The 60,948-nt window shown below is 44.6% G+C and overlaps 2 long non-coding RNA genes across 3 annotated transcripts, besides 6 other annotated features; one reads left to right on the top strand and one right to left on the bottom strand.

Annotated features, from left to right (window-relative positions):
* Positions 8,794-9,031: a silencer, noted in NCBI's record as "fragment chr2:130645385-130645622 (GRCh37/hg19 assembly coordinates)". NCBI's record gives its function as "represses an EF-1alpha promoter that drives an FKBP-Casp9 reporter gene in an ReSE screen in phorbol 12-myristate 13-acetate-treated (for megakaryocytic differentiation) K562 erythroleukemia cells {active_cell/tissue: K562(+PMA)}" and the evidence as "EXISTENCE:reporter gene assay evidence [ECO:0000049][PMID:32094911]".
* On the bottom strand, positions 11,454-18,964 carry LOC105373616 (uncharacterized). 2 transcript variants are annotated; one of them, XR_923328.3, is made up of 3 exons: positions 18,177-18,964; positions 14,516-14,667; positions 11,454-13,666 (listed from the first exon to the last, which is right to left on the bottom strand). It is a non-coding gene; the product is annotated as an uncharacterized LOC105373616 (long non-coding RNA). The 2 variants fall into 2 exon arrangements; XR_007087237.1 differs by having other exon boundaries at positions 11,454-14,667.
* Positions 15,602-16,102: an enhancer, noted in NCBI's record as "H3K4me1 hESC enhancer chr2:130638314-130638814 (GRCh37/hg19 assembly coordinates)". NCBI's record gives its function as "activates a minimal SCP1, AML or CMV promoter by ChIP-STARR-seq in naive H9 embryonic stem cells {active_cell/tissue: H9 hESC(naive)}" and the evidence as "EXISTENCE:reporter gene assay evidence [ECO:0000049][PMID:30033119]".
* Positions 17,980-18,535: an enhancer, noted in NCBI's record as "H3K4me1 hESC enhancer chr2:130635881-130636436 (GRCh37/hg19 assembly coordinates)". NCBI's record gives its function as "activates a minimal SCP1, AML or CMV promoter by ChIP-STARR-seq in naive H9 embryonic stem cells {active_cell/tissue: H9 hESC(naive)}" and the evidence as "EXISTENCE:reporter gene assay evidence [ECO:0000049][PMID:30033119]".
* Positions 18,536-19,092: an enhancer, noted in NCBI's record as "H3K4me1 hESC enhancer chr2:130635324-130635880 (GRCh37/hg19 assembly coordinates)". NCBI's record gives its function as "activates a minimal SCP1, AML or CMV promoter by ChIP-STARR-seq in naive H9 embryonic stem cells {active_cell/tissue: H9 hESC(naive)}" and the evidence as "EXISTENCE:reporter gene assay evidence [ECO:0000049][PMID:30033119]".
* Positions 19,113-19,407: an enhancer, noted in NCBI's record as "tiled region #12033; HepG2 Activating non-DNase unmatched - State 4:PromP, and K562 Activating DNase matched - State 4:PromP". NCBI's record gives its function as "activates a minimal TATA promoter and a strong SV40 promoter by Sharpr-MPRA in HepG2 and K562 cells {active_cell/tissue: HepG2 | K562}" and the evidence as "EXISTENCE:reporter gene assay evidence [ECO:0000049][PMID:27701403]".
* On the top strand, positions 19,352-36,630 carry LINC02572 (long intergenic non-protein coding RNA 2572). The gene is made up of 6 exons (NR_149127.1): positions 19,352-19,395; positions 24,092-24,237; positions 27,308-27,416; positions 30,589-30,681; positions 34,382-34,573; positions 35,770-36,630. It is a non-coding gene; the product is annotated as a long intergenic non-protein coding RNA 2572 (long non-coding RNA).
* Positions 37,879-38,379: an enhancer, noted in NCBI's record as "H3K4me1 hESC enhancer chr2:130616037-130616537 (GRCh37/hg19 assembly coordinates)". NCBI's record gives its function as "activates a minimal SCP1, AML or CMV promoter by ChIP-STARR-seq in naive H9 embryonic stem cells {active_cell/tissue: H9 hESC(naive)}" and the evidence as "EXISTENCE:reporter gene assay evidence [ECO:0000049][PMID:30033119]".

Genomic DNA, 60,948 nt, shown 5'->3' with positions numbered 1-60,948 from the left:
GCAGTTGTGCTGTGGGTTGTCAGAAAATAGCTCTCCGGGGTGTGAAGGGGCCAAGAGATACATGGAGCCAGCTGTGGGCGATGGGCATGGCATCAGACCGAAGGTGCCCACCCATCTCTGGGGATCTTGTTGAGGTGCAGATGCTGACTCACCAGATCTGAGTGGGATCAGGGATTCTGCATTCCTGACCAGCTCCCAGGTGTGACCAGTGCTGCTGGTCTGAAGGCCCAGGACTTTGATAGGGCAGGAGAGAGAAGGACCTGCTTATGTCACCTTGGTGGCCTGTGGGAGGAGTAGGAGTACACAAACATGAGGGTGTGATAACACATGGGCTCCTATTCGCCCTTTTCACAGAAACCTCAGCGAGGCCAGTCATGAACACAAGGGGTCTATCCCACCCAAGCTGAGCCCTCCTTGGACAGGCCTTGGAATGCAGCACTCCCAAGGCTGAGCTCAGGTCATGTGCTGATGGGGACAGGACTATAGCTGACTCCAGCCCTTCAGTCCTGGAGCTTGAGGCCAACGGGGCAAAGCTGTCAAGTGTCCTGGAGGTTCCATTCATGTGGTTTTCCAATAAGTAGGGCGAGGAAAATGACCCTATCTTCCCAACTCAGTGCTCCCCCTATGCTAACCTTGTTGGGGTGCAAACAAAGGTGTACCTCTAGAGTTTGGCTTACACAAATGCAATAGCTTTTTTTTTTTAATGAAGACATTTGCAGTTAAATTATAAAAAGTTACTTGCACCAGTCATAGGGCATTCTGAAGTCAGAGAGTATGTGTGGCTGTGGGGTGGGGGTGCAGGGCAGGGCAATGATCATGCTGGGAATTTGAAGTTGGTAACCCAGGGAAAGAGGTCCAGCTATACTTCTCCTGACCTGTTCCCCAGATTGTCCACCCTTTTCCCAGGTGTCAGCCCACCTGAGACCCATCCTTCCTTCCTCTGTGTGCCCTGTCCTCCCCAGACAGGCCCCCATGCCATGGCCGATCACTGGATGCTGTGGTGGGCACAGCAGTGCATGAGGTCATTGTCTTGTGAGCCCTGTACTTTATGGATGAGGATATGGAGGCTCAGGCGGTTGGGAACTCAGCCACATCACACAGCTTGCAAATGGCACAGGTGATATCAAGCCCAGCTCTGTCTGGCACCAAAGCTCCTAAACCCAGCTGCTCTGGTCCCCACCAATCTCTCCTTCCACAGTTTCAATATTTGATAGTCTGTGCCATCTTTGGATATGTACTCAGTTTTATTCATTCTTTAAAATCATTTGCAGAGGTCCTGTTCTTTCCCATGCACCATACTCAGAACTGAGAACAGTAAAATGCTGACTGCCCTGGGATGGCTCATTGGCACACTCAAGCCCCTCTTGGCACAGGATTCCAGCAAGGCTCAGAGGAGGGGTCAGCCCTGCCAGGGGTTAGGGGGCTCAGAGGAGAGGTTAGTCCTGTCCTGGTTTAGGGAGCTCAGAGGAAGGGTCAGCCCTGTCCTGGTTCAGGGGCTTACAGGAGGGGCTAGGCCTTCCCGGGGTCAGGGGGCTCAGAGGAGGGGTCAATCCTGCCAGGGGTAAGGGTCTCAGAGGAGGGTTGGCTCTGTTTGGGGTCAGGGTGCCCAGGGGAGGGTCAGCTGTGTTTGGGGTCAGGATGCCCAGGGGAGGGTCGGCTGTGTTTGGGATGAGGGTGCTGAGGGAGGGTCGGCTGTGTTTGGGGTGAGGGTGCTGAGGGAGGGTCGGCTGTGCTTGGGGTGAGGGTGCTGAGGGAGGGTCGGCTGTGCTTGGGGTGAGGGTGCTGAGGGAGGGTCGGCTGTGCTTGGGGTGAGGGTGCTGAGGGAGGGTCGGCTGTGTTGGGGTGAGGGTGGTGAGGGAGGGTTGGCTGTGTTTGGGGTCAGGGTCAGGGAGGGTGGGCTGTTTGGGGTGAGGGTAGTGAGGGAGGGACGGCTGTGTTTGTGGTGAGGGTGCTGAGGGAGGGTCGGCTGTTTTCAATGTGGCATGGCTCTGCAGAGGAGTTTTTGTCATGCTTGTGCCAGGAAGGGCGTGATGGCAGATGGCGGCGGCGGGCCAGGGTGTGGTATATCTGCTCTTTGTGTCTAGTTTTGTCTTTTCAAGTGCTTTGAAAGCTCCCTGATATCAGGGTCTGTTTTCATTTTCCTCTGAAATTTTAGGTGCCCACAAACTAGCATGCACAAGGCATTGAGAAAACGCCCACAGAAGAGAGTGCAAACCACTGTGGTCTGAGTTATCCATTTCCCAGCTGCCCCAGGCATGAAAAATAGAAACGATATAATCATGGGGAGCAGTCACACCAGTTAGAATTTAATGAAAGCCATTCTGCCATTCTGGCAAGTGTGAAAGGAGACACATGGTGATTAGGGTGGTCACTGGGACAATCTTGCTGGAAAGTGCTTTTCTGACTTGGTTCACATCTATATAGTTTTGATGTTGTAATTCTGATTTTAGGAATCGGTTCTAAGAAGCAGTAAGAAAGCCAAACAAAGCCACAGCAGAAGCACCTGGCACTGTTTAGAATGCTGCACATCTGAGACTATCAGTGGTTGCAGAGAGGGGGCTAAGGGTCGGGCTTGATGACGGTGTGTGACCACTCATGGGACAGAGTGGTCTTTAACTGGAGGGAAAATGCTCGTGCCTTGATGTGAAGTGGGAAAAGACCAATACAAAGACATGGTGGTATCACTGCAAGCAAAAGACTGCTTACAGACAAGAGGAAAGACTGGAAGGAAACACCCAGAATGGCCAGTGGTCAGCTTTGGGACATGAGTATGACTGATTTAATGTATTCCTTTATAATTTAGAAAATGTTCTGTGGTGGGCTTTTGACAATTGTTGAATAAAGGTTGTATAACAAAAGTGAAACAACAGAATTTTGAGTGAAGGAATGAGCAAAAGCGCTGGGGCAGGGGTGTTTCTTTTCAGTTTCTACAACTGCTGTAACAAAACGCCACCAACAGCACCTGAGAACACCACATATTTACTGTTTTACAGTTTTGGAGACAGGAAATTTGAAATCAATCTGACTTGGCTAAAATTAATGTGTCAGCAGGATGCAGTGGCTATGCACTTTGGGAGGCCCAGGTGGGAAGATCGCTTAAGTCCCGTAGTTCAATACCAGCCTGGGCAACATGGTGAGACCCCCATCTCTACAAAACAGTAACAACAACAAAATTAGCTGGGTGTGTTGGTGCGCGCCTGTGGTCCCAGCTACTTGGGAAGCTGAGGTGTAAATATTGCCTGAGCCTGGGAGGTGGAAGTGGCAGTGAGCTGTGTTTGCACCTCTGCATTCCAGCCTGGGTGACACAGTATGACCCTGTCTCCCAAAAAATAAATAAATACAAAATTTAAAAAGTAGAACCAACATGCCATCAGGATGTGTTCTTTCTGGAGCCTGCGGCTTCTGGAGGCTGCCCGTACTCCTTAACGAGATGTCCCATCGCCGCAGCCTCTGCATCCACCATTACCTGTCCTTCCCCAACCCTGGCCCTTGAGATCATACTTGGCCCACCTGGATAAACCAGGATAATCCCTCATCTCAACGTCCTTAACATAATCACATTTACGAAGGCTTTCCCCACATGGTAATGTTCGGGGGATCGGGCTGTGGACATTTTTGCAGGTTTATTATTTGTCCCCTCCATGGGCCAGTTTCCTATGGGGATGTACTTCTGAGAGTGTGGTGTTGAGTGCTGGGGAGCCTGCTAGCATCTCATCATCACCCTGCAGAAATACTGCAAAGTGACTAGCAAACCCAACGGGAACACTTGCAAAGGGTAAATTGTGTTCCTGCCTGATCCTTCTCGGTGAATGCAGCACCCATGGAGACCCAGGAGGTGCTCCGTAGAGGAGGGGCCTGGGTTTCTGGGGCCCTGGGTTTTGCTGACAGTCAGCTTAGAGAATTGAGGAGGAGCAGGTTGAGTGGGCATAAGGGCATCCGAACACCTCGGGAGACAAGCTGCTTGGGTAGAGGTGTGACATTGGGCCAAGTGCTGAATGGAAGGGACCCAAAAGGCAAGGCAGAATTGCAGAAATGAAAAAAAGGAATGATGGCATCTGGACAGCGCTCTACCTTCTCCAGCAGGTTTCTTGTGAATCTTCTGTCTTCATTCACTCATTCCTTCACGCATTAGTCACATGAATGCCTGGTACCTGCCAAGCTCCTGTGACAAAGGGGCCAAGGAGGCCTCAGGCCCCGTCCCTCCTGGGCACAGCATTTCTGCCCCCGAGCTAGAGTCTACCAACCATACCACCAAGGAGACCCAGGTCGGGGCAGGTGGCCCTCGCACTGTGGAGCTGGTGCGTCCTGGGACCTGGGCTCTCTGACCGACCTCTTTAGGTCTCCAGCACCTCCTCCAGGCCCTGGGGTGCAGCGTGGGAGGGGGTGTCCACTCTGCCTCTCCCTGGAAGCTGAACCCCTACCAAGATGGGCTTCTTTCTTTCTGAACGTAATCCTTGGCTCCCCTCCTTCCATCCCTGCCTTTCCAGGACCCTTTGTCCTCTCCCACGTGCCCATCCCTCCTTTTTTCTCTCATCTTTCTCTCCACAGAGGTGACATCCTGGGGATGGAGCAGGCAGCAGCAGGGCCCCGAGCACCCTGAGGGGTCTTCCTGCTCCACAGGCTCTGGCCCCATTTCCCCCTGAGGTGCAGTGAGGGCACCTCATTTGGGAAGGAGGAGGCAGACGAAGAACATAGAGAAAGGGACCCAGGACCTGAAGTCAGGGAAGCGGCCAGTTGGGTCCCGATGAGGGACCCAGCAGATATATGGGAGGGCCAGGCTGGCGGGGAGGCTGGAGGCCTGCAGTGTCCTTGGGCTCCACGTGGCCAGGGCAGGGGCAGAGTGGGCGGCGCTGTCCACACGGGCCAGGCTGAGGCTGAGGCTGAGGCTGAGAGCGGGACGCTCTAGTGGGGCTGCAGGGAGATGCAGGCAGCTTAAGGCAGGGGTCAGCTTTTCTCCTCCAGACTACAGCTCCTAGCATCTTCCAGTCTGAACAAAGGCTTTGTTCCTTGTAGTCAGCTCACACAGGTGTGTCCCTGGAATGCAAGCTTCCTTGAGTTGCTGCCAGCACAGCAGCAGCAGGAGGAGGATGGATGTGGAGCAGGGGCATGCAGTCTGGCCCCATCAGCTTTTCTCCACACTGAGGATCCAAGATTCCTCACTCCAGGGCCTGGGCTGGATGTCACCTTGGTGCCACAGTATACTCCCAAGCCACCAGGGGAGAGGCTATGGACTGAGCTGTGTCTCCTTAAAATTCACATGCGGAAGCCCTGACTCCCAGTTTGGTGTGAGGAGTTGGGGCCTTTGGGAAGTGATTAGGTTTAGATGAGGTCCTGAGGGTGGGGCCCTCGTGATGGGATTGGCATCCTTATGAGAAGAGTCACAGAGGGCTTTTGAGAAGGCAGGCAAGAAGAGTGCTCACCAGGGTCTCACCATGGTGGCACTGATCTCACACCTCCAAAACTGTAAGAAATACGTTTCTGTTGTTTGAGCCACCTGGTCTGTGGAATTTTGTGATGGCAGCTGAGCAGATGAATACAGATTTCAGGACTAAGAAGTGAGGTGCTAACTATTGTTACAGAACCAAACTGGGGGCCACTCTCTGTGCACAATAACACCAAATACCCATACCAGGGTTTCTGCAGTGGTAGAAAGGAAGGTGTTTACTGCAGAGCACCAAGCAAGGAGGACCAGGCAGCTAAATGCTCAAGATCTGGCCTCCCCCATGTCTCACAGGCAGGGGTAAGTTGCAGGAAAGCAGAAGCTACAGGCAAAATCCTAAATCAATACACAGAGGTTACACATTGGTTTAAGCTTGAAAGGATGAGACATCTTGAATGGGGGCTCACAGATCATGGGTGGACTTAAATATCTTCTGATTTGCAATTGGTAAGGAAGAGAAGCTTTGTTTAAAATTTAGGGGGTCAGTAGAAAAATGTTAACTTGCTAGGGGGAGTGAGTTTCTCACAGCCCCTCAGGAAGAAACTTGGAACAAAGACAATAGTTAAAAACTTTCATCTTAGTTTCTCTCTCATCTGGGGTCTGTGTGCCAGTGGATCTTTAGTAGGTGGGGAGGGGGTCCTCAGCAGGCGTCCCAGCCTCTGAGAGACAGGTTAGGGACATATGTTAAGATTTTATCTTTACTTTCTATAGGGAAAGCAAACATTTCTGGAGCTTTAACTTCCTTGACTATTGTTCTTAGGCTATTATTACCTTTTTTAAACAAGGACTTAATTACCTCTGGGACTAGCCAGATGCCTGGAAATTTTTTTAAGGGACCTTGGGATTTTTCTTTATTTCATGCTTGGGGGGTACACAGGTCCCTAAAAAGAAGGGGAATCTCTACTCTACCTGACTATAACAAATACATAGATATGTGAAAGTGTCTTTGGAACTGGGTAATGGGTAGAGGCTGGAAGAGTTTTGAGGTATGTGCTAGAAATATGGACATTTAGGGTGATTCTGGTGATGTCTCAGTTGGAAATGAGGAACATGTTATTGCAAATTGGAAGAATAGTGATTCTGGTTATAACGTGGCACAGAGCTTGGCTGAACTGTGTTCTAGTGTTTTGTAGAAGACGGAGCTTGTGAGTGATGGAGTTGGATATCTAGCCAAGGAGATTTCTAAGCATAGAGCTGAAGGAGCAGCTTGGTTCCTCCTGACTGCTTATAGTAAAATGCAAAAGAAGAGAGAGGAATTGAAGAAGAAACTCTTAAACAAAAAAGAACCAGAACTTGAATATCTGAGAAGTTCTCAGTCTCTCTGTATTTCAAAAAGTGAGAAATCTTGTTCTGAAGGAAACACTACAGGTGTGGCTGTACAGCCATTTGATAAAGAAATCACGGGTGTGACTCATGGACTTCTTCAGCCATCTCAGTGGAAGCCAGGAATAGAGATGGAATTATACCAGCAGAGACGCTGCTAATTTGAACTAAAGGGGGCAGAAAAAAATAGATGAAGTGATGGAAGGCTGTCAGAATTCTTAGATCTGACTGGACCAGACCATAGAGTGATTTGGCTACGCATGTGCACTCTTCTTCAAGGAAGGGGAAGACAGAACCTGAAGGTGATTCAGAGATCACAGGGACACCACCAGTTCAGTTTGAATAGGCCAGGTGGCCTCTGACCAAAGCCTTGGCGCCACCCTGTAGAGTCTGGGAGGCATGATCCCCAAATGGCAGAGCTGCAGAGGCAGGACTGCTGTCCCAGGAGGTCTGGAGGGCAGAGAATCCAGCTGAATAAGATGATTCTTGAGCCTTAAGATCTAATGATACTTGCCTTGCTAGGTTTTGGACTTGCCTGGGACCTGTCACCCTTCCTTCTTTTCTTTTCTTCCCTTTGGGAATGGGAATGTCTATCTTCTGCCTGCCCTACTATTGTATTTTGGAAGCACATAACTTGTCTCGTTTCACAGGTTCATGGCTGAAGAGGAATTTTCCCTCAGGATCAATTGCACCTTCAGTCTCACCCATATCTGATTTAGATGACATTTAGATGAGATTTTGGACCCTGACATTGATGCTGGAACAAGCTAAGACTTTTGGGGCTATCGGGATAAAATGAATGTATTTTGAATGTGAGAAGGACCTAAAGTTTGAGAGGACAGAGGCAGAGTGTTATAGACTGAATGGGAGGGCTTTGTTCAGGAAGAGCCTTGGATTGCTGAATCCCAGGGGAAACTTCAGCTTGTTAGATGACATCAGGCCTGTGGAATCTGCATGTCCAACTGACTTGTGTGTGAGGACTGAGGAGATGGGGTGAGATCAGCTTCACCCTAGCCTTCACCCAGTGCTTGAGCTCCTCTGGAGACAGTGATGACAAGGATCAGAGCCTGCCCTGCAAGAACAGCCCCCACAGCTCTGGGTATCTTCCTGGGACCACTCAGAGGAACGAGATGTGCTAAGTGTGTCAAAGCAGTGGGGAGTGGAAGGAAGGAGGCAGTGTGGACCTTTGCTGAGCATGTCTCAGGCAGCTGCTTCCAGCAACATCGACATTGAGTCCTCACAACGGCCCTGGGAGGTACATAGGCACATCCCTGAAATGCAGAGAGTCACAGACCCAGAGAGGTCAAGCACTCATTGATCACTGAAGCTGGGTGTGGGATCAGATTGGCCAGACCCCCCTCTATCACTCTTCATGGGCTCAGAAGCTTCCATGCACACCATCACCAACCATGCCTGGAGGGCTGCCAGGTCTCCTGGAATTGTCTCTGGGAATCAGGAGGCGAGTTGTCCACAGGTCTGAGTGTGTTTTGCTGGTTGTGCACACAGGATGCTGGCTTCACCCTATGTGAACGGAGCCCCATGGGCCCTGCTGTGGGGTCAAGGGAGTATTCAGGCCTCTGAAACAAAATTCCCTCTACATAAACAAAATCTTACATTGCATATTATTGCTAAACATCACTTGGATGTCACAGCCACGGGAAAACTCAGGCACCCACACTGAGGACAAGGCTGTGTTTGAAGCAGCCTATAGGACCCCACTGAGATTTTTTTTTACATTAATTTATTATGATTAGCAACCTCTGAATGCTTCCAATCTGGGAGCACATGGTGATATTCTGTATAATTTATTTCTCCAGCCTCTGCCCTTTCAAATTTGAGAGGCGCTTGTCAACAGAACAGTAGCAGAGCCACACCCACTCTGTCCAGGTGGAGGGAAGAGCCTCCTCCCGGGGCTTCCTCCTGGGTGGGCTGGGGCTGTGCCTTGGCATGCCTACCTAGGGTCTGGCTGCCTGTTGGTCTCATCCACAGATCTCCTGGTGCCAAGGGGGCATTCAGAGGGCCTGCAGATGCCCATGTCTGTCCTACTGGCTATGCATGGTCCCAGACACCTGCCTGCTTCTACTGCTGATGACGACAGTGAGCCTTCCATGCCTAGCATCTTTAAACATTTGACCCATCACCACCTTCCTGAAAATCCTTCCCTGGACCCCCCACTGCTCTTAGGATAACCTCCTCCTTGGGCTGGCCCTGTCCCCAGGAGCATTTCCTGGGGCTGTGTTCAGCCTGTGCTCTTGCCATTCACCTCCCTACTCTAGGTGTGGTGATGTGCTCCCACATTGTGAGCTCCTTCAGGATGAGTGTGCCTGGCCTACAGACAGCCTGCCCAGAGATGGAGTGAAGTGAGATCCTTCACCCTCCACAGCCAAGGCTTAGAGGGCATGTTCAATGGAGGGCCCCATAGGAGAGATAGTTGCAAGGACAGGTGCATGGGGCCTGAGAGTGTGTTGTGACCTGAGAGGCTGCTGATCCAGGTGAGTAAGGAATGAGTGCCTACCATGGAAGGAAGTGGGGGAGGGGATGGCTGGTGGCGTGAAGCTGTGTAGCTGCCTGGTTGTGCAAAAGTCTTTATGAATTCTTTGGCTTTTCCTCCTCTAAGTTTTAGAACCAACTTGTCAAATTCCTTCAAAATCCAATTGGAATTTTGATTGTGACTTATGGAATCTATAGTTCAGTTTGGACAGGACTGACCTCTATAATAGTGAGTCTTTCTATTCATGAACTTGGTATAGTTCTCCATTTAGTTCATTATTTTATCTCACCATTTTTAGTAATTTTCTTTATATATGTCTTGAATATTATGTTTTAGGTTAATTCCTACGTACCTTATATAAACCAAAAATAAAATTCTAAGACCCCCAACCATCTAAGTGGACCCCTTGTCTTGGCCAACGGCACTCCAAAGTTAACCTGAAAAACTAGTTCAGGCCATGATGGGAATGGTGAGTTGGAGATGCCTCATTATACCCTCATCCATTTTGGAATTCAGGCCCAACTCACCAGCATTAACATTAAAACAGAGATCTTAAGATTGATAAAACAGATGCTTTTTTTTTTTTTTTTGAGATGGAGTCTTGTTCCTGTCACACAGGCTGGAGTGCAGTGGTGCCATCTCTGCTCACTGCAACCTCCACTTCCTGGGTTCAGGTAATTCTTCTTCCTCAGCCTCCTGAGTAGTTGGGATTACAGGTGTGCACCACCACACCTGGCTAAGTTTTGTATTTTTAGTAGAGACGAGGTTTCACCATGCTGGCCAGGCTGGTCTCAAACTCCTGACCTCAGATGATCCACCCGCCTTGGCCTCCCAAAGTGTTAGGATTATGGGCATGACCCACCGTGCCTGGCCAGGCTTTTAACATTTGAAAGAAACAGCTACAGTCTATTCTTTCTGAAGCCTCCTACCTGGTGGCTTCATGTGCATGATAAAACTTTGATCTCCACAACCCCTTATCACAAGACAGACATTCCTTTCTATTGATTCCAGGTCTTTAGATAATAACTCAACCAATTGCCAATCAGAAAACCTTTAAATCTGCCTATGACCCGGAAGCCCTTGCTTTGAGTTGTTCCACATTTCTGGACCGAACAGTGTACATCTTACATGTACTGATTGATGTCTTTTGTCTCTCTAAATTGTATAAAACCAAGATGTAATCCAACCACTTTGGACACATGTTCTCAGATCTCCTGAGGGCTGTGTCACAGGTCATTGGTCACTCATATTTGGCTCAGAATAAATCTCTTCGAATATTTTAGAGTCTGACTCTTCTTTGTCAACACTTACATGTTTTATCTCTAACAAATGTCATATATTTTTTAAAAATTACATTTTCTTATTGCTTAAATTTTCTCTTCTTTTTTTCCTCTGGTTTCGTCTCTTTCCTCAGTTTAGGAAATAATTTCTATTGCAGGGAGAGAAGAGAGAATTTGCTCTAGTCTTTCTCATATCTTCCAAATCTCTTGTTCCTTCCCTGAGCTTAAACTTCCAAAATGTAAAAGCCAAGAATTTAACTCCTGGTACCCGTGACAATGCTTTCCTCAGTTGTGGGGCTAACAGCCAGGCCAGAGGGTATGAGGAACCCTGGGGAGTAAAACCCCAGGCAGCCTCTGGATGGTGCCATAATCACACAGCTCACATGCGCTGGAGGGTCTGTGCCTAGGTCTACCAAACCCCGAAGCCCTCACGCTTCTCTTACTTCTTGCTGCTTCTGAGGGCTCTATGGCTGCTGGCTTCCCTATCCAGGCCAACAACTGTCTGCCTGGGACTGAACTGGCAGAAGCTCGGACTGGTTGGCCCCAACTTTCTCCATCTCTTTTCTGCCTTCTCAAGCAACTTTTGTCTGGAGTAAGAAGAGAAAAGATATAAACCCTAAACAAACCAAGTAAAACAAAAAAGTAATAAATTCTACACACTGCTAAGAGAGCTGCCTGTGTCCTTCTCAGGGAAAGGATGCTCCAGGCAGTAAGGCTTGCAAGTTCCTGGGAGCCCAGAGAGTGGACAACTGGCTGTGTGGCTTCAGTCAAGCACCTTTGTCCTCCAGAGGAAAAGGTTTGACCACGTGTTCTCATGGGCCCTTTCATTCTGCATTCTTTGTATATGAAGTGCTCAAGGAGAACTAGATTTGATCCCTTTAAAAGTAAACCCAATTAAGAACTCAGGTTAGAGGCAGAATTTTCAGATAACAATATTAACAGCTGACATTTATTGAGTACTTATTATGGGCTTGACAGTTTTATAAGTGCTTTACGTGGATGGAGACCTTTAATGCTCACAACAGCCTTGTGAGGTCATGGAGTCTTGTCACCCAGGCTGGAGTGCAGTGGTGCGACCTTGGCTCACTGCAACCTCTGCCTCCCGGGTTCAAGTGATTCTTCTGCCTCAGCCTCTGGAGTAGCTGGGATTACAGATGCCTGCCACCACGTCTGGCTAATTTTTTGTATTTTTAGTAGAAAAGGGGTTTCACCATATGGCCAGACTGGTCTCGGAACTCCTGATCTCAGGTGATCCAACCTCCTCAGCCTCCCAAAGTGCTGGGATTACAGGCGTGAGCCACCGAGCCCGGCTGAGGTCAATGTTATTATTACCATCTCATTTTATAGATAAGAAAAGAGGCTTGGAGAGGCTCTGGGATGTCCCCGCAGTCACACAGGCAGTAGGTGGGAGAGCCAGATTTGAGAAATAATATGAATTTCATATGGCTTAGACACTAGTGGGGGAAATGAACATCAACAACCAGTGATCACAGTGATCTCTAGATGCCCTTGGGAAATGCTGGCCTGGACACACCTGAGTAAGGTCTTGGTGGTGCAGAGCCTGGAAAAATGAGCACTGAGGCATTAGCACCTAGCTCAGACTCATCTGCAAGAACTGCCACTTATCAGCTGTGAGAGCTTAGGCACCTTACTTCCCCAGGGGCTGAAGACCCCTCCTGACAGAGGGGACAAACTAACCCTGCAAATATGCTGGCCTGGGCAATACCCTGGTGGACATGTTCAGTGCCTTTCCTTCCTCTTTCTTCTGTCTTCCCACATGTTCGCTGCCTAATGGTGGGGGTCTGCCCCCATCCACCATCCTGAGACTGAGGGCCACCCTGCCCACCAGCCTGAGGGTGGAGTGTGCCCTGCCCACCAGCCTGAGGGTGGAGTGTGCCCTGCCCACCAGCCTGAGGGTAGGATATGACCCTGCCTGTAGAGGGCTTCACCAGGAGTCCCAGGCCCACCCACCCTGTACCTGAGGAGTGGAAAATCAGAAACCCTATTTTTTCACGAACTGCACATGCCTCCCTCATCACCAGCACACGCGATTTGCAGGGAGAGCAGACTTTTTTTTTTCTTCCTGAGACGGGGTCTTGCTCTGTCTCCCAGGCTAGAGTGCAGAGGCATAACCACAGCTCACTGCAGCCTTGACCTCTCAGGCTGAAGCGATCCTCTCACCTCAGCCTCCCAGGTAGCTGGGACTACAGGTGCATGCTACCATGCCTTGCTAATTTTTAAATTTTTTTATAGAGACACGGTCTCACTATTTTGCCCAGGCTGGTCTCAAACTCCTGGGTTCAAGTGATCCTCCCGCCTTAGCCTCCCAAAGTGCTGGGGTTACAGGTGCAAGCCACTGTGCCTGGCTAGATTTTAGTATTTTACCCAACTGAATCTCTTTTGGATTTTACTGCTCAGCCCCAAAGCACTGCTGGAAAGGGATCAGGAAGAGAGGGGGAAAAGTTAGATTTTGTGTGTCCAAACAGGTTCTTTTTCTTTCTTTTCTTTAGAGACAAGGTCTCACTATATGAGAGCTGGTCTCAAACTCTTAGGCTTAAGTGATCCTTCTGCCTCAGCCTTCTGAGAAGCTGGTACTATAGGAACAAGCCCCCATGCCCAGCTCTCCAAACAGGTTATTCTTAAAATTAAAAACAAACAAAAGAAACCTAAAAGCAAAAAGCCAAAAGGAAGCACTCCATGAGAATGGGAGGCTTGCAGGTATTATAGGCAGAGGAAGCTGCTGTCCCTTGCAGGGCAAAGGCTGCATACAGGCAAAGGCCCACAGTGTCAGGGCTGGGGGCACCCCCTCCCCCCAGTTTCTTTGGTCTCATCTCTGCTATCTAATGTAAGCATTTTAATGTCACCTACAAAGGTACTCCTAGCACCCATTTCTCATGTTGATGTTGTTTTCCAACACTCCGAGGCTTGGGCTCTGGAGCTCCCTGTGCTGTGAGCACGTTTCTGGGGACTCGGGTGCAGGGAGCCAGGCAGGCAGAGCCCTCAGGTTGGCTTTGGGCCCTCAGGGGTGCATGTATTGGCACTTCAGTGATGTGTCTTGGTTCACCTGTCCAGGGTGCTATGAGGTGCATCTTCTGCAGGTGAGAGGCTGGCAACAGCCAGGCTTCCTTATGCCTGGAGTAAGAAGGAGAGCAGGATTTAGGCCCAGGTGCTCCTGGGTTTGGAACACATGTTGCTGTTACAAGTTCCCTTTTATAAGTGGAATCAGTTTCCTTCTCAGTCAGGTGAGCTCATGTTGCCATAGCTCCTTTACCGATAAAATGTTAAGTGGATGATGTCAAGTGTGTAAATGTTGTTAGAGGAAGAACCAATCATGCTGGGCTTCCCCAGGGCTGGAACATCCTCTCTGATGCTTCATATCATCCCGGAAAGGAACATCAGCTCTGGGTCAGGCATCAGGGCTCTGCTCTGCATGGCTGGGAGAGATGGCATCAGGTGGGGTGCAGTGAGGGAGCTGGGACCAAACTGCGGGTCTGAGGGACTGTGGGCTTCGGGAGGGCAGGAACAGAGGGAGGGAGGAACAGGCTAGTTCCAGATGGCTGGAGGCTCATCTCAGGAAAGTGGACCTCTCATGCCACTGGAGGGCCTGGACAGAGGGTTAGCTGGCTGGGCCACTTCTGTCATGACGGAGACCCAGAGAAGGGGCCATCAGGCTTGGAGAGGGAAGGTGATGTTGCTCTTGGCAGTGTCAATCATTCAGGTCGAACCAAGCCTCATGGGAGCGCTGGGGCTGCTCCTGCTGGGGATCCCAGTTTTGGATAATGATAATTAACATTCGCTGAGTGCTGCCTGTAAGCTGAGAACCCTGTACATCTCAAATAGAGCATCTCCACAATTCTCACTGTGGTTCTGAAAAATAGGTGTTATCAACCACCATGCTTGATAGACAGGGGGCAGAGAAAATTGAAATAACTTCCCCAAGGCCCGGTCACACAGTTAAAGGTGGGGAGCTGGGATTTGAACCTGGTAGTCCAACTTCAGTGCTTGTCCTGGGTGGTGCCATGTGCCTCTGTCTCCTTGGTGTCCAGATAGCACCCACAAGCCTGGGTTTTACAGTCATCACAGTCACTGGTGAGGCCCCTTGAATCTGCAACTCTAGGAGGAACAGCAACGAGCTGGAGCAGAAATGAGTGAGAAGCATCAAGGGGGATCAGTGCAGTATGGCACAAAGCACTGCCATGGGTAAGTTCTGAGCCCAGAGCCCATTTACTCACGGTGGTTGGTGGTTTCTAACACACCCCCCAATGACCCCACCTTCTCGGCCCTCATGTAATCTCCTCCCTTTGAGTGTGGGTTGGACTTAGAGACTCACATCCAGTGAATGGAATATGGCAAAATGATGGGATGTCCCTCCCAAGATTGGGTAATAAGTAGACTGTGGCTGTCTTGGGCTCTCCTGTTCTCCCTCTCCCTTCCTGATCACTGTGCTAGGGCACCAAAGTGGCTCAAAGTGTAGAGGCCCACTGCCATGGTATAAAGCTGAGGCCCTCAGTCCAGCAGTCCATGGCAGTACCCCGTGGAAGTGGTCCCTACCCTCTGCCACAGCTGAGCCTTCAGTGAGACTGATAGTGTCACTGTGATCTCATGAGGCACCTTGAACTTAAGCTGCCCAGCTAAGCCACGCCTGAACTTAAGCTGTGGTATTTTGGGATAATTATTTAGGCAGCAATAAGTAACTAATATCTTCCCTATGAAGAACCTGCCAATCTCCCTTAAATAGAGAGATCATATGATTAATCATCTTAACCAGGACAATTCTGCAAATGAAATCACACTGGGAAGACAGATGTTAACTTGGACCATTCCTGGGAAATCAGAACATGGAACAAGAGGAGTAGTTGTGGCCTGTTTGGAATTGACTTTGTCCTTGCATTGGCTCCTTGGGTTCTTTCATGCCCCACACCCTACCTGGTGGAGGTGCTGGATGCCAGCTTCCCACTGCAGGACCACCTATGTCTTAGCGTTCTTTACTTTGGCACCTGCCCCTGCGTGGCCTCTAGGGGCCCAGTCCTCATTGGAGCTCCATGCCCTCTGCACAGTGAACACTGTAGGATCTCTGTCCCCTCAGCATCATGACCTGGCCCCGCCATCTCTGCTTTCTGTGCCGTGGGCATTGTTGGCAGGAAGACCTCCATCCTGCTTGGAGTCCAAGCCAACAGTAGGTCTCCCCCTCCGGCAAACGTGGATCTGGTGGTCCTTCTGGTAAAGGTTGAGCTTATGTGGGGCAAGGAACAGAGGCTCAGGGTGGCCCCTATTCCAGGAGGGGTTTTGCAGGAATGTTGTGGGCTGGGGCTGGAACATGTTCAGGATGAGCCCCTCCCTCCATCTCTCATGGTGCCCGCTTCCTGTCCTCTTGCCTCTGAACGGCCCATGATTTCTATGACCCCCTCTACCCTGAATCTCAGAAGGAATCATCCTGATTGCTTTAGCAAATTAACCCATGCTCTGAACAGGTTTTTCTTAAAATTAAAACAAAACAAAACAAAACAAACCTAAAAGCAAAAAGCCAAAGGAAGCACCCCATGAGAATGGGAGACTTGCAGGAATTGTAGGTGGAGGAAGCTGCTGTCCCATGCAGGGCAGAGACTGCATGCAGGCAAAGGCCCACAGTGTCAGGGCTGTGTGCACCCCCCACTTCCTTTGGTCTCATCTCAGCTGTCTAATGTAAGCAAGCCCTCTCCAAGCCTGATGGCCCTTCTCTGGCCCTTTGTTGCCACAGAAAAGGCCCACTCAGCTAAGCCTCTGTTCAAGCCCTCCAGTGGCATGAGAGTCTCACGCCCTTAGGAGCTCACCATCACGGGGCCGGGGGTCAGGGGCGCTGACTTTATGGGCCACTTTTGGGGATAATGCCCACTCAGGTGCACAAAGCTGCTTCTCCTGGGCAACAAATAGCCGTGTTGCCTCCTTGAGCAGGGACTGAGGATGGGGCCCAATCAGCTGGAATGGGACACTGGTTATGGTAACACCCTTAAGGTCCCTCCAGAAGGGGCTCAACCATGTTGTGGTTGGTGAGACACTACCATTGTTGAAATATTGAATCACATTGAAATAATAAATTGTATTCAATAAGAATATAATAAGAGGCTGAAAATGAATCCACTTTAATTGGAGTTATCGCTTTAACTAATTTTTAAATAGTACCTCACCACTTAGGGACCATCAACCATAGGGACCACCCACTTATTGCAACCACATCGTGGGGGCCTCCTGTCCTGGAGCAGAGACAACACCCTTATGGTCACTTCTGATGGGGTGTGCGGTGACAGCAGTTTTTCTGGCTCTCTCACAATTCTGAGCTTTGCAGTGGCAGGAAGTAAAAATGGCTTCTCAGAGGCTTCACAGTGGTGGTCCTCTGATGTTGCCCCTTCCTTGACCACCTCGGGGAGGTGGGCAGGTGCAACCACACATGAATTGCTGCCTCGTGCCCTTCTGGTGTGACACTGGTGGTGTGATATGGCTCATCCTGACACTGCAGGGGTCACGGTCAGCCAGAAAGTACTGGCAACTGTGTTCCACCTTTGGGCTCCATCCATGGGGGCCGCTTGCAAAAGCCCCCCAGCAGCCAGTGCTCACAGCTCCCTCCTCTTGATACAAGGCCTCCTTCCTATGGGAGCGCTCACATGCTAGCAAGCTCGATGTTAATTAAGCATTAATAGGGTGGGGACCAATTGATTTCCCTGTCAGCTGCTCCAGCTCTCATTCCAAAGAAAGGCAATAGAACATGGAGTTTTGATAGATCTTTGCAAGACAGGCATACGAGCAAATGGAATTTTACTTTCTCAGTTACTAGAGCTTTTTAAATTGATTATTGACCAGGGCCCAATTCAGTTTCTTTTAAGTGTCTGTCCCAAGAGGTGAAAACTTTTCAAGGAATTTAACAGGGGCACACTTGGAACTTCTCTTGGTACACAAACTATAACAAATGGTCTTCTCTCTGTCAAGTAATTTCAAATAACTATCATAAAACCACATTGAAAAAAATTTCAAAACGCCTCAGGTAGAGAACTTCAATTCTTTCTGGAATATGATTAATAAGAGACTGAAAGATGAACCCATGTTTATTGGAGTTGTTGCTTAAATTAATTTTTAAATAGTGCCTCACCACCTAGGGAAAACTAAATCACCTTCTCAATGAAGAGACGCAAGGTAATTTGGAGTCATTAAACAGGCCATTAGGAAGTGTCTCTTGCCTATCGGTTAAAAACCACACACACACACACACACACACACACACAGACACACACACAAATTTCCAATTTAGGATGGTTCGACGTATGATGTTTTGACTTCTTACTGGTGTGATAGTGATACACACTCAATATAAACTCTACTTTGAGTACCCACACAACCATTCTCTTTTTCACTCTCAGTACAGTATTCAATAAATGACATGAGATATTCAACACTTAACTATAAAGTAGGATTTTGCCTAACTCTGAGCACGTTAAAAGCAGGCTACACTAAGCTATGATGTTTGGTAGGTCAAGTGTATTAAATGCATCTTTGACTATGGTATTTTCAACTTACGATGGGTTTACTGGGATGTAACCCCCATGGTAAGTCAAGGAGTATCTGTATATACACCCACAAAACTACGGAGAAACAAGGTATTTCCCAAGCCTACCTTAAAGATAAGCAACGCTATCCCGTTTCCGGGAGCCCAGGGGTCCTGCGCTGAGCAGCGGCCTTCCTTGGGCGTTCCAGCTCTTCTGGGCAGCGCCGGGCGCTCTCACACAAATGCTGCCTCCTTCAGCGCGGGTCTTACAAAGTTGTGCTGTTCTGCATGTTGTTATTTCTAGCTTGTGTTGCACATTTCAGTATTTCCCAAACAGAACATACTGACCATCACTTAATGTTTTCTACATGATTCTAATCATTGTCCATATCCATTCAACAACTTTCAGCGTTCAGGGAAGGCATTAGTGCCCGCTTCTGGGGCTGGACGACGGGGCTATCTGAGAAGAACCGGAGGCCGGGGCTACCTCGGGAGCCTCGCGGCGGGAACGGGTCCCAAGGCCTGCGGCGACAGTACCGGGAGGTAGCCCAGGCCATACACACTAGAGCCTGGCGGAGCTGCTGGCCAGGATGCCAGGGCAGCAGGTGCACGCAGGGCCCTAGCAGAGCTCCTCCAAGAGGGGGTCTTCAGAAATAACCCCTGCGAAGGAGTGGGAGGTGCTCCGGCTGCAGCCCCCCCGGGAATAACCCAATACGTCTATTGACAAAGAAGCCGGCCTACTTTGCTTAAATCCAGAATTTATCAAGCATACATGGTCACAGACCACCCCCTCCTGCTGCTCTGGTATGACATCATTACTTTTTTGAGAACTGTTGTGTTCATCATGCAGAATGCCTTCAGCCAGCCTAACCGCCAGCTTCCTCCGGGATGGGTTTTCCTCACTCTGCAGCCCAGCATGTGGGAAAGACCCTGCGCCTGCTGTGCCCGCCCCCGCGCCCGCCCCCCGACACGCGCGCCCGCCCCCCCACACGCGCGCCCGCCCCCGACACGCGCGCCCGCCCCCCCACACGCGCGCCCGCCCCACCTGGCCCTGTTCCCGCCCCCTCCCCTCCCTGCTTCGCCCTGTCCCCGCCCCCTCCCCAGGCTGTTCTGTCCACCCCTGCTCCTTCCGCTCCCGGCCCGGCCCCGCCCCCGCCCCTCTCCCCGGAAGAATGGGGGCCTCTGCTCACACCAGATTGGTCGGACGGCATCACGTGACCTCATCTCTTGGACTCGCTTGCTATTCCCGAAAAGGGGGAAAGGATTTGGGGGGGACAATCGCGGAGCCTCTCGCTGGCTTTAGGGAGAGAGGGCTGGGGTAGAGGAGAGCCCCAGGGAGCAGGCAGAGGTGGGTTGGCTAGGGCCTTGTGTGACTTGGGCTGAGAAACTTCACTTATTCCCTGGCGCTGGCAGTTGTCAAACTGGGTCTTGTAGATGCTAAGTCTCCATAGAGGTATCGTAGGTATGTTGCAAATGCTTGATTTGAATTGCTTTTTTAAAACAAACGTGTCTTAAATAATTTTTAAAGCTTAAATGATTTTAAAAGACTGCTCAAATGTGCCGTGTCTCATTTATGGTTGTTTATTCACGTGCGAGAGGAGCTGGCTCTGCTATCAACAAAAGGGCTGCTGGTTCCCTCTGGCAGTGATTTTGAAACTTTTTAAGCAGCAAAACCCCCTTCCAAACCGAGAATTCTGCGGTGCTTCAGTCATTAAGACTGATAGAAGCTATATTTATTGGGATAGAGTGATTTTATAATCTTTATTATACAATTGATAACCTAGGGAAAGAAAGATTGAGCTGCAAAGAGGGAAGGCAGAGGAGAAGGGAGATATCACCAGGCTGTAGGTGGGAAAGGGAGTGGAATGGTGGCTTAGACAGGTGCAGGCGGTGTGAAGGACTCACAGGAAGAGAGTCTTGCCTTTCCAGCTCCCAGCTGTTTTTTGCTGATGGATTGGATGTGGGGCCACAGGGTGGCAAGAGAGAAAACCAGGATGACTCCTGAGATTTTGGCTTGAGCAACTGGGCCGATTCTGGTGCCAGTTGTTGAGGTGGAGTGTGGGAAACTGAACATGCCCTCGTGTGTGTGGGGACACTTTTGGGCGGTTACAGGAGGTAGTGGTAACGAATGATAATAGCAGAACATCAGGGTAAGCCTGATAAAGAATTATAAAAATCAGGCCATCAGGGTAAACTCAACGTAACTACTGATGCAAATTGAATAGCTTCTGGCTGTTTACTAAAAACGGAATGAGGGATAGTAACTGTAGCTTTAATTCCATAACAATAGAGCTAAAAATCTACCATAGCTGTGTAGACACTTGCTGACTACCTGAATGCATTCAGGTTTTTTCTAAATAATAGAATTATCTAATCATTCTCTATTTTTTGAATTGGCATGTTCCTTTGGGTGTTGGTTTCCTTTCTGCCCCCACAAGTTTGGTGACAAGGATGGGACACCTTGAGTGAGCCTTTCCACTGGGCAAATTGGAGGATGTGTAGCCATCTTCGGTCAGACAAGAGGCCTTGTTTGCTGAAGTCTTTCTTAAACACATTGACTCATTAAGTCTATCATTTGATTGACCCTACTGTCGTAGCTTACACCAAAGAAAAATTATGGTCATGTGTAAAGCTATATCCTCTCCCTAGCTCAAATACGGGGAATTGAACCTGTAATTAGAGAACTAGAAAGAGAATCATAAAGAAAGGACATTTGCCTTGTAATAGTCTTCCTATATTACCTATGAAAAAGGAAGGGAAACTGACAAAGAAGTTTAGCTTGCTTACATATTTTTACAAAATCTGATAGAAATATATTTTTGGTATGTCTGACAGTTGTAGTACTCAACCTCTTAGCCTCCTATTGTGTGACCTAACTAATTTTAGTAATAGACTTATGTTGAGCTTTCTTTTCTATACCTTCAGCAGAGGAACCAAGGTATCTCTTTGTGTTTACCTATGAAGGCTTTCCATATTGGTGGCAATGCATCCCCCAGGGATTCAGAGATTTGCCAACTATAATCTCTAGGCATTTACAAAAGAACTTAAAGAAACTTCCCCCACCTCAGGAGTCCATATATGGATATATATGGATGATTTATTGATAGGTAACACCTCATGTGCTAACAAGATATATTAGGCCAGACATGGTGACTCATGCCTGCAAAACCAGCACTTTGGGAGGCTGAGGTGGGCAGATTGCTTGAGCTTAGAGTTCGAGACCAGCTTGGGCAACATGGTGAAACCCTATCTCTACAAAAACTTATAAAAATGAGCCAGGCCTGGTGGTGGGTGCCTGTAGTCCCAGTTACTTGAGAGGCTGAGGTGGGAGGATCACTTGAGCCTGGGAGGTGGAGGTTACAGTGAGCCGAGCTCGCACCACTGCACTCTAGTATGGGTGACAGAGTGAGACCCTGTCCCCAAAACAAAAACAAGATATATTAGCTTTACGAAAATTCTAGCTTCTAAAGGGCATAAAGCTCCTTTAGATAATTTCCAACATCGTTAGACCGAGGTCAAGTATTTGGAATATTTGTTATTGGCTGATGGATGGGAAATAGTTCTGTCCCCAAAGCCACCTCTTTTACAAATGAAGCAATAGCTCCATGTAGCAACAGCTCTGTCACTGCGAAGAAATAGCTCCACCCTTTTGAGGTTGGTGTGCATCGCAGGCAACGGGTCCCTGTCTCTTCTGAGAGGCAAGCCACTCATGGTGGTGCTACATGAAGCATCGCTAGGTGCATTTTTGCAATAGCTAGGAGAAGCTAAAAAAGCCTTCAGATCCTTAAGTAGCCATTGTTTTCCTGCCTGTACTTGGAGTCAGTTCCTAGCTGGTCATCTCTTCTCCCTTTTCTGTAAGGAGAGCAAGGGTGCTGTTAGTGATGGGTATGCTTCCTCAAACACTAGCCTTTGGTTGGCTTTCATGTACCACTGGATTCTGTTGCTCCAGGGATGCCAGGCTGTTTAGAAGTCATTCCAACATTGGGTCTCTGCTTGGGAAGGTGCAGGCCTTGGCTCGGGGATGTAATTGTTTGGGCCTTGTGCTGTTGCTGCTGCTTTGTTTTTTTTGTTTTTGTTTTTTTTTGTGTGTTTTTTTTTGTTTTTTTGTGTGTGTGTTTTTTTGTTTTTTTTTTTGAGACAGAGTCTAACTGTTGCCCAGGCTGGAGTACAATGGCGCTTACTGCAACCTCCACCTCCCGGGTTCAAGCGATTCTTCTGCCTTAGCCTCCCAAGCTAGGATTACAGGTGTGCACCATCATGCCCGGCTAATTTTTGTATTTGTAGTAGAGACAGGGTTTCACCACGTTGGTCAGGCTGGTCTTGAACTCCTGACCTCAAGTGATCCACCCACCTTGGCCTCCCAAAGTGCTGGGATTACAGGTGTGAGCCACCACACCTGGCCTGTTGCTGCTGCTTTTTGAAGTTCCTATGACACAGCACTTGTCAGTGCTCTGTAAGCGTTACTGGCTGACCCTAGTGGGATTCTAGGAAGGTGTGAACTTTGAGCCCAGTGACTCTGTTGCCAGATCCTGACTGGACAGCAGCACAACCACCTCGCAGCCCTCAATGAAGATGCATGGCCTCCATCTGATTCATCATATAGTCTTATTCCCATGTTAACTTAATAGCATTCATTGATGGGTCTTATGTGAGAGACACAGGAGGAGACAGAAAAGCACCCAATATAGAAGTCAGTTCTCATGGGATTCTAGAGGCTTGCATTCCCCCCACACATAAAGTCAGCCCAAGCAATGGAACTCAGCTTTTATGTGAGCTGTAACAGTCACCACTGGTCTTAATATGTGTATCTATACCAGTAGTAAATGTGCGTTTGGGGTCTGTCATGCTGTGGGACAAATTAAAAAATAGAGGCTTTGCAATACGAATGGGAATGACAGCGTCATGGGGAAAGTAACTGCCCCTTTCTGTAGTTCATACCAGCTCTGTGGAGGCCCTGGTGGGAGGATGTGGGGAGCTTCATTAGCTGTTTTGTAGTTGCCACTCAAGTCATTTATCAGCATCCAAGCCTGGGGATTAGTGAGGCTGAATGTAGGCAGGGGCAGTGGGGACAGGAACAGATGTAGTTGGAAAAAATATTAAGGAAGCACTTGGTGCTCACTGGAAGGCAGAGTTGTCTAGGAAAGTGTCTGGGCCTCTGGGTTGGGTGATTAGGTGAGTAGCTGAGACATTCGCACATTCACTATTACTGGAAATACAGGAGGAGAGGGTGCAGATTTGCAGGACTCATCTATGGTCACGTTGAATTTAAAGTGGATGTAATAAAACATATTGATGTCATTCTGAGTGATGACAGAAATTGGATGCAAAGGAACGTCGTGAACCAGGTGCAAAAATCTTGTACCAATATAGCTCAAGAGATGAAATCTCTGAGGTGTAGGGTGTTACTTAGCTGAATGCTGTGAATAAAGATGGAACAAGTATTTTTTTAATGAGGAATTTAAAAAATGGCAGTAGCTATGCACTGACAAGTGAGGAAATAGCCAACTCTACCTGTTGACCCCAAGGTGTTCAAGATGAAGGAGAAGGCTCTCATTAACATGGCCTCACAAGAGAACCAGACTTCAGGGAGAGGAGAGCAGAAGGTGATTATATTATGGGTTAGGTGGAAGTTGTGGGGACATGAAATGGTGTCCTAAGAGGTATTTCCAGTTTTCTCTGAAGGATGATACCTTCATCTAGGCCTTCAAAGATTACTCTTTTAATAACTTCCCAAGTACAATAACTGCACATAGTCAAAGATGGTCAAGTACAAAGAAGTAAGATACCATGAATGAAAATCAGCAACACCACCCCACCTCCCAAAAAAATTAACAATGGATTCTCAAAGACTTAAATGTTGAAATAATCAGATATAGCATATAAAACAAATCTTACTATGTTTTATCAAGACAAGCTTGAAAATATTTGTGGGGAATAGGAAAGTGTATAAAGTTATATAGTAGTATTGAAAAAAAACAACAGAACTTTTAGAAGAAACCAAGGTTAAAAACTCAGGTGAAATCTCTTGACTTGCTTGTTGCTAGGATATTCTTTCTGGGAGCCCTGAGCCCATCTAACCTCCAGTTCGTCCATCAACTGATTACTGCTCAGTCACCTCAGATGATACCACTGGGAGCCAGAGAACTGCCTAGCTGTGCCCTGCCTGAATGTCTGACTCATCACTCATGGTGTAAGTGAAAGTGAATACCCAGCCACACCTGGGTAAAGACCTAGACAGAAGCCCAGGGGTCTGTTTCTCCCACCCCTGCCTCACCTCCAAAGGCACTTGCTATCTTTTTTTTGTGAGACGGAGTCTTGCTCTGTTGCCTAGGCTGGAGTGCAGTGGCGCGATCTCGGCTCACTGCATGCTCCGCCTCCTAGGTTCACACCATTCTCCTTCCTCAGCCTCCCGAGTAGCTGGGACTACAGGTGCCCACCACCATGCCCAGCTAAGTTTTTGTATTTTTAGTGGAGACAGGGTTTCACCATGTTAGCCAGGATGGTCTCAGTCTCCTGACCTCGTGATCTGCCGGCCTTGGCCTCCCAAAGTGCTGGGATTACAGGTGTGAGCCACCGTGCCCTGCCAACCTGCTATCTTCACCTTCACGATCTGTAGCACAGTGCACTCCTAAATACTGCATATGCGTCCCTAAAAAACATACTGTATCCTTAACATTTAAAACCTTATTGATTGTGAAGTGTGCCATTATCTTATGTACCAATAAGGAAAAATGATGCAATGAAACTGACACTTTCTTGATTAAAATTTTCATTTTATGCTTATTAAAAAGAATACTTATCACTTCACTTGTAACTTACTAACTCAGGCTGATGCCTCACACATACACGAAAAGAAATTAAAAATTCTTAAGCGGCTCAAACTGCCAAAAAGGCCAGCTGTGCAGCTGGACTCAGCCAGACACTCAGCAGTGGCACCAGCAGCTCCTCTATATGAGCTCCGATGAGGCTCTGGAAGTTTGAAGATGATGTTACCTATTGGCTAATGAAGTCAAATGGTCTTGACTTTCGTGGTAATTATGATGCTAAGACTGCCAGCGGTCTGTAAGAAAGCCCAGAAAGAGTGGAGCTGCACTATGGTAAGAAATTCTCAATGGCAAGCACTCTTTTTGCATAGAGAATGATACAGCAAGGGAAATGCAGACACAGACAATCTGGGTCAAAAGTGATGTGGAGAATGTGGATCCCAATTAGGAAGAGATTTTCAGACTACTTGAACCAGAATATTTTGCTTAATTTTTCTTTTTTAATGCATGCACGAGCATAATATATAATAAAATCGATGTGCGCACACATCATAAATTTTCTTTTTAATAAGCATAAAATGAAAATTCTAATCAAGAAAGTGTTTTTTCATTTAACTGCATCATTTTTCATTATCTGTATGTAAGATGATTGTATACTTCATATTCAATAGAGTTTAAATGTGTTAACTAAAAAAAATCACAAATTTATAAATGTTGAGAGGAGACTTTATTTCTTATAAGGGTTAGAGTCTACAAGGTGGCCATTCCTCAGGCTGGGAAGTGTAGCCTCTGGCAAAGCCCACAGACAGGCATTTTCAAAGAGGAGGGGCTGAGCTTTGTGCTGAACAGTTTGGCTGAACATACATATTCAACAGCTTACAGGAGGAGCTATGAATATTCATGAAGGTGGTCCTGATGCATGCGTATTGAACACACATGTATGTAACCTATGACCTATATCCACCCTGGGGAGGAGACTTAACATTTAAATCCATTAAAATTAAGCCCTATACATGAAAAGATCTTTTCAGGACCTGAAGGCAGCCTCTGTAAACTGGCCAGAACCAGTCTGTGGTGGTTGGTTTTCTTATCTGGAGAAAGTTATTGAAATCCATTTCTTGTCCAATCAAAGCTGTAGTTATGGCTGATGAAACAGCGGGCTTAGTTAGTCATTGTCTAATGGTGAGCTACAAATTGCTTTAACATTGTTTATCTCATGGCCAGTGCTTGTTTTGCTGCTAGAGAAAAAGAAGAACCTTATGACAGTTAGAAAATAGTTTATTCTTTAAAGCTTAGGGGTGTGGGACTTAACCCTCGCCTGACATGGCCTCGGGTCCTGTTTATAATGTGGCATCTTATTGCCACAGAGCCTGTTCTGTCAGTCATACGGCCTCTATTTTAACACGAATGCTGGTCAGTTGTTGTGTGTATACTACAAGTAAAAGGGAGGGGGGATAATGAGGCATGTCTGACCTCCCATCCTATCATGGCTGAGAACTCAGTTTTTAAGGTTTTTCTGGGGTCCTTTTGCCCAAGAGGGGGGTACATTCAGTTGGCAGGGGACTTAGGATTTTATTCGGCAGCTCACGCCTGTAATCCCAGCACTTTGGGAGGCCGAGGTGGGTGGATCATGAGGTCAAGAGATCGAGATCATCCTGGCCAATATGGTGAAACCCCATCTCTACTAAAAATACAAAAATTAGCCGGGCATGTTGGTGCATGCCTGTAGTCCCAGCTACTCGGGAAGCTGAGGCAGGAGAATCATTTGAACCCAGGAGGCAGAGGCAGTAGTGAGCCGAGATCGTGCCACTGTACTCCAGCCTGGGCGACAAAGGGAGACTCCATCTCAGAGAAAAAAAAAAAGAAAAAAAAATTTACAGATGTTATGAATACCGTACGTTGTGTAGGGATGCATATGCAGGTGAACAAATGAAACACAGCAAGGAATTGACTATGGTAAAAGTCAAGATGGTGGGCACCATGGGGGTTGAGGCAGGGGTCAGGGAGAGAACCTTGGCTTTGGCAGGCTCTAGGTCTTCACCTCGGTGTGGTTGGGCATGACTTTTACTATTATTGGGTGAATTATAAATATATGTTTTATGCACTTTTCCATGTGTGTCATTTTCATAATTAAAAAGTTTAAGGCCAGGCATGGTGGCTCACGCCTGTAATCCCAGCACTTTGGGAGTCTGAGGTTGGGGGATCACTTGAGGTCAGGAGTTTGAGACTAGCCTGGCCAACAAGGTGAAACCCTGTCTTTACTAAAAATACAAAAATTAGGCGGGCATGGTGACGGGTGCCTGTAATCCCAGCTACTCGGGAGGCTGAGGCAGGAGAATGGCAGGAACGTGGGAAGCAGAGCTTGCAGTGACCGGAGATTGCGCCACTGCACTCCAGCCTGTGTGACAGAGTGAGACTCCATCTCAAAAAAAAAAAAAAAAAAATTTGAATACATTATAAACTCAAGTTATAAACTTGGTATCCTTTGACCTTTAGGGATGACCTTTTTCCTGAAGAAACTGCTGCAGAATGAAAGCTCCAGGCGCTTGGGTGCAGCAAGTAGGCTATGCATTTCCCACCAGCAGGAATCTAGCTCCTGGCCAAGGTGAGCCACGCAGAGCAGCAGCCACGGGTATCATCCTCCCAGGAGGCAGATCCCAATTCGCGGAGAAGACCCGGCCAGCGGGAGGATGCCAGCCTCATCCTCAAGGCTGGGATTGGGACTCTTTCCAGAAGGAACGACCTCTGTGCTTGAGTTGGTTGGGGGGCGCAATGGATTCTTTAACACTGGGGAAATTCATACAGATGAAAGTGAGAGACACATGACAGTGAACTGTAAACATCAGCCAGGTCTTAGAAACGCTGGGGGAGGGACACACAAACCTTGTGAGAAGAAAAATAAGCTTTTGTGGAAGTGAGGTTTGGAGGCCAAGAGTCCTTTAAGCGTCTTAAAGGATCCACTGTGCATCCTTTGTTAGTGGTGGGTGTGCTTCCTCCAACACTAGCCTTTGGTTTACTTTTATGTGCCACTGGATTCTGTTGCTCCAGGGATACCAGGCTCTTTAGAAGCCATTCTAGCAGCTGGTCTCTGCTTGGGAATGTACAAGTGTTGGCTCTGGGACATGTAATCGCCTGTGCCTCCTGATGTGGTTTCCAAGCATCCACTGAGGTTTCTTTCACTTTGGGGGAAAAGATGAGAGGCCCTGTGCTTAAACAATTTGGAAGCAGAAATCCAAACACCAGGGACCTGAGTGCAGCAAGGGCAGGGTCCTGGGAGGGCCTCTCCAGAAACCGCTCTCCTTCTGGAGGGAGGATGGGGTCATCTTTGCTGAGCAGAAGGCAGCGATGGTTTCCTTTTAGATGCTGTGGGTGCCCCTGTCAGCAAGAACCCCAGTTGTGGCCTCAGGGGTGGGGAGGAGAGCTCTTTCAGTGTTGCCTTAGGTGTGTGTCTGTGTGTGTCCTAACCCAGTCCTTCCCACACTCCCCCACGTGCTGATCACGACGAGCACCTCTAAGGCTGGGTCTTTGCATTAGAAAGTTATTTGTTAGGGGTACAGGGGGCAAAGAAGGCACCTGGCACTCATCCTCACCTCCAACTCCCATGCTTGGGCAGGATGTCTTTGTCCCTGAGTGAGGTGACGAGCTTTGCTGGCCCCACAGTCTTACCTGCCTGGTCGGGTGAGCCAAGGGGGACCCTGTCCATGATGTCTGGGCCAAGATGTCCCTGTTGGCGACCCTGGAGGGTCCTCTGTCCTGCTGCTGCTCCTGTGGTCACGTAGGGGGTCTGCTCCTCATGGACCCACCACCCCCGTGTAGTTGTAATGCAAGTGAGGGGTTCTAATTTTGTCAGCTTTATCTTAGTGAAATAAAGGTTAATATCACAGAACCGAAAACAAAGCTTCTGCTCATTACTAGGGAGTTTCAGCTACTCCCTTTCCGCAAAACAATAAATCCAATCTTAACATTTTCAGCTTTCTCATGATTCTCACTCTCCCTTCTCAGGTGAGATAATCCTAACAATATTCTTGGAGAAATTCTATGTGTATGTGTGTGTGTGTGCGTGCATGCATGTGTGTGTAACTTTTTCCTTTGCCAGCGGGAATTAAACTTACTTGGTGAAAGAGACAGCAAGAAAACAAAAGGCAGTATTTAACATTTTAGGTGAAACAGTGGGGGTTTTAGACACGACAATGGTGATTACAGTTGATGGATAAATAGATAGCACTTTATGATCAATTACTCTGAGTATTTTAGAATATATGAATTGCCTTAGAGATATGTGCTCATGTGTATGTGTGTGTGTGTTTGTAGGTGAGTGTGTGTCAGATGTGTGTGCACATGTATGTGTATGGTTGTGTAGCCATGTGTGTATCAGCATTGGAACTGAATGACTAATATGCCAATCTGTCTTAGGTATGTTCTTTCCTTCTTCTATTATGGGCTGATTAATTAAAAACTAACCTGGTGGGCAGGTGTGGTGGCTCACGCCTGTAATCCCAGCACTTTGGGAGGCCAAGGTGAGCAGATCCCCTGAGGTCAGGGGTTCAAGACCAGCCTGGCCAACATGGTAAAGCCCTGTCTCTACTAAAAATACAAAAATTAGCCGGGCGTTGTGGTGGGTGCCTGTAGTCCCAGCTACTTGGGAGGCTAAGGCAGGAGAATTGCTTGAACCCGGGAGGTGGAGGTTGCAGTGAGCAGAGATCATGCCACTGCACTCTAGCCTGGGCAACAGAGTGAGACTCCATCTCAAAAAAAAAAAACAAAAACAAAAACCCAAAAACAAAAAACCTGGCTAGGCCGGGTGCAGTGGCTCACACCTGGAATCCCAGCACTTCGGGAAGCTGAGGCAGGTGGATCACCTGAGCTCAGGAGTTCAAGACTAGCCTAAGCTAGCACCCAGCTAGCCCTGAGAAGTAAATGAGCAGCTTGATAAGCAAGAAGGTAATAGTAGTCTAAAACAACAGGCCAAGGAAGTGGAAGTTAGAGTCAGATACTTGGTTCCCCTATAGAAACTGAACTTAACATCTTGACATACGTTCCTGAGTTGTTTTTCAGAAACCCAGACCCCCACCGAACTGATCTGTGGCACATAGACCTCTGATAAGGGGGAACTGAAGACTGAATTCTGGACTACCATCCTTTGTTCTAAATTTCTTCTTGAAGGGCCTGGAGGGAGTCACACATGTGAGCCAGAGCTAACATTCTTTCCTGATGGACCCTAAATTTATAAACAAAGCTTCTTTTCATTAACTAATTGCAAATCAGAAAATCTTTTAATCTACCTATGACCTGTAGGCCCCATCTCTACAAAAAAACAAAAAAACAAAAAAGAAGAAAGAAAAAATTAGCCAGGTGTGATAGTGCATAGCTGTAGTTGCTTGGAAGGCTTAGGTGGGAGGATAGCTTGGAAGGCTTAGGTGGGAGGATCGCTTGAGCCCAGGAGGCGGAGGTTGCAGTTAGCTGAGATTGTGTCACCATACTCTAGCCTGGGTGGAGTAGAGACTATGTCTCAAAACGCAAATGAACAAAAAACTAACCTGGCTCTAAAAATTCAATTTTTCTCTCAGTGAAAATTTTGGGATTGTGCTTCTGCATCTTTTAAGTGTGTAAGATTTTTGCTAGCTTCACCAGACACAAGAACCTAGGAGCTGCTGTAATAGGGGCTACTATTGGGAACTGGGTATTCATGAAGAGGAGGAGATGCAGTGGTATACTGGGCATTTATTAGCATAAGATAGATGCAATATTTTCTTTTATTTTTCTTTGTTTCCCCCCAGGAAATCATACGTGATGTGTAGGGAAGTGTGTGGGGCAGTGGAAGGAATGTGGACCGTTGCCTCCCTTCGCTTGTCTGGATGACCTTGGATGAGGTAACCGACCTTAGCTTCAGCCGTCTCATGGTACAATGGGGAAAGAAGCCTCATTTTCATTTTCCTGGCTGTGTGGGTTAGGAATGACGCTTCGAGGTGCGGAGCATTGACGCCGTGCTCAGGACTCTTGCACTTCACTTTGAACAGATGGGTGACTGGGTGCATGGCGTGGTTCTGAGGCCTGCTAACAGGAATGATTTATTTAGAAAGTCAGGTCTGGGGGCTGGGCACGGTGGCTCATGCCTGTAATCCCAGCACTTTGGGAGGCCGAGATGGGCGGATCATCTGAGGTCAAGAGTTCGAGACCAGCCTGGCCAACATGGTGAAACCCCATCTCTACTAAAAAAAAATATATATAAAAATTAGCTGGGCATGGTGACAGGTGCCTGTAATCCCAGCTACTTGGGCAGCTGGGACAGGAGAATCACTTGAACCTGGGAGGCAGAGGTTGCAGTGCGCTGAGATCCTGTCATTACACTCCAGCCTGGGTGACGAGTGAAACTCCATGTCAAAAAAAAAAAAAAAAGAAAGAAAAGAAAGTCAGGTCCAACTAAGTGATTCCCCGCCCCCCACCTTTTTTTTTAAAAGCAGGGTTGATGGGGAAACCTCCCTTCTGTTTCTGGAGGGGAGACCCCTGGTGCAGGGGAGCAGGCAAGTTCACACGTGTGGGGGCTGCACATACCGAAAGCGTGGGCCCATGGTTGAGAGCCAGCTCTTCCTGGGAGTTTCTTGACCTCTTGTGAAAGATGAAAAGTGGCATAAGATCTCCCTGGGGCACTTTATCAGGAGAGAGATCTTGGGCAAAAAAAATACTCCCTTTAAGAGAGTTTCTTCTCTAAATGGGAACGTGGCTTTTGAAGGCTGTGAAAGTAAAACACTTAAAATTGAAGAATGAATTCGAGGGCTATAAATGGGGCAGTTTCCACATGCTTCTATTCAGGCATATCTTTTGGTTTGGGGATTTTTTCGGCCTGATGATCTTCACTGGATTCCAGAAAAATGTTTCTAAGTGAATATTATTTAACCATTTTGTTGTACTGACTATACCTGGTAGGATAAAAGCAAGCCACACATTTTTTCATTTTCCTGGGACAGAGCAGGGACCCCATTTTAGGGCCCCCCAAGCATGGAAATAAAGGAAAATCTTGAGTTCCTTTAAGGGAAATTCCAGGTACCCAGCTAGCCCTGAGAAGTAAATGAGCAACTTGATGAGTAAAAAGATAGTAGTAGAGTAGTCTAAAACAACCGCCAGGGAAGTTAGAGTCAGATGCCTGGTTCCCTATAGAAACTAAAGATACCATCTTAACATATGTCCCAGAGTTGTTTTTCAGAAATCTGGACCCCCATCAAACAGATCTGTGGCACATAGGCCTCTGGGAAGGGGGACCTGAAGACTGAATTCTAGACCTGAATTATTTGTTCTAAATTTCTTCTTGAAGGGCCTGGAGGGAGTCACACCCACCAGCCAGAGCTAACATTCTTGTCTGATGACCTCAAATTTGTAAACAAAGCTTCTTTTTCATTAACTAATTATAAATCAGAAAATCTTTGAATTTACCTGTGACATGTAAGCCCGTTGTTTTAAGATATCCCGTCTTTTTGGGCCAAAACCAATGTGTAACTCCCATGTACTGACTTAGATTTTGCCTATCACCTTTGCTTTCGTGAGATTTACCCTTGCCTTTAGAAACCTTTTGGGCAAGCCATTGGGGAAGTCAGAATTTAAACATTCGCTGCTGGTCGTCCTGCTTTGTGCCTTGCAAATAAATGCCTTCCTTTCTGCCACGGCAGAACCCATGTGGATACCCGGTCTTACTGTGTTGGGCAAGCAGGCCCCACATCGGATCTACAACCTTCCCTCTGCCCCTTTAATGGTCTCTCTGGGTGTTTTGGGTAGACTCCAATATTTTCCCAGTCCCTCTCAGACCCATCTGGTATAACATAAAACCTTTAAACTCCTAGCTTGGCTAGTTGTCCTTCTAACATCCATCTCCCTTCTTCCTCAAGAATGGAATCCTGATTTTGTTTGGGTGTTAACGTGCCCAGACAGAAACCTCCCTTCCTCAGCCTCTGGTCCATCTGCACATTGCCAGGTGACACAGTCTGGTGATGAGTTACCATCTGATGGTTTTGGGCAAAGCTTTTGCTTTCGTGGCCTAGGCATGTTCCTTCTTTGCTTCCTTCTCTCGGTAGACAAACAAGAGGCCAGGGTATCAGCCATCTGTGGCCAAAGAATGGGGGAGTAAAACCAGGGTGAACACCCTCCTGGGACTGCCTCCTTTGGCATTTGCTGCATTTAAGATACCCTCTCCCGGATATGTGGAGACCACTGTCAGTTGGGTTTTCTTTTGCTTGCAGCTGAATGCAGTCCTTGATGACACATCTGGGGGCTGTGAGTGTTTGTGTGGGGCAGAGTGCTCCTGTGCCAACACAGCCTCAGGAAGGGCCTCTCTCAATCTGCTTCAGTGTCCCATCAGCAAGCAGGGAGGAGGTGATTGGGTCAGGAAGAGGGAGTGGCCTGGAACACCACTCACTCAGCCTGGGGGTCTCTGTGAGTGTCCTCCGTGTACTTGTCCTATTCAATCCTGATGTCCTCAGGGGCTGGAACTGTCTTGCCCTCATTCTCAATAAGCCTAGAATGAGGCTGGGCCCTGAGGAGGGGACACCTGGGAGCACACATTCAGACTGGTACTCAGGCGGTCACAGCCAGCTCGCACACAGCCAGTGGGCCAGATTGGGGCACCCCACCCACCCATGGGAGAGCACACACAGCCTAATATGCTAGGTGTCTGAGACCATGTGCATCAGTGGATCCTGAGTCTAGTAGGTGACGGGACAGGGCATTGCAGGGAGGATGCCTCATCCTCAAACACAGTGGGTCTTTCAGGTTCACTTTTTTTTTTTTTGAGACGGAGTCTCACTCTGTCTCACAGGCTGGAGTGCAGTGGCGCGATCTTGACTCGCTGCAACCTCCGCCTCCTCACCTCCTGGGTTCAAGTGATCCTTCCACCTCAGCCTCCCGACTAGCTGGGATTATAGGTATGCACCACCACGCCCAGCTAATTTTTGCAATTTTTTTAGTAGAGATGGGGTTTCGCCATGTTGGCCAGGCTGGTCTCAAACTCCTGACCTCAGGTGATCCGCCTGCCTCGGCCTCCCAAAGTGTTGGGATTACAGGTGTGAGCTACTGCGCTCAGCCAGGCTCACATTTTTGTTAGAAGTCGCATTAGGGAGTCTCCCACAGTGCAGAGAGAGAGAAGAGGGAGGAGCTAACATTTCTTGCGTAACTAGTATGTTTCCATCAGGACTTAGCATGGTCCTGCAGCCACCCAGAGAGGTGGTTACTAAAACTGCCATGGCAGAGGTAAAGCAAGGAAGAAGGGAAGTGATGCCTCCAAACCTCTGAGGGAAGAGGCTGCGCATTCCACCCACCTCCAAGAGGGAAGCCCCTGCACTTTCTGTAGCAGCGGGGATAGAGAGAAATGTAAAAGTTCCGTTTCACAGACTGGCTCATGGAGAATTCTGAGCAATTGAATTGAGTAATAAAATAAGTGTTTTAAATCTTGTTATAACTTTAAAAAAATTTAAATTCATCGAGACTTTCCTTCCCGGCTCTTCTCCTCTGAGTTCCCGACTGTGCACTTTGCGTCTTACTCAGATATGAAGGCATCTTGCTGCCTATATCTTTCCGCTTGCTCAGGCCTCAATCCTGGTAGTCACCTGGACTCCTCCTGAATTTCCCGCATGTCCTGCAGCAGTGACCCCATCTGACATGTTGTGTGGCTGGCTGTCCCCCAGTGAAATCATAGCCCTGGAGGGCAGGGTGTGTTTCTTCGTTTTCCTGCCTGGTGTGTGGAGACCCTGTGTGACCGTGGCGCAGATCAGGAGCTCGGTGAGTTTAAGAGAAAACAACGATTCCTACACTCACTGCCTTAAGTCAGAATCTTTTCTCTCTGGGCCTGCCTCTCCCATTAGCCCTGGGCTGTTCGCAGCCACAGACCCCTCTGAGCCACTTCTGTGTTTCCAGGGCTGGCCACCAGCAGGGGCTCAGGAATGTTTCTTGAACTAAGTTGAACAGATCTGAGCAGCTGGGATGTCAACAGGTGAACCTGGATGGGGGGAGATAGGTCAGGCTTGGTGCCCATCAGGCCCAGGGCCAGCACAAGTCACTTACCTGGGAGGTGAAGGAGAGGAGCAGGGAGAGCAGGCAGGGCTGCCAGCAGGGGAGCCAGCTACCCTGGTGGGAAGCTGGAAACGCTGGGCTGGTGCAGACATACCAACTGTCAGGGGCGCTGCCCTGGGGCTCCCGCCAGTGGCTGCAGGGAGGGCAGGATGGCGGTGTGGAGATGCAGAGACTGCATTGGGGTAGGGGGCGGGCTGAGCCGCTGTGTGGTGGGTCTGAGGGGTGAGTGGTCCTCTGCAGCAGCTGCTACTCACTGGGGAGGGTGCAGTCATCCTGGGGGAGGACATCCTGATTCAGGATGGGAGGGAGCAGGTAGGAGCACCCCAACAAACTGCTGGGGTCACGACTTCCATCTTGCTCATTCTTGAACTGAGGGTGAGAAGCACCAGGATGTGGCCGCCACATGAGTGTAGCACTGCGTGTGGGGCCAGGGCAGCCAGGGCTCTGTTTTAATAAGATAATTCAGTTTGGGATCTGGGTGGACCCAGATTCAAATCCTGCTTGTAACCCTTGCCAGCTGCTTAATCATAGGCAAATTACTTGGCCTCTCAGCCATGTTTTCCTTGGTGGTGAAATGGAGTCAGATAGCTCTCCAGTAGGATGGCCGTGCCCCTATATGGTAGGTGCAGGCAGGAGGCCTGGGGCATCCTAGGTTCAAGGCAGGCCACGCATGTTTGCATCCCCTCCCTCCACCAGCCCAGTGCCACCTAACCACGTGCTGTTTTTATCAGCTAAGATAAAGCTAGCTGCTATAGTAGATCAACCTCAGCTTCTCGGTGGCATGACTTAACACCTTAGAATTTAATTCCTTACTCAGGGAAGCCCAGTCCATAGAGGTGAGAAGTGGAGGGTGCTCTCTGCACTTCTCACAGACCCAGGCTGACAGAGTCCCTGCCATCCCCAAGGTCCGGTCCTGGATACCCTTGGCATTGACATGTGGCTGCAGACAGTGGAAGAGAGAGAGAGTAGAAGACCTGCCTGAGCTCACTCAGCATGCGTCAACTTCATTCCCAGTCCACGACTGGAGCGTAGTCACATGGCTGGAGCGTAGCCCTGGAGCAGTCACAGGGCTGCAAAGGCTGCCGGGAAGTGTGTTCCATACTGTGTGCCCAGAGCAAGGGAAGGGGTTTGGTGGGAGTTTGCCAGTTCCACCACAGCGCTGCTGTGACAATTGAAATCAAATGCATGAAGGGACTGGTTTTCACACAGGTCAGGTGTCATGACTGCTACAAGCTGGGTTTTCCTCCAGCTTGTACTCCTGTCCAGACAGAGCGTCTATTTTTTTTTCTATCTACTGAATCAGAGAACCTACCTTTCTCAGGTCAGAGTCCAAATTCCCAACTTGTATCAAATGAGATTTTCTTCCCAGTAATAAATAGTGGGATGTCTACAGACATTTGCAAGGTGTTCGTCGCACCTCGTGATTTCTCCCTTGGCAGGGACCTGTGGCCACTGTGTCTGGCTCAGGACACTGACAAAACACCAGGCTCAGGATTTTTTCCCCCACAATACAACTAGATCCTGACCAAGGGTTTTTGATGAAAATCAGATTTTGAAGACTGCTGTGGTTTATAAGAGCTTCCTCAAGAAGAAGACTTTGTAGACCTCACCATTTACAGATATGAGAGAGAAGTTTCCTTCTGAGTGATCTCATTCTGCTCTGATGTCCCTGGGAACACACATTGGAGCCAATATCTCCCATCTTTTCAAATTAAATTAGCTCCCTGTAGGGAGCCAGATAAAAGAATGATGGAAAGAAATGGAACAATATAGATTAGCCCATTTTTGATGCTTGGGTTAAATTTTATTAAAATGACTGTTCTGCATGGCCTAAACCATCTATTTTGAGAATGATTTGTCATTATTTCTAAAAATGTACTTATAACTCTGCCCTAAATTGTAACTAAATCTGAAAAACATACTTAAATTCTGCCGAAGTGATAACTTAATCCACATTTAAAGGACTTCCTTGGATGAAGGACACTGAAAGTTTAAACTTTGCAACCTGTCTTTTTACTACCCTTTTCTGTTCATCTTACATCAGCTTAATGGCATAAACTAGTCATAATACGGCAGGTATTTGAAGACACAAAAACCATAGTCCTGTGTTTGGAAACTATTGTTCTTCAAGAAAATATATGCCACTCTGCAAGAAGCCAGATGTCTTTCCACTGGGGCACATCTGGTTGATGGTGGCACTGCTCATGTCCTCTCTGTCCAGGTTGACCACATGCCCCAGGTGGCAGACCACATCCAGTTTTGCCTGTTGTTATAGCATCATAATAGGGCCCCCATTCACTCTCAAAAGTGTCCCCTTTTGGATCACCCTATATGGTCACCCTGCATCTGGTTGATGTGATATTAGTAAGCATAAAGTGATCTTTGAGGAAGCCTGACCACTTATCCACTGGGGGACTGGAGTCTGTGAGAAATATTGACTTTATTTTAAAAGACTTCAATACCTTCAGACACATTGATTTTTGACGACATGAATTGTATGTATAAAGAGTGTTCAGTAAGATCAGAGAGAGTAATTGAAATCACATGAATCACAGAGGCATGGAGTCTAATATGGCAAAACCACGTTCCATCCTCTCGTCTCGGACATCAGCAGCTCCACCTAATGGTTCTCTGGACCTGATGAGCCCTGAAAGCCCTCCGTTAGGTGAAGACGGAGCTCACAGCTCCGGGCCTCAGGCTGTGCCTTTCCTTATCTCTACTGCTTTTCAGGAGACGCTGACAGCCCCTCCCTGGTTAGCCTGGTGCTTTCTGCCATGCGCCTGTGACATGTCTGCAACTGCCACTGCTTGGAATCTTCAGTGGCGCCCCTGCCTTCAGTGTCCTCTGCCCAGCTCCATCAGGGTGTCTGTTTCTTTGACCTCTACCAGGAGATGTGGGGCATCTGCCGTCCAGATCCTAGGCAGGTGGAGGGATAGGCAGGTGTGGGCCCTCATTTGGGGTCGGTGGGCACTCAGAGCCAGCGTCTGCAGGTGGAACTCCAACCCCACACCCATTGGCTCTGTGACCTCACAGGCTTCATAACCTTGCTGTGCTTCAGTTCCCTAGGCTGTCAAATGTCTAATAGTTGCTACCTCCCAGGGTGTCACAAGGATTAGAGGGGTTATGACTGTGCTCAGTGTACAGGAAGGGTCACCCCCACGCCTGCCCCAAAGCCTGCCTTACTCACCCCTGGTGCCCTACGGGAGGTGCTCTCTGTTGTTCAGACAGGGACGTTTCAGTTTGGAGAGACAGACTTGCTGGGAGACAGACCTCCCTAAGGAGGTCACTAAGTGTGGCCTGGAACCCCAGGTATGGAAAGGTGTCCTGGTGCTGGGAGGAGAGAGGTCCCACAAGCCTCCAGGCTGGGTGCCTGATGCTCTCCTCTGGAGGTTTCCTCACGCATGACAACACTCCTGCTCCCAGCGCCCAGCTGGGCCTCTGAGCTTGGGAAAGGTGGACGGCTGCTGGGCTGGCAGCCCGGAACCTCATCTCCAGAGGGCACAGCTGAGTGAGGGGTGAGATTGGGTCTTCCTGCCACCCTGCAGGGCCCTGGCAGGCTCTCTCCTGCCTTTCCTTCCCTCCACCTGGGACCCCACGCCCGGCTCCCCTGACCTCTCCTCCTGTTCTCTGTGCAGTTGTTCTTGTCCAGGCTGCCTCTTACTGAGGCCTATCATGGCAACATACCAACACCAAGCGCTTTGCAGGAGGTCAGGGTCTCCCCAGCCCCTAACCCCACAAGACTGTCAGCTGCTTGAGGCAGGAATGTGCCTGTTGCCCTCACTGCCCAGCTCCCTGCCAGCACCTACCCCAGACCCTGTCAGTTGCAAGAATGGGGGACATCACCAGAGTCTCAGTCATTGTTTCTGAATATGGGGAAACAGTCCCACCTGGTATGGTTGTTATGAGAATAGTGAATCTCTCCTAAGGACCATGCCTGCAACAGGAAGGCTCACAGCAAATACCTGCTGCTACTATTACTCTCTTAGTTCATAGAGAGGCACAGTGGCCACCCGGGACCCCCCTGCCTTTCCACACTGCCTATTAATTTCCTCTTCCTATGCACCCGCTCTTCCAGTGTATGCAGCCCGCTGTGGAGGGGTGGTGGGGGGGTGGGAGACTGGGGGCATCGTGGTCTGTGCATGCCAGCTTTCCAGCTCATGTGGAGGCTTTTCTTCAGCACAAACTACCATCTCTCATAATGGAGCAGCTGCTGCGGGTATTTCTTGTTCTTTCCAAGCCCTTTGGTGGCTGTTGAGAGTGTGGTCTTGACCGGGAGTGGCATCTGAATTAGGGATAGAAACCAAGTGATTGAGTGAGGCTGACAGAAGAGTTATTTAGAAAAGTTTCAATAATTACTGCCATTTGCACAGGATTCCCACTAAAACAGGCAACTCTGAAGGCAAAGAGCTGGGAGAGTCTGCTGCAGGGGCCAGTAGGTTGTGGTGGAAAGAGCTTTGTGTGTCTGGAATTAGAAATCTGAGCTCCAGTCCTGTGCCACGAGGCAGGTCCTTCCACCTCTCCAATTCCCAGTTTCCCCCTCTGTAACCACACCCACACTGTGAGAATGAAACTACAAATGCACACACCAGCCCAGGCGCCTGGCACGGCACTGACAGGACTGGGCAGGAATCGCCATGGCAGCTTGTGTTGGCAGAGCACCTAGCAGTATCAAAGGACTGTTTCAGTACAACACTTCTTTTGACCTTTTTAAGAATCCTGTAACATATACAGAGCAGGAACTCTCATCTCTAATTTTTCAGTGAGACAGAGGTTAAGGGCATTCCGCCACAAGATCAAACATTGCAAAAAAGAAATTGGAACTTTTAATCTGACTCTCAGTCCTGTTCATTTCTTTAATTTCTTTTTTATTGAGGGGAGGTCCATATAACATAAATTTAACCATTTTACACTGAGCAATTCAATGGCATTTTGTACATTTAAAATGTTATGCAACACTACCTCTATCTAGTTCCAACATGTTTCAAGGTCATGAATATTTATCCCTATGTTTTATCCTAAGATTTGAAAAAGTGGTTTTAGCTCTTTTACTGTATTTAGGTTCATGGATCTATTCTGAGTGAATATTTGTATATGGTATGAGGTAGGGGGTCCAATTTCATTCTTTTGCATGTGGCATGTGGATATCCAGTTTTCTCAGCACCATTTGTTGAAAGACTGTCCTTTCTCTTTTGAATGTTCTTGATGCCCTTGTAGAAAAGCAATTGTCCATAGACAGTGGGTTTATTTCTGGACTCTCAGTTCTATTCTATTGGTCTGTATGTTTATTCTTATACTAGCACTACACTGTTTTGATTACTGTAGCGTTGCAGTAAGTTTTGAAAATGGCAAGCGGAGTACTCCAAGTTTCTTCTTCTTTTTCAAGATTGTTTTAGCTTTTCATGGCCTCTTAAAATTCCATGCAAATTTGAGAATTGGCTTCTCCATTTCTGAAAAACAGACCATTAACTTTGACAGGGATTGCATAGAATTTGTAGATCACTTTGAGTAGTATTGTCATCTAAACATTGTTAAGTCCTCCAATCCAGAAAGATGAGATAGTTTTCCATTTATTTAGGTCTTTTAAATTTCTTTCAGCAGTGTTTTATAGTTTTTAGTACACAAGTCTTTCATATCCTTTGTTAAATTTATTCCTGGGTATTTTATTATTTTTGATGTCATTGTAAATAGAATTGACTTCTTAATTTCCCTTACAGATTATTTATTGCTGACATATAGATACATAACTGATTTTTGCATGTTGATCTTTTACCCTGCAACTTTGTTGATTAGCTCTAGTACTTTCTGTGTAGACTGTTTGGGATTTACTATGTAGGATCATGTATTCTTTGAATAGAGATAGTTTTACCTTTTCCTCTCCAATTTGGATATTTTAAATTTCCTTGCCTAATTGCTCTGGCTGGCATCTCAAGTACAATGTTAAATAAATAGTGAAAGTAGGCATCCTTGATCTGAAGGTCCTGATCTAAGGGGGAAATCTTTTAGCTTTTTGAATATGCCTGCAGAATATGTCTCTTGGATATGCTGTTAGCTGTGAGTTTTTCATAAAAATTCTTCACCAGATTGAGAAAGTTTACTTCTATTCTTGTTTTCTGACTATTTCTTAATCATAAAAGGTATTAGATTTCATCAAATGCTCATTTCTGCATTGAGATAATTGTGTTTCCTTTTGTTCTAGAAATGCATATTACGCTGATTAATTTTCATATATTGAACCACCTTTGCATTCCCGGGATAAATCCCACTTGGCCATCATGTACAATCCTTTTCATATGTTGTTGCATTTGGATATATAGTATTTTGTTGAGGATTCTGCATCTCTATTCATTAGAAATATTGATCTGTAATTTCTTTTCTTTTTGTGTCTTTGGCTTTGGTATAAGTTAATTCTGACCTCATAGAATACATTAGGAAGTCTCCCCTCTTCTTGTATTTTTTGGAAGATTTTGACAAGAATTGCATTAATTTTTATTTAAACATTTGGTATAATTTACCAGGGAATCCATCTGGTCCTGGGCCTTTCTCTGTTGGGAGACTTTTGATACTAATTTAATCTCTTGTTATATATCTGTTTAGATTTTCTATTTCTCCTTAAATCAGTGCTATGGACAAAACTGTGTCCTTTTCCCAATTAATATATTGACCCTGAACCCCAATGTAACTGTATTTGGAAATGGGGCCTTTAAAGAGCTAATTAAGACTAAATAATGCCAAAAATGTGGTGCCCTAATCCAATATGACTGGTGTCCTTAATAAGAAGAGGAACAGACACCAGGGATGTGTGCACACAAGGAAAAGGCCATGTGGGCACACAGTGAAATGTCAGCTGTCTGGAAGCCAAGGAGAGGGGCCTCCGAAGAAGCTAAACCTGCTGACACGTTGACCTTGGGCTTCTGGCCTACAGAACTGTGAGAAAATAAGTTTCTGTTGTTTATGCCACCTAGTCTGTGGTACTTTGTTATGTCAGCCCTGGCAGGCTAAGATAGTTTTGGTAATTTGTGTGTTTCTGGGAATTTTTTTCATTTCACCTAGGTTATCTAATTTGTTGGTGTATAATTGTTTACAGTATTTTCTTATAATCCTTTAAATTTCTGTCAGGTTTGTAGTAATGTTTCCACTTTCATTTCTGATTCAGGTTTTTGCATCTTTCTCTTTTTTTCTTTGTCAGTCTAGCTAAAACTTTGTCATTTTGTTGATCTTTTCAAAGAACAATGTTTTGGTTTTGTGATTCTTCCTGTTATTTTTCTATTTTGTATTTCATAAATCTCCACTCTAATCTTCATTATTTCCTTCTTCCTGCTAGGTTTAAATTTAGTTTGCTCTTGTTTTTCTAGTTTTTTTAAGTTGTAAAGTTAGGTTATTAATGTGAGATTTTTTCTCTTGTTTTAAATGTAGGCATTGACAGCTATAAATTTTGCCCTGATTACTGCTTTTGCTATATCTCATAAATTTAGATATGTTGGGTTTTTATTTTCCTTTGTAGGAAGATATTTTCTAATTTTTTTGTGATTTCTTCTTTGACCCATTGGTTATTTAAATGTAATGTTTACATATTTGCAAATTTTTCAGTTTCCTTCTGATGTTGATTTCTAGCTTTATTCCATTGTGGTTAGAGAAGATACTTTACATAATTTTAATTTTTAAAATTTATTGAGACTTGTTTTGTGGTCTAATATATGGTCTACCCCAAAGAATGTCCCATGCACACTTGAGAAAAATGTGTATTCTGCTCTTTTTGGGGTGGAGTTTTCTATATATGTCTCTTAGGTCTAGTTGGTGTGTGATGTTGTGCAAACCCTCTATTTTCTTATTGATCTTTTGACTATATGTTCGATTCGTTGTTGAGAATGAGGTATTGAAGTCTCCAGCTATAGAACTACTTTTCCCTTTAATTTTGTCAATGTATGCTTCACATATTTGGGACTGTGTTGCTTAGTGTGTATATGTTTGTAATTGTATCTTCTGATGGTCTTTTAATTACTACATAGTGTTCTTTTTGTCTCTTGCAACAGCTTTTCTTTTTTTTTTTTAAGACAGAGTCTCACTCTGTTGCTCAAGCAGGAGTGCAGTGGTGCAATCATAGCTCACCGTGACCTCCAACTCCTGGGCTCAAGCAGTCCTCCAACTACGCCTCCCAAGTAGGTAGGACTATAGGTGTGTGCCACCATGCTTGGCTAATTAAAAAACTTTTTTTGGTAGAGGTGGGGTCTTGCTTTGTTGTTCAGTCTGCTCTTGAACTCCTGGCTTCAAGCGATCCTCCTGCCTCAGTCTCCCAAAGTGCTAGGATTACATATGTGAACCACCATGTCCAGCCTCTTGTAACAGCTTTTTTTTTTTTTTTTTTTTTTTGAGACGAAGTCTTACTCTGTTGCCCAGGCTGAAGTGCAGTGGCGCCATCTCGGCTCACTGCGAGCTCCACCTCCCGGGTTCACGCCATTCTTCTGCCTCAGCCTCCTGAATAGCTGGGACTACAGGCACCCGCCACCACGCCCGGCTAATTTTTTGTATTTTTTTAGTAGAGATGGGGTTTCACCATGTTAGCCAGATGGTCTTGATCTCCTGACCTCGTGATCCGCCTGCCTTGGCCTCCCAAAGTGCTGGGATTACAGGTGTGAGCCACCACACCCGGCCTTGTAATAGCTTTTGACTTGAAGTGTGTATTGTCTGATCTTTACATAGCTACCCCAGCTCTCTTTTGGTTACTATTTGCATGGAGTATCTTTTCTATACTTTCACTTTTTAAATATTTGAATCTAAAATATCTTAGACAATATACAGTTAGACTATGTTTAAAAGAATCCTTTCTGTTACTATTCACCATTTGATTGGAGAGTTTAAACTGCTTACATTTAAAGTAGTAACTGATAAAATGGGATTTATTTCTGCCATTTTTCTGTCTGTTTTCTCTATGTCTTATACTTTTTGTTCCTCATTTCCTCTATTACTAACTTCTTTTTAAATTTTTTTTTGGTAGTGAACCATTTTGCTGTCTCATTTCCTTTTGTGTATTTTAAAAACATATTTTCTTAATGATTACAATGAGGATTACAATGAACATCCTAAATTTATAACCATCTAGTTTCAACTGATACCAACTCAGTCTTACTAACATATGAAAACTCTGCTCCTATACAGCTCCATCCCCACCTTAAATTGTTGGTGTTGCAAATTACATCTTTATACATTGTGGGCCCATTTACATGGATTTCAATTTGGTATGCATTTATCTTTTACACTATTTAGGGAATAAAGAAGGAGTTACAAATTAAAAAAATGTAATACTGGCTTTGATGTTTAGAAACCTCTCTATTTCTTTATGTCGCTTCGTGTTACTGTTTAGTGTCCTTCCATTTCAGTGTAAAGGACTCCCTTTAGAATTTCCTGTAGGGTAGATATGCTAGTAACAAATTCACTCAGCTTTTGATGGTTGGGAATGTTTTAACTTCTTCATTTTTCAAGATTAGTTTTTCTGGTTATTTAATCTTGGTTTACAGTTTTTTTTTCTTTTCTTTGGTGGTTTAAAAATATTGTCTCACTGCTTTCTGTTCTCCATGGTTTGTGATGGGAAAATTACAGTTAATCTTATTGAGAATCTATTGTACATAATGAGTTGCTTCTGTCTTGCCACTACAAGAGTTTCTCTTTATCTTTGTCTTTGAACTGTTTGATTGTAATGTGTCTAAGTGTGGATCTCTTTGAATTTATCCTACTTGGAGTTTAATATATTTCATTAAACTTAGACAGTTTTCATTCATTATTTCATCAACAGTTCTTTCTGCCCCTTTCTTTCTGTTTTCCTTCTGGGACTTCCATACTGCATATGTTGTCCTGCTTGATAGTGTCTTGTTCTCTTTTTTTCTTCTACTCTTTATATCAGACAATTCCAATTATCCTATCATTGATTTCTCTGATTCATTTTTCGGTGTGTTCAAATCTGCTGTTTAACCCCTCTGGTGAATTTTTCTTTCTCTTTTCTTTTTCTTTTTATTTTTTTATTTTTTTGAGATGGAATCTTGCTCTGTCACCCAGGCAGGAGTGTGGTGGCATGATTTTGGCTCACTGCAACCTCTGCCTCCTGGGTTTAAGTGATTCTCCTGCCTTGGCTTCCCGAGTAGCTGGGATTACAGGTGTGCACCACCACACCAAGCTAATTTTTGTGTTATTGGTAGAGATGGGTTTCACCATATTGGCCAAGTTGGTCTTGAATTCCTGACCTCAGGTGATCCACTTGCCTCGGCTTCCCAAAATGCTAGGATTATAGGCATGAGCCACCATGCCTCGCCAAATTTTTCATTTCGGTGATTTAACTTTTCAGTTCCAGAATTTCTGTTTGGTTTATTTTATAATTTATATCTGTTTATTGATTTTCTCATTTTGTATGTGCACTGTTTTCCTGGTTTTATTTAGTTTGTTGTTCATGGTTTTCTTTAGTTCTTTAAACATTTTAGGATGATTGATATAAAAATTTTGTCCAGTAAGTCCAATACTAAGGTTTCCTCATGGATGGTTTATATAATTTTTTTCTAGGATTGGGCCACACTTTCCTATTCCTTTGTATATCTTGTGATTTTTGTTGTTGTTGCTGAAAATTGGGCATTTTGAATATTACAATGTGGTTACCCTGGAAATCAGATTATCTCCATTCCCTAGAGTTTGTTATTATTTTTTCTTCTTGATGAATGTTGTCCTCTATTTCTTTAGTGATTTCTCCAAACTAATTTTGCAAAGACTGGATTCTTTGTCATTTGTGGTCACTGAAGTCTCTGTTTCATTATCTCAGTGGTCAACAGTGACATTCCAGAGATTTCCTTAAGTATCTGGAGTGAAAGAAAAAAAGAAAGGGAGAAATAAATAAATACATGAATGAAACGAGAAAACAAGAAAGAGAGAAGATACTCGTGTTTTGACTTTTGCAGCTTGGCTCTGAGCTGGGACAGGAGTTCCTTCAGTGCTAAGCCAGGCTTCCTGCAACTATGCCTTAGCTTTTGCCTCTTGCTTGCCTGGAGCCCACAGATCTGTCAGAGGTACAAGCCTGGGGTCCTTTTAGATGTTTTCTCATATGTGTCCTGTTCTGGGCCTGTGTGTTATCTTCTATCTTTGCCAGCATACACAGTAGCCCTTCTGAGCTCTTATTCTTCCAACAACCTTCCTTTTTGGGCTCCTTCTTTTTGGCTTTTGGTCTGCCAGTTGCCTGAGCACAGTTCCCTACACCAGGTGGAAAGAAAAGGTCAAGAAAAAGGTCAATTTAGTCTTCCAGGGAACCATCAGACAGATGAATACACAGTACCATAAAACTTTAAGAATAAACTCTGTATTAACCCCTGGCACCAGAAAGCCACACAGGGAATGCAGCCTTCTGTCATCATGGCTGATGCTGCTGTGCTAGGGAATGGAAGGAAGGTGGATGAGCAAAAATGCCACTAGGCTTTCTTACCAAAGCTAGCTTCCCTTTTCTTTATTAAGCCACCCCTTTGTGGCTGTACATTTGAGATTAGAGCTCAGTGTTTAAAAACGTTGATTATTTCAGTCTTTGACAGCTTATGATTGTTTCAACGGAGGGATCAATTCTTTAAGCAATGTATACCATCATTTTCTGTGACATCATCCCTGGTTGCCTCTTGATGAAAACATTATTCCTTTCTTGCCAGACATGTATTCAAATTAATATTGTTGCTAGATCTTGTGTGGCACAATCAAGATGCCCAATAGTCTTTTGAGGATGTGTAAAAAGAGTTTGTGAAGTCCTCCTCACTTATTTGTAGTTTGCATCTTGGTTAGTGCTAAATAAATGGTGCTCCTGAAGTCCCTGAAGCTGATCTTCACTCATGCACCGTTTAAGCATTCATTCATAGCATTAATTTGTCAAATGCTTTTGAAGGATCAACACTTTTTTTTCAGAAAGAGCAGGTAATGATATGACTCTTTTTATAAAAAATGCACTTTTCAACACCTTTGCCCACTCTTGGTAGGTTTACTCATCCACCTGTACTTGACCATAAGTTACTCAAGTCTTACTGTCGCAGCTTCCAGGCCTGCATAAGCCACGTTAAAAACTGAACTGTTTTGCTTGAAGTAAGGGTGAAGCTTGGAGCCCCCATGCTTGCTTCTTGCTCCTTTCCTGCATGCTTCTGTGGAACCACCTTAGTACAGTTTATTTGAAGATGTAATAGAACTAGACTGCAATATTATACTCCACCAGAAGATGTCACTGTAACATGTGGTTTATACATGCTGAATATATGGTAACGGAATAATGGCGAACCTTCCATTTTCTCAGTGAATCAAAAAGAGAAAGAAAAACGTAGTTTTGGCCAACTTATATATAAAAACTTTGAAGGTGAGAAAGAGATAGTCAATATCTACTCATAATGTTTAATTAACTCATTTAGTTACATATACATATTTGAAATAATATATAGAATCATTAATTTGTAAATATCACTTTATTTTCATTCATATTTCATGGAACAACTTTATGAAAGTTCCTTACATGCTTATCTTTCATAAGTGTCTTTATTGTCACTAGAGACACTTAAAAACCTTTTATTTGAAAATACTTTCAAACTTACAGGAAAGTTGCAAGAATAAGAATAGAACATGGAATATTCATATACTCTTTTCCCACATTCACCTTTTATTAACATTTTGTTCATTTGCTTTATCTTGTTTTCTCTTTCCCTGTCTCTGTGCTATATATCTATATCTATATCTATATCTATCTATATCTATATATCCATTTAGTTATCACTAAATACGTTGGTAAGTATTTCCTAAGAAAAAGCATTCTCACACACTCTTTGGTTCAAATAACAACTTCAGGCCGGGCACAGTGGCTCACACCTGTAATCCCAGCACTTTGGGAGGCCGAGGCGGGTGGATCGCCTGAGGTCAGGAGTTCGAGACCAGCCTGGTCAGCATGGTTAAACCCTCGTCTCTACTAAAACTACAAAAATTAGCCAGGCGGGATGGTGTGTGCCTGTAATCCCAGCTACTTGGGAGGCTGAAGCAGGAGAATCGCTTGAACCCGGGAGGTGGAGGTTGCAGTGAGCTGAGGTCGAGCCATTATACTCCAGCCTGGGTGACAGAGCGAGACTCCCTCTCAAACAGACAAACAAATGAACAAGCAAATAACAACTTCAGTAACTTTTTTTCTAATCTGTTAACCATATTCCAGTGTTGTCAATTGTCCCAGTAATGTCCTTTACAGCATTTCTCCTGCTCCTATAGAGAACCCGTCTAGGATCAGGTATTGCATTTGCTGCTCTGTCATTCTACTCTCCTTTAATCTGGAACATTGCCATAGCCTTTCCTTGTCTCTTATAACTTTGGTATTTTTGAAGAATGTAGTCACTTTCCCTCTCCCCCCAACTTTTTAAATAGAATGGTGCCTAATGTTTCCTCATGGCTAGATTTGGGTTATGTATCCTAGGCCAGAATGCTAGAGAGGCGATGCTGTGTCCCCCTCAGGGCAGCCCATCTCGAGGCATATGGTGCCTGTCTGTTTCTCAGTGGTGATGTTAATTTTCATCACCTGGTCAAGGTGTTGTTCAGTTTCTCCATGGGAGTGCCACCCACATTCCAGGAATGCTGCTAAGCATTCAACTTATATTTTTCACAATTAATCCTGATGGCAATTTGCAAGCTGGTCTTCAGTCTTCTCACTATCCAGATATGGCAACTAGTGCCCACCAAGATTGAGATTCCACAGCACATATGGGTGAGGCTGGTGTTCGGATATGGTGCATCTGACTTTCCACGTCTCCACTGTGTTTCCCAGACTGAGATGTTCTGATTAGGTTTCCATAAGCCAGCACCATCTTATGCTATCTGCTTTATTTATGAAACTCTGCCAAAGTGACTGCACAATATAGTAAGGCTAATGTGTGGTCTTCAGAGTTACCTACGTACGACCTTGAGCTTCTCAATATTCATATGTGGTAGAAAAATAGAGAAAATTCCCATTGTGAGCTGCTATATCAGGATTGGCAAACATAAGAAACTACAGTAACTGTAGAGTTATAATTTTTATTAAGGAAATCAGAAATATATATTTTCAATTCTCCAGAAGCATTTTGTTCCTGATTTCCAAGTCTCACTGCAATTACTAGTTAATAAAAACATGTTTTAATATGCTGGCAGAAAATTGATACTATTTCCAATCTGTGCCATGAAACAAATAAAATGTGGGGAGAAATTGAGCTCTCATTTCAGAAATGGGAAATGGATTTTTAAAAGTTCAGATCATTACCAAGGGTAATTTTCTTATAATAAGTTTAACACCTACTTGCTCAATGCAAAACTTTGCCAGGGAAAATTGTTACTTTTCAAACACAATAAAGAAGGCTGTAACCTATTCCAAGAGCTGTCTATTCTAAAAGTCATTGTGTGCTTAGGTCCAGCAGTCTGTGCCTGCCCAGGGCTGGGGCAGGGCCCATGGGACTGCAGGTGCCCCGCTCAGGGTGTGCGTTCCTCAGCAGGATGGAAAGGCAGTTGTCAGGTCCAACTGGAGGAGCTGCTTACTCCCCTGGGAGGCAGTGCCCTGCTTCATGCATGGCCACGAGTTTGAGTCCTGTCTTCTTCTAATAACCTTTGTGCTCTTGGAAATAAAGTATGAGAAACATTATTTATGTTCCCTGAAGGCTGACTCTCCCTACTTCTGGGCATATGGGGCAATTGTACTTCTTAGCCTCCTTGAAGCTAAGCATGGCCATGTGACTTGTTTGGCCAATATCAGGAATGGAGTCATATATGAATCATAGCTAGTATTGGGAATGGAACATAACTACAGGTTTTAATGCCATCAAAAAGATCATAAACAGCTGGGCATGGTGGCTCATGCTCTGATCCCAGCACTTTGGGAGGCTGAGGTGGGCAGATTGCTTGGGCTCAGGAGTTTGAGACCAGCCTGGGCAACATGGTGCAACCCCGTCATCTCTATCAAAAATACAAAAATTAGCCAGGTGTGGGGGCATGTGCCTATAGTCCCAGGTACTTGGTAGGCTGAGGTAGGAAGATCACTTAAGCTTGGGAGGTTGAGTTTGCAGTGAGCTGAGATTGCATCACTGCATTCTATCCTGGGTGACAGAGCAAAACCTTGTCTCAAAAAAAAATTTTCATAAATATTATGAATAATTTTATGCCAGTAAATTTTATAATTTAGATGAAATAAATTTCTGAAAGACATTGAAAATGACACAAAAATATGAACAGTGAAATTTTTCTTAAAATCTTTCTCACAAAGAGGCTTTTCTGGTGAATTCTTCAGAACATTTGTTATTCAGAAGAAATAAGACAGATATTACACAAAGTCTTCTAGAAAATAGAAGAAGTGAGAATATGCTTAATTAGTACCATGAGATTAGAATAAACATCATACAAATACTGGATAGTAACAGAAAGAAAAATCACAAGTCATATGGTTTGGCTGTGCCCCCACCCAAACGTCATCTTGAATTGTAGCTCCCATAATCCCCACCTGTTGTGGGAGGGACCCGGTAGGAGGTAATTGAATTATAGGGATGGGTTTTTCCCTTGCTATTTCCCTGATGGTGAATAAGTCTCACGAGATCTGATGGTTTTATAAAGGGCAGTTCCCCTGCACACGCTCTCTTGCCTGCCACCATATAAGGTGTGCCTTTGCTCCTCCTTTGCCTTCCACCATGATTGTGAGGCCTCCCCAGGCATGTGGAACTGTGAGCCCATTAAACCTCTTTTTCTTTATAAATTATCCAGTCTTGGATATGTCTTTATTAGCAATGTGAAAACAAACTAATACAACAAGTAAATTTCACTTATGAAGGTAGTTGTAAAAAGTCCTAAACAAAATATTTTCAGAAAAGGAAGCGATATCATTTTAATTTTTTACCCAGGATTGTAAAATTGGTATAACTTTAGGAAATTAGTGCAATTCACCACATTATCAGAATGAAGAAGAGATGGAGAAAAATCACTCGATAGAGTTTCAATAACTCATTCATGACAAAAGCGTTCAGTAAACTGGAAATAAGTGGCAAGTTCCTTAATATAGTAAAAAATACCTTTAAAGATAACTCTGGCAAAATCATTCTTCATTGTGGCATATTGAAAGCTTTCCTCCTGGGATTGATGACAAGAAAGAAATGCCTCTGTCACTGCCTCTACTGGGTGGTGTTCTGGACATTCTAGACAGTGCAATAAGGCAAGAAAAAAATAGCAATAAAAGTAATTAAGATATGAATATAATAAATAAGACTATCATTATTTGCAGATGACATGATTGTATATATAGTAAATCCAAAAGAATCTCTAGTTAAAAGAATTAGAATGAATAAGTGAAATTAACAATGTAGGCAATACAAGGCTTGTATGAAAATTAATTTTATTTCTATATGCCAGCAATTAACAATTAAAAATTGAAATTTAAAAAGATGCCATTTATAATAGTGACAAAATAATAAAAATCCTACAAAGAAATTTTTAAAAATTTGCAAAACTCTACATAGAAAATTTTAAAACATTATTGAGAGAAATTAAATAAGATCTAAATAAATTGAGAGCTATGTCATATTCATAGAGTGGGAGATTTAAAATTTGTATGGAAATGAAGGGTCCAGAGACCTAAGACAGTCTTGAAAAAACAAACAGAAAGCCCAACACACAAAATAAAACCCCAAACACACACACACACACAGACGTACACACACACACACACACGTGCACATACAAACTCTTGTGACTATCAGGTATCTGATTTCTTGAAACAATGTGGTAGCATTCAAGAATGGACAATGAGACCAGTGGAACAGAATAGAGTCCAGAAACAGCCCCGTATGTAACAGTCACTTGATTTCCCCACAGATAACACTGCAGTGCATTGGGAAAGGATGGAGGCTTCTATCAAAGATGCTAGTGTCCATATGGGAAAACCATCTTGCCCTCTGCACAACATACAAAAATAATCCCACAAGCAAAAAAAAACCTGAATTTCAAATAGATTGCAGATCTAAATACATCTCAGTAGGATCACAGATCTAAACAAAAGTTGTAGAAGAATAGCACAATTGTCTACATGAACTTGAATAAGCAGAGGCTTCTCTAAATGAGAAACAAAGATGGTAGACACAAAGGAAAAGATTGATCAAATGGACTATGTTAAAATTAAGACCTTTTAAAGAAATCAAAAGATACCTTTAAGAGAGTGAAAAGTCAGCCCCGAAAATGGGAGAATGTATTTTAATAGACATAATATAACAAAGAACTAGGATCTAGACTATATAAAGAACTCCTACAAATCAGTAAGAAAAGAACAACAACCCAATAACAAAATGAGGGGAAAAACAAACCAAAAATCAAAAATTGACTAGGTACTTCACAAAAGAGACGTCCAAATGGCCAATAAACATTTGAAATGATGCTCAACCTCTTAAGTTATTAGATTCAAATTAAACTATGGTGTGATGTCTACCTCTACATTACCTTTAAAAGCTACACTGCTGGTGAAGATGTCGAACAACAGAGACACTTCTGCACAGCTGGTGGAGGTGCAAATGGTATAATCTCTTAGAAAACAGTTCAGCTTTATTTGCTAAAGCTGAGCCTACAACTGCCCAGTAGTTCCACATCTAGGCAATCTACTCAACATCACTTCATCCCACTGTGCCTCAGTGAATGTTGAAGCAGGCTGGGCATGGTCGCTCATGCCTATAATCCCAGCACTTTGGGGGTCCAAGGCGGGTGGATCACCTGAGGTCAGGAGTTCAAGACCAGCCTGGCCAACATGGCGAAACCCTGTCTCTACTAAAAATACAGTAATTAGCTGAGTGTGGTGGCAGGCACCTGTAATCCCAGCTACTCGGGAGGCTGAGGCAGGAGAATTGCTTGAACCCAGGAAGCAGAGGTTGCAGTGAGCTGAGATAGCGCCAATGCACTCCAGCCTGGGTGACAGAGTGAGACTCCATCTAAACAAAACAAAACGAAACAAAACAAAAAAACAATGCTATAGATGCAGAAAAAAAGAGAATACTATAGATGCAGAAAAGGCCTTTAAAAAAATTCAGCAGCCCTTCATGCTAAAAACTCTCAATAAACTAGGTATTGATGGAACGTATTTCAAAATAATAAAAGCTATTTATGACAAACTCACAGCCAATATCATACTAAATGGGCAGAAACTGGAAGCATTCCCTTTGTAAACCGGCACAAGACAAAGATGCCCTCTCTCACCACTCCTATTCAACATAGTGTTGGAAGTTCTGGCCAGGGAAATCAGGAAAGAGAAAGAAATAAAGGGTATTCAATTAGGAAAAGAGGAAGTCAAATTGTCCCTGTTTGCAGATGACATGATTGTATATTTAGAAAACCACATTGTCTCACCCCAAAACCTCCTTAAGCTGATAAGCAACTTCAGCAAAGTCTCAGGCTACAAAATCAATGTGCAAAAATCACAAGCATTCTTATACACCAATAACAGACAAACAGAGAGCCAAATCATGAGTGAACTCCCATTCACAGTTGCTTCAAAGAGAATAAAATACCTAGGAATCCAACTTACAAGGGATGTGAAGGACCTCTTCAAGGAGAACTACAAACCACTGCTCAACGAAATAAAAGAGGACACAAACAAATGGAAGAACATTCTATGCTCATGGATAGGAAGAATCAATATCATGAAAATGGCCATACTGCCCAAGGTAATTTATAGATTCAATGCCATTCCCATCAAGCTACCAATGACTTTCTTCACAGAATTGGAAAAAAAACTACTTTAAAGTTTCATATGGAACCAAAAAAGAGCCCACATTGCCAAGACAATCCTAAGTAAAAAGAACAAAGCTGGAGGCATCATGCTACCTGACTTCAAACTATACTACAGGGCTACAGTAACCAAAACAGCATGGTACTGGTACCAAAACAGAGATATAGACCAATGGAACAGAATAGAGGCCTCAGAAATAATACCACACATCTACAACCATCTGACTTTGACAAACCTGACAAAAACAAGAAACGGGGGAAAGGATGACCTATTTAATAAATGGTGCTGGGAAAACTGGCTAGCCATATGTAGAAAGCTGAAACTGGATCCCTTCCTTACACCTTATACAAAAATTAATTCAAAATGGATTAAAGACTTAAATGTTAGACCTAAAACGATAAAAGCCCTAGAAGAAAACCTAGGCAATACCATTCAGGACATAGGCATGGGCAAGGACTTCATGACTAAAACACCAAAAGTAATGGCAACAAAAGCCAGAATAGACAAATGGGATCTAATTAAACTAAAGAGCTTCTGCACAGCAAAAGAAGCTACCATCAGAGTGAACAGGCAACCTACAGAATGGGAGAAAATCTTTGCAATCTACCCATCTGACAAAGGGCTAATATCCAGAATCTACAAAGAACTTAAACACATTTACAAGAAAAAAACAAACAGCCCCAACAAAAAGTGGGCAAAGGATATGAACAGACACTTCTCAAAAGAAGATATTCATGCAGCCAACAGATAGATGAAAAAATGCTCATTGTCACTAGTCATCAGAGAAAGGCAAATCAAAACCACAATGAGATACCATTTCATGCCAGTTAGAATGGCGATCATTAAAAAGTCAGGAAACTATGGATGCTGGAGAGGATGTGGAGAAATAGGAACGCCTTTACACTGTTGGTGGGAGTGTAAATTAGTTCAACCATTGTGGAAGACAGTGTGGCGATTCCTCAAGGATCTAGAACTAGAAATACCTTTTGACCCAGTGATCCCGTTACTGGGTATATACCCAAAGGATTATAAATCATGCTACTATGAAGACACATGCACATGCATGTTTATTGTGGCACTATTCACAATAGCAAAGACTTGGAACCAACCCAAATGTCCATCAATCATAGACTGGATTAAGAAAATGTGGCACATATGCACCAAGGAATATTATGCAGCCATAAAAAAGGATGAGTTAATGTGCTTTGCAGGGACATGGATGAAGCTGGAAACCATCATTCTTAGCAAACTATCACAAGGACAGAAAACCAAACACTGCATGTTCTCACTTATAGGTGGGAATTGAACAATGAGAACACTTGGACACAAGGTGGGGAACATCACACACTAGGGCTTGTTGGGGGGTGGGGGCTGGGGGAGGGATAGCATTAAGAGAAATACCTAATGTAAATGATGAGTTGATGGGTGCAGCCAACCAACATGGCACATGTATACCTATGTAACAAATCTGCACGTTGTGCACATGTACCCTGGAACTTACCAACAAGGCACATGTATACCTGTGTAACAAACCTGCACGTTGTGCACGTGTACCCTACAACTTAAGTATATATAAAAAAAGAATGTCAAAGCAACATTCAAAAATTGAACACAACCCATATCCATCAATAGTAAAATGAATAAATACATTGTAGTTTGCATATGTGACAAAATTCTATTTGGAAGTGAGACTGAATCTTGAGCATGTGATTTATGCAACACTAATCTCACAAAACGTTGAAAAAAAGCAGGCAAAAGAGATTATGCATTGTACAATCCCATTGATATAAAGTTAAGAGCCGGCCAAACAAATCTGTGGTGTTAGAAGTCAGGGTTAATTGTTCTCCTTGTGTGCTAGGGAGGGTTTCTGGGGGGATGCTAATATCTTGTTCTGCTCTATGAGGTGTTCACTTTGTGAAAAGTCATCTTGTACACTGATGATTTGTGCACTCTGTTGAATATGTATGTTATCCTTCAATAACATTTTTCATAAAAACAGACAGTGACACATACATATATACAAGTGGCAAAAATAGCAGTATACAGAATCTCTCTCTCTCTCTCTTTTTTTGATGGGGTCTCACTCCTGTTGCCCAGGCTGGAGTGCAGGGGCGCAATCTGGGCTCACTCTAACCTCTGCCTCTCGGGCTCAAGTCATCCTCCCACTTCAAGTCATCCTCCCACCTCAGCCTCCCGAGTACCTAGGAGCACAGGCGTGCACCACCATTCCTAGCTAATTTTTTGTATTTTTGGTAGAGATGGGGTTTTGCCATGTTGCCCAGGCTGGTCTTGAGCTCCTGGGCTCAAGTGATTCACCTGCCTCGGCCTCCCAAAGTGCTGGGATTACAGGTGTGAGCTACTGCATCCCGCCCAGAATATATTTTCGCATAATCAAATATTGCATCCAAATAATGCATTTTAGTAGTAAAAAAACCCTGCAAATATTATGGTTTTTGAAATTGGATTTCTGAATGTTTCATGAGGCTGAGCATCTTATCAAATATTTACTGGCCATTTGGGTTTTTTCCCTTCTGGAAATGTCTGTTCCTATTCTTCATCCATTTTTATTGTTTTGTGTCTTTTAAAAATTGATTTGGAAGAATTTTCATATTATAGAAATGAATCCTTTGTGATGTGCCTGCAAATCTTTCTGTGACTACTGCTACTGTTTGGTTTATGGTTTTATTTTGTGCAGAGATTTTAATATTAATATGGTCAAAATTAACAATTTTCTCCTTTAAATAGTATATGATTTAGCTCTTGTTTAAGATATCTTTTCTTACTCTAAGGTTGTAAAGGTATTCTGTGTATTTTAAAATACAATTTTAAGGGTTTGTTATTCACATTAACTCCACTTTCAATCTTTGTTGAGTGTAAATTAGGTAGATTATTCTATTTATTGGAGGAATAAAGTTAAACAATTGTCACAGTATCACCTATTGAAAATATTTTTCCTCATTTATTTGAAATGTTTTCTCTGTCTTTAACAAGTTTCAAAAGATGTTTCTGGGCTTTCTAATTTGTCCCCTCCCCCTTTTCATTTGCTTATCTTATGACGAATATATTATCTTAAATTCAGAATCACCTGAGTAGGATTTCAATGGGAATTGTACTGAGTTTGGGGCAGAAGAGACATCTTTTTTTTTTTTTTTTTTTTTTTCGAGATGGAGTCTCACTCTGTTGCCCAGGCTGGAGTGCAATGGTGAGATATTGGCTCACTGCAACCTCCACCTCCCAGATTCAAGCGATTCTCCTGCCTCAGCCTCCCGAGTAGCTGGGATCACAGGCATCTGCCACCACGCCCAGCTAATTTTTGTATTTTTAGTAGAGATGGGGTTTCACCATATTGGCCAGGCTGGTCTTGAACTCCTGACCTCAGGTGCTCTGCCTACCTCAGCATCCTAAAGTGCTGGTATTACAGGCTTGAGCCACCGCCCCTGGCCCAGACATCTTTACAATATTGAGGTATACAGTTCATGAACCAGGCATACATCTCCATTTAGTTGTTCTATCACCCATCAAATAGATTTTGTAATTTTCTCCATGAAGAGCTTATACTTTGTTAGATTTATTCCTAGTTTCTTATTTAAAATTTCTTTTTGTAAACAGGATCTTTTTATTTTTACATTTTTAATGGATTATTGGTAGTGTATAGGAATGCTATTGATTTTTGTAGACTGTATCAAAAGTCTTGCTACATTCTCTTATTAATTCTGATGGTTTGTGGAGTCTTCATACAAGGACAGTTTATCTTTATTTAGACAGCTTGTACACACCTGATTTCCCATTGTTATCTGACCTGTTTGTTAAGACTCCCATTAGAATGCTGATAGCTCCTGCTCCCCACGTGAAATGAGAAAGCTCTGTGGCTGTGGTCATTGCATGATGCTTACCTTAGTGTTTGCACAGATGCTCTCCATGACATTGATTCTAGTCCTCGTTGAGTTTTGTTTCTTTAAAAAATTGAGTAAATATTTATTCGTTTAATTAATATTTTGCTAATTGGGTTGTGACTTCTTATTACTGAGTTTTGAGAGTTCCCTATATATGCCAGAGACAAATCTTATATCAGATATATGATTTACAAATATTTTCTTCTAATCTGTGGTATGTCCTTTCATACTTTTAACAGTCTTTCAATGAGCAGACTTTATTTCGATGAGGTCCAAATTATCAATTTTTAAATTTATGAGTCATTCTTTTGGTTTAATATCTGGAACATATTTGTTTAATACAGAGGTTGATAAAACTTTTCTACAAACAGCCAGAAAATAAATAGGCTTTGTGGGACATATATAGTCTCAGCATTTTTTTAAAAATTTATTTTATTAAACACCTTTTCCCCAATCCTTTAAATATGCAAACTCACTTATTTCATAGTTGCTGCAGGCTAGATCTGGCAGATAAGCAAGTAATTTGCTGACCCTTGTAGGTTTATCCCTAAGTGTTTCATGATTTTTGATGCTATTATAAATGATATTTTAAAATATGAATTTACAGTTGTTTGTCGCTTGTAGATACAAATGAATTTGATTTTTATATACTGATTTATTATGGAGAGAGAACATAAATCACTTGAAAACTTTTATTTTATTTCAATTAAAAGTATAATTTTAAACAAACAATAGTTGTATATATTTTGGGGGTACAATGTGATGTTTCCCATTATGTGTATGATGTGGGACCATCAAATCAGGCCAATTAGCATGTACTTCACCTCAAATATTTATCATTTCTCTGTGGTGAGGATATTTAAAAGTCTCTCTTTTAGCTATTTGGAAATACATTATTATTAACTATAGTCACTATACTGTGCAATAGAACACCAGAATGCATTTCTCCTATCTGACTGTAACTTTGTACCTGTTGACTAATATCTTCTCTTTCCCTGTCCACTGACCCCCAGACCACCAGCCGCTGGTAACCACCATTCTACTCTCTATTTCTGTGTGTTTGACATTTTTATATTCCACATAAAAGTGAGATTATATGGCATTTGGCTTTCTGTGCCTGGCTTATTTCACTTAACATAATCTCCAGGTTCATGCATGTTGTCCCAAATGACAGAATTCTGGTTTTGTTTTTTTTTTTTAGGCTGAATAGCATTCCATTGTGAATATTTACCACATTAAAAAAATCCATTCATTCGTTGACGGACACTGAGGTTGTTTCCATAGCTAGGCTATTCTTACTAGTGCTGCAATGAACATGGAGTGCAGACATCTCTTCGGCATACTGAGTTCAGTTTCTTTGGGTGTGTACCCAGTAGTGGGATTGCTGGATCACATAGCAATTTTATTTTTAGGCTTTTGAGGGACCTCCATACTGTTTTTCAAAACGTCTATACTAATTTATAATGCCACCAACAATGTACAATCTGTACATTTTCTCCATATCCTTGCCAACACATGTTATCTTTCATTTTTTTGGTAATAGCCATTCTAACAGTGTGAGGTGATATCTCATTGTGGTTTTCCTTTGTATTTCTCTGATGGCTAGAGACAAGCATTTTTTTTGTTTGTTTGTTTTTTGAGATGGAATCTCACTCTGTTGCCCAGGCTGGAGTACAATGGTGTGATCTCAGATCACTGCAACCTCCACCTCCCAGGTTCAAGTGATTCTCCTGCCTCAGCCTCCCCAGTAGCTGGGACTATAGGTGCATCCCACCACGCCCAGCTAATTTTTGTATTTTTAGTAGAGATGGGGTTTCACCATGTTGGCCAGGCTGGTCTTGAACTCCTGACCTCAGGTGATCTGCCTGCCTTGGCGTCCCAAAGTGCTGGGATTACAGGTGTGAGCCACCATGCCCGGGCAACATTTTTGATATATCTGATGACCATTTGTATGTCTTCTTTTGAGAAATGTCTATTCAATTCCTTTGCTACTTTTTTTGTCTTTAAATTAAAAAAAATTAATTTTTAATTTTCTGTAGCTACATAGTAGGTGTATATATTTATGAGTTGCATGAGATGTTTTAATACAGGCCTACAATGTGAAATAATCACATCATGGAGAGTGGGGTATCCATCCCCTCAAGCATTTATTCTTTGTGTTACCAACAATCCAATTATACTCTTTTAGTTATTTTAAAAATTACAATTAAACTATTATTGACTATAGTCCCCCTGTTGTGCTATCAAGTGTTAGGTCTTATTTGTTCTTCTAACTATTGTTTTTTGTACCCATTAGTCATCCTCACCTCCCACCCACACCTCCACTACCCTTATGGCTGAATAGTACTCCACAGTGTGTATATATCACATTTTCTTTATCCATTCATCTGTCAATGGACACTTAGGTTGCTTCCAAATCTTAGCTACTGTGAACAGAGCTGCAACAAACCTGGGAGTGCAGATATCCCTTTGATACCCTGATTTCCTTTTTCTTGGGGTATGTATCCAGCAGTGGGATTGCTAGATTATATGATAGCTCTATTTTTATTTTTTTGAGGAACTTCCAAACTCTTCTTCTTGGTGGTTGTACTAATTTACATTCCCACCAGCAGTATACGAGGCTTCCCTTTTCTCCCTATCCTCACCAGCATTTGCTATTTCCTGTCTCTTGGATAAAAGCCATTTTAACTGGGGTGACATGATATCTCATTGTAGTTTTGATTTGTATTTCTCTGATAATCAATGATGTTGAGCCCCTTTCATATGCCTGTCTGCCATTGTATGTCTTCTTTTTAGAAATGTCTATTCAAATCTTTTGCCCATTTTTTGATTGGATTACTAGATTTTTTTTCTGTAGACTTGTTTGAGCTCCTTATGTATTCTGGTTATTAATACCTTGTTAGATGGGTAGTTTGCAAGTATTTTCTTCCATTCTGCAGTTTGTCTCTTCACTTTGTTGATTGTTTCCTTTGCTGTGCAGAGGCTTTTTAACTTGAGGTAACCCCATTTGTCCATTTTTGCTTTGGTTGCCTGCTTGTACTTATGAAGTGTTGCTCAAGAAAATTTTGCCCAGACCAATGTCCTGGAGAGTTTCCTCAATATTTTCTTGTGGCAGTTTTATAGTTTAATGTCTTCGATTTAGTTCTTTTTTTTTTTTTGAGACAGGGTCTCACTGTGTTACCCAGGCTGGAGAGTAGTGGCACCATCTTGGCTCATTGCAATATCTGCCTCCCAGATTCAAGCCATTCTTGTGCCTCAAACTCCCGAGTAGCTGGACTTACAGGTGCACACCACCATGCCCAGCTAATTTTTGTATTTTTAGTAGAGACAGGCTTTCAACCTGTTGGCCAGGCTGGTCTCCAACTCTTGACGTCAAGTGATCTGCCCACCTGGGCCTCCCAAAGTGCTGGCTGGGATTACCGGCATGAGACCCCACCCAG

Source organism: Homo sapiens, chromosome 2 (genome assembly GCF_000001405.40).
Source record: "Homo sapiens chromosome 2, GRCh38.p14 Primary Assembly".
NCBI classification, from domain to species: Eukaryota; Metazoa; Chordata; class Mammalia; order Primates; family Hominidae; genus Homo; species Homo sapiens.
Note: the sequence above shows the minus strand (reverse complement) of the source record. Positions and strands in the feature narration are given on the sequence as shown.